We start from the raw sequence: 72089 nt of genomic DNA, 5'->3' as shown, positions 1-72089 counted from the left end.
ACCTAGACATCCACATAAGTGCCAACATGGAATGCATGTTTGATCTAGATCATTCATCAAGATCCAAAATTTCATCTGGTAGGTCCAATTGTCAATCTGTCCAGCCTAAGAATCAGGCCAGTTATCTCATATGTGAGCCACTGCATGCAAAACAAATAGGCAGTTGAAAAAGAATGGCCAATAGTCCAACATTTGATGCGAATGTTTGGCCCTCTTGACGAGTCTACCACCTTGATCCATACTGAGTTTCAGATCAGTCACAAATAGCCAAATCCTAGTTGAAATTGTCATCCTTTCCCAGTTATTTCCATTAGCCAATTCCTTCAACTACATGTTAGTTTTTATAAAAATAACATAATACATTTTAGGTTGTATTTGGATGAGCAACTAAATTGAATTGAAAATATTCAGTTTAAAAAAGATGAAACAACCAAATCCTAGTTACATTTCCTAGCATTCACTAGTGAGTAACTCACCCTCAAATTTCAACTCCAGTTATTTCAAGTCCATCTTCAAAGTATAGCGATTGCACTTAGGAGCCAAAGTCCCAAACCCATACCAGCCATACTATAATTACAAATTGGTGATTTTCACTTTACCAGAATAACTATTGCAATTCAGATCATCCATTCATACATGCATGGTTAAATAATTTAGTAATTTTTGGTTTCTGATTGTTTATGTTATAATATATTTCTTTCTATTTAATAGCAATTTCAGTATAACCCATTTCTTCCTTGATTGTTAAGTATACATTTGGGACTGATCTAGTTTCTGTTGTTGCAGGTTGGTGTAGGTGTCACTTCAAGGGGAGTTAACAAGATAAGTTTATATTTTTCTTTTTGGTAGCATTTGAGTGTCTAAGTACTTGCTTGCCTTCTTTTCTTTTCTTTTTTCTTTCTTTCTTTTAATTGTAATTCTCTTTGACTGTTTTAGATCAATAAGGGACGTCCTCATATTCAAGGAACGGTTTCAACATGACAATGACGGTAAGCTTAATTCTAAATATCACCTTTATAATCAGAATTTATGCTCTTTATTGTCTGCTTTTGAACTATAATTTATATATATATATATATATATATATATATATATATATATATATATATATATATATATATATATATATATAATTGCCTTCCCTAATTGCATAAGTGGCTGAACCATCTCTATATGTTACACATAATTTGTCATCCACTAGTTTATGTAAATGATCCATGTTGTATGCGGTGACCTTCTCCTCAAATGCGATCTTTTGAGCAATTTCTAATGGTAAACCGATTTCATGAATCCCTTTATATGCATCCCCAATAATCACACTACGAGAAGAGAACCCTGATCCCTTCCTGATAAAGTGTCCGCATCTTTTCAAGCCATGCCTATGTAGAAGAATCATCAACCTCTTTAACAGTCCCATACTTCCTAGTAATGTCATGGGGTGCCTTGTAGGATGATAAATGAAAATAGGCAAGCGTTTAATGTAGGGAACTTCTCTAGAAATGTTATTATGACAACTAACCTGATGAGAGTAATTTGTGATTTAGTTCCTAGACTAATCTCTCTATCATATTCAAAGAAATCCACATTTTTCTTTGTGTTTCTTACATGGTTCTCTATCCTATTTTTGTTTGACTTGAAAGTAAAGGTGATGCATCTTCTTATTTATTCAATCATGGAATGCAGGATGTTGCCGTTAAGGTTCTTACAGATCAGCACTTTCATGAGGATCAACTAAAGGACTTTCTAAAGGAGGTATGCATTTGAAACATTGCTAATAATGTTATTTGAAACCGTACCCATTTATGTATCCGGATGTGCGTCGGAGCTATCCAGATGTTGAGCGGGGGTCCCTGGAAGGTGGGAACCGCTGTTATGACCATTGGAGGGGCCTGGCCATTTAGACAGGTCATATTTATGTATTTACTCAAAATTGATGGAGCAGACCCGGATGTGTGTCGGAGCTATCCGGATGTTGAGAGGGGGTCCCTAAAAGATGGGAACCGCCGTTATGACCATGATGAAGCTGTCCATTTTCTATGGACAGCATTGGAAAGGCCTGGCCAATTGGAGCAGGCCGTGTTTATATCTGTATTTGCAGGGACCACACCCTTAACCTATAACCTAAACCTATTCTCAAATCCCAAAACCTATAACTACAACCTAAACCTATAACCTAAACCTATAAACCATAACCTAAACCTATAACCTAAACTCAATTCCCTAAACTTTAACCCATATCCTAACCTAAACCTATACTTATAACCTAAACTTATTCTCAAACCCAAAACCTATAACTATAACCTAAACCTTAACCAAAAACCTATAACCTAACCTAAACCTAAACCTATAACCTTAACCTAAACCTAAACCTAAACCTATAACCTAAACCTATTCTCAAATCCCTAAACCTTCAACCTATAACCTATAATCTAAAACTAAACCTAAAACCTAAACCTAAACCTACACTTATAACATATAACCTAAGCCTATAACCTAAAACCCAAACGTAAACCTGATCTCGAACCTGAACCCAATTTCCTAAACCTAAACCTTAATGTATTCTCAAATCCCTAAACCTAAACCTACACCTAATCATAATCTTAACTCCCTAACCTAAACCTAAACCTAAACTTGAAAACCTAAACCTACACCTAATCATAATCTTAACTCCCTAACCTAAACCTAAACCTAAACTTGAAAACCTAAACCTAAACCCGATCCCAAACCCAAACCCAATTTCTTAAACCTAAACCTTAACCAATCCTCAATTCCCTAAACCTATACCTTATAACCTAAACCGAAACCTAAACCTATACCTTAACCTAAACCTAAACCTAAACTTATAACCTAAACATAAACCTAAAACCTAAGTGTATTCTCAAATCCCTAAACCTAAACCTACACCTAATCCTAATCTCAACTCCCTAACCTAAACCTAAACCTTAACTTGAAAACCCAAACCTAAACCCGATCCCGAACCCAAACCCGATTTCCTAAATTTAAACCTTAACCTATTCTCAATTTCCTAAATCTATAGCTTATAACCTAGACCAAAACCTAAACCTATAACCTATAACCTAAACTTAAAACCTAAATGTATTCTTAAATCCCTAAACCTAAACCTACACTTAATCCTAATCTCAACTTCCTAACCTAAACCTAAACCTAAACTTGAAAACCTAAACCTAAACCCGATCCCGAACCCAAACCCGATTTCCTAAACCTAAACCTTAACCTATTCTCAATTCCCTAAGCCTAAACCTTAACCTATTCTCAATTCCCTAAACCTATTGCTTATAATCTAAACCGAAACCTAAACCTATACCTTAACCTAAACCTAAACCTAAACCTATAACATATAACCTAAACATAAACCTAAAACTTAAATGTATTCTCAAATCCCTAAACCTAAACCTACACATAATCTTAATCTCAACTCCCTAACCTAAACCTAAACCTAAACTTGAAAGCCCAAAACTAAATCCGATCCCGAATCCGATTTCCTAAACCTAAAACCTAAGTGTATTCTCAAATCCCTAAACCTAAACCTACACCTAATCCTATTCTCAACTCCCTAACCAAAACCTAAACGTAAACTTGAAAACCCAAACCTAAACCCGATCCCGAACCCAAACCCGATTTCCTAAACCTAAACCTTAACCTATTCTCAATTCCCTAAACCTATAGCTTATAACCTAAACCAAAACCTAAACCTATAACCTATAACCTAAACCTAAAACCTAAATGTATTCTTAAATTCCTAAACCTAAACCTACACCTAATCCTAATCTCAACTTCTTAACCTAAACCTAAACCTAAACTTGAAAACCCAAACCTAAACCCGATCCCGAGCCCGATTTCCTAAACCTAAACCTTAACCTATTCTCAATTCCCTAAACCAATTGCTTATAATCTAAACCGAAACCTAAATCTATACCTTAACCTAAACCTAAACTTAAACCTATAACATATAACCTAAACATAAACCTAAAACTTAAATGTATTCTCAAATCCCTATACCTAAACCTACACCTAATCCTAATCTCAACTCCCTAACCTAAACCTAAACCTAAACTTGAAAACCCAAACCTAAACCTGATCCCGAACCTGATTTCCTAAACCTAAAATCTAAGTGTATTCTCAAATCCCTAAACCTAAACCTACACTTAATCATAATCTCAACTCCCTAACCTAAACCTAAACATAAACTTGAAAACCCAAACCCAAACCCAATCTCGAACCCAAACCCGATTTCCTAAACCTAAACCTTAACCTATTCTCAATTCCCTAAACCTATAACTTATAACCTAAACCAAAACCTAAACTTATAACCTATAACCTATAACCTAAACCTAAAACCTAAATGTATTCTTAAATCCCTAAACCTAAACCTACACCTAATCCTAATCTCAACTTCCTAATCTAAACCTAAACCTAAACTTGAAAACCCAAACCTAAACACGATCCCGAACACGATTTCCTAAACCTAAACCTTAACCTATTCTCAATTCCCTAAACCTATTGCTTATAATCTAAACTGAAACCTAAACCTATACCTTAATCTAAACCTAAACCTAAACCTATAACATATAACCTAAACATAAACCTAAAACTTAAATGTATTCTCAAATCCCAAAACCTAAACCTACACCTAATCCTAATCTCAACTCCCTAACCGAAACCTAAACCTAAACTTGAAAACCCAAACCTAAACCCGATCCCGAACCCGAACCCGATTTCCTAAACCTAAACCTAAATGTATTCTCAAATTCCTAAACCTAAACCAACACCTAATCCTAATCTCAACTCCCTAACCTAAACCTAAACCTAAACTTGAAAATCCAAACCAAAACCCGATCCCGAACCCGAACCTGATTTCCTAATCCTAAACCTTAACCTATTCTCAATTCCCTAAACCTATAGCTTATAATCTAAACCTAAACCTATAACCTATAACATATAACCTATAACCTAAACCTAAAACCTAAATGTATTCTTAAATCCCTAAACCTAAACCTACACCTAATCCTAATCTCAACTTCTTAACCTAAACCTAAACCTAAACTTGAAAACCCAAACCTAAATTTGATCCCTAACCCGAACGCAATTTCCTAAACCTAAACCTTAACCTATTCTCAATTCCCTAAACCTATAGCTTATAACCTAAACCTAAACATTAACCTAAAACCTAAACCTAAACCTAAAACCTAATGTATTCTCAAATCCCTAAACCTAAACCTACACCTAATCCTAATCTCAACTCCCTAACCTAAACCTAAACCTAAACTTGAAAACCCAAGCCTAAAAACGATCCCGAACCCAAACCCAATTTCTTAAACCTAAACCTTAACCTATTCTCAATTCCCTAAACCTAAACTTAAACCTATAACCTAAAACCTATAACCTAAACCTAAAACCTAAATGTATTCTTAAATCCCTAAACCTAAACCTACACCTAATCATAATCTCAACTCCCTAACCTAAACTTGAAAACCCAAACCTAAACCCGATCCCGAACCCGAACCCGATTTCCTAAACCTAAACCTTAACCTATTCTCAATTCCCTAAACCTTAACCTATAACCTAACCTAAACCTAAATCTATAACCTAAACCTAAACCTAAAACCTAAGTGTATTCTCAAATCCTTAAACCTAAACCTACACCTAATCCTAATCTCAACTCCCTAACCTAACCCTAAACTAAAACTTGAAAACCAAAACCTAAACCCGATCCCGAACCCGAACCCGATTTCCTAAACCTAAACCTTAACCTATTCTCAATTCCCTAAACCTACAGCTTATAACCTAAACCGAAACCTAAACCTATACCTTAACCTAAACCTAAACCTAAACCTATAACCTATAACCTAAACATAAACCTAAAACCTAAATGTATTCTCAAATCCCTAAACCTAAACCTACACCTAATCCTAATCTCAACTCCCTAACCTAAACCTAAACCTAAACTTGATAACCCAAACCAAAACCTGATCCTGAACCCGAACACGATTTCCTAAACCTAAACCTTAACTTGTTCTTAATTCCCTAAACCTGTAACTTAAACCTAAACCGAAACCTAAACCTATACCTAAACATATAACCTATAACCTAAACATAAACCTAAAACCTAAATGTATTCTCAAATCCCTAAACCTAAACCTACACCTAATCCTAATCTCAACTCCCTAACCTAAACCTAAACCTACACCTAATCCTAATCTCAACTCCTTAACCTAAACCTAAACCTAAATTTGAAAACCCAAACCTAAATCCGATCCTGAACCCGAACCCGATTTCCTAAACCTAAACCTTAACCTATTCTCAATTCCCTAAACCTTAACCTATAACCTAACCTATACCTAAATCTATAACCTAAACCTAAACCTAAAACCTAAGTGTATTCTCAAATCCTTAAACCTAAACCTACACATAATCCTAATCTCAACTCCCTAACCTAAACCTAAACCTAAACTTGAAAACCCAAACCTAAACCCGATCCCGAACCCGAACCCGATTTTCTAAACCTAAACATTAACCTATTCTCAATTCCCTAAACCTATATCTTATAACCTTAACCTAAACCTAAACCTAAACCTAAACCTAAACCTAAACCTAAATCTAAACCTAAACCTTTAACATATAACCTAAACCTAAACCTATAACCTATAACCTAAATGTATTCTCAAATCCTTAAACCTAAACCTACACCTAATCCTAATCTCAACTCCCTAACCTAAACCTAAAATTAAAACTTGAAAACCCAAACCTAAACCCGATCCCGAACCCGAACCCGATTTCCTAAACCTAAACCTTAACCTTTTCTCAATTCCCTAAACCTATATCTTATAACCTAAACCTAAGCCTAAACCTAAACCTTAACCTAAACTTAAACCTGTAACCTATAACCTAAACCCAAACCTAAAACCTAAATGTATTCTGAAATCCCTAAACTTAAACCTACACCTAATCCTAATCTTAACTCCCTAACCTAAACCTAAACCTAAACTTGAAAACCAAAACCTAAACCCGATCTCGAACCCCAACCCGATTTCCTAAACCTAAACCTTATCCTATTCTCAATTTCCTAAACCTATAGCTTATAACCTAAACCAAAACCTAAACCTATACCTTAACCTAAACCTAAACCTAAACCTATAACCTATAACTTAAACATAAACCTAAAACATAAATGTATTCTCAAATCCCTAAACCTAAACCTACACCTAGTCCTTATCTCAACTCCCTAACCTAAACCTAAACCTAAACTTGATAACCCAAACCAAAACCCGATCCTGAACCCGAACCCGATTTCCTAAACCTAGACCTAACCTGTTCTCAATTCCCTAAACCTATAACTTATAACCTAAACCGAAACCTAAACCTATACCTAAACCTAAACCTAAACCTAAACATATAACCTATAACCTAAACATAAACCTATAACCTAAATGTATTCTCAAATCCCTAAACCTAAACCTACACCTAATCCTAATCTCAACTCCCTAACCTAAACCTAAACCTAAACTTGAAAACCCAAACCTAAACCCGATCCTGAACCCGAACCCGATTTCCTAAACCTAAACCTTAACCTATTCTCAATTCCCTAAACCTTAACCTATAACCTAACCTATGCCTAAATTTATAACCTAAACCTAAACTTAAAACCTAAGTGTATTCTCAAATCCTTAAACCTAAACCTACACCTAATCCTAATCTCAAATCCCTAAACCTAAACCTACACCTAATCCTAATCTCAAATCCCTAAACCTAAACCTACACCTAATCCTAATATCAACTCCCTAACCTAAACCTGAACCTAAACTTGAAAACCCAAACCTAAACCCGATCCCGAACCCGAACCCGATTTCCTAAACCTAAACCGTAACCTATTCTCAATTCCCTAAACCTTAACCTATAACCTAACATAAACCTAAACTTATTACCTGCACTTATAACCTAAACCTATAACCTAAACATAAGCCTAAAACCTAAACTTAAACCTAAACCTAAAATTGAAATGTATTCACAAATCCTTGAACCTAAACCGACACCTAATCTTAATCTCAACTCCCTAACCTAAACTTGATAAACCAAACCTAAACCCGATCCGAACTCGGACCCGATTTTCTAAACATAAACCTTAACCTTAACCTATTCTCAATTCCCTAAAGTTATAACTTGTATACTATAACCTATAACTAAAACCTAAACCTTAACCTAAACCTATAACCTAAGCCTAAACCTTAACGTAAACCTAAACCAAAACCTATAACCTAAACCTTAACCTATAACCTATAACCCAAACTTATAACCTATAACCTAAAACCTAATCCTAAACCCAAACCTAAACCTAAACCTAAACCTATTTTAATGATCAGTTTTATTTTTTAAAAGTGCCTACTTTTTTGGAAGAAGTTTATGCAATTCTTCATGATTTTGAATTATAATGTTTTGTTGGTTTAATATATTTTTTTTTCAAGTGAAAGACACAAAAAGAAAATTGTTGCTGATTTTTTTTCTTTTTTTATTTATGATGTTAAACTTATATGTATTTATGTGTGGATGAATGTAATGTGGATAAGATTGCTTGTGTTTGGATGGATGTAGTTTATGTTTGGATGAATGTAGTTTATGTTCGATTTACGTAGTTTGGGTTTAGATGGATGTGAATGTGAATATGATGAATTATATTATATAACAGGTGTATATCAGGAAGAATATAATGAAATATATTGTAACAGGTGTATATTGACCCTCTCGTAAGGGACGGTCCATGACAGTCCCTTTTAGGGACGGTCCATGACCGTCCTTTTAAAGGATGGTCTATGGCTGTCCTTTGAAGGCCCATAAGAGACGGTCCATAACAGTCCTTTTAAAGGATGGTCCATGGCCGTCCTTTAAAGCCTCATCAGAGACGGTCTACGACAGTCTTTGTTAAGGACGGCTTATGACCGTCCTTTTAAAGGACGGTCGATAGCCATCCTTTAAAGGCTCATAAGAGACGGTCCGAGACCATCCTTTTTAAGAATGGTCCATGACCGTCCTTTTTTCTTCAGTAAGAATGACGGTTTTCGACCGTCCTTTAAGTAATACGACACGTCAAAATTTGACGGCCCTTGCGACGATCCATGACCGTCCTTTTTTCTCATTTGAGACGGTTTTGGACAGTCCTTTTTTCACAGTTTTGGCGTAGTGTGATCTTCTCTAACCTACCTCCACCCAAGAACATACGGGACGTGCGATCCTTCTTAGGACATGCTGGGTTTTACAGAAGATTCATAAAGGACTTTAGTCTCATCTCTCATCCTTTATGTAACTACTTCAAAAGGATGCACCATACGAGTGGACTGAGCCATGTCAGGAAGCTTTCACTAAGCTTAAGGGCATGTTGACTAGTGCACCCATCATACAACCACCCGACTAGAGCCTTCCTTTTGAGCTTATGTGTGACACTTCTGATTATGCTCTTGGAGCGGTTCTAGGTCAGAGAAAAGATAAGAGGCCTTACGTCATTCATTATGTGAGTAGGACTCTGAATCCTGCCCAAGTGAACTACTCGACTACGGAAAAGGAACTCTTAGCCGTAGTATTCGCCTTGGACAAATTTAGGTCCTACCTGATCGGATCCAAGATCATTATCTACACAGATCATCCGGCACTCAAGTATCTTCTTTCTAAGAATGATTCTAAGCCCCGCCTGAAAAGATGGATCCTTCTACTCTAAGAATTTGATTTGAAAATTAAAGATAAAAAGGGAGTAAAGAACGTAGTGGCCGATCACCTTTCTCACCTTGATACCTCCGACTCCCTTGAGGCAACCCATATCAATGATATGTTCCTTGATGAACAACTGTTCAGAGTCTCCCATTCACCTTAGTTTGCTGATATCGCTAATTATCTTACCACAGGTTCCATACCGACACATTGGACTACATAAGATAAGAAGAAATTCTTTACCAAGGTACGTAACTTTTTCTGCGATGATCCATATTTGTTTAAATATTGCCCAGACCAAATCCTGAGGAGATGTGTGCCAGACGATGAGCATCAAAGTGTCATCTCCTTTTGTCACTCACAGGCCTGTGGTGATCACTTTTCTGCCAAAAAGACCACAGCCAAGATTTTACAGTGTGACTTTTATTGTCCCACTATGTTCAGGGACACTCATGAGTTTTACAAAGCTTGTGAGCATTATCAGAAATTAGGAGTGTTGTCCCATCGAAATATGATGCCCTTGAATCTCATTCTTATCATCGAGGCATTTGATTGCTGGGGCATTGATTTCATGGGACCATTCCCCCAATCTTTTAGAAATCTATATATTTTGCTCGCTGTAGACTATGTCACTAAATGGGTTGAAGCAATTCCGTGTTGGAATAATGACCATCGCACGCTCATTAAATTCCTAAAAGAGAACATCCTTTCCCGATTCGGAACGCCTCGAGCTATCATTAGTGATGGGGGCTCACACTTTTGTAATAGGCCATTCGAGAGTTTAATGAAGAAATACGGTATCTTTCATAAGGTGAGCACCCCATATCACCCACAGACAAGTGGGCAAGTTGAGATTTCTAATAGGGAGATCAAACACATTTTGGAGAAAACGGTTAACCCTGACCGTAAGGATTGATCAATCCAATTGACCGATGTCTTATGGGCTTACCGTACTGCGTTTATAACCCCTATTGGAATGTCTCCCTTTAGACTTATCCATGGGAAGGCTTGTCACTTGCCTGTAGAGTTGGACCATAGAGCCTACTGGGCAATTAAAAAATTAAATTTTAATCTGGACAACGCTAGCTCGCTACGCAAACTTCAGTTGAATGAACTCGAAGAAATCCGGAACGACGCATACGAGAACTCGAGAATTTACAAGGATAGAATGAAGGCGTTTCATGACCAACGTATTCTACGAAAATCATTCACACCTGGTCAGAAAGTCTTTTTGTATAATTCTCGATTACATCTCTTTCCAGGTAAGCTTCGATCTCGTTGGACTGGCCCTTACATTGTAGTCACTGCGTATCCTCATAGGGCCGTTGAGAGGAGATCCTGACAATGGCATGGAGTTTAAAGTAAATGGACATCGCTTAAAGTCATTTGTCGAGAAATTTGATTCAGAGGACATGTCCATACCTCTAACTGATCCTGTTTACCAGGATTGATCTCCTAGTTTGATGGAGGTACAGGTAGGTTTCCTGTTTTCATAGGACTAGGGTAGTTTCCTTTATGCTGCTTTAGGATAGATGTTAAACTTAGCACTCCTGGAAGGCAACCCAGCTTTTCATTCCATTTCATTTTCCTAGTCAGTTAGTTCAATGTTTGTGGGTAACATTGTTGCAAACCCTCACGAGACTACTACAACTCGTCCACTAGGGGGCAACCTAGGGGTTTAAAGGCTTGTTGCATACGCTAAATGTAATCGAGAGTACCCGCGAAAGTGGTGTAGGTAGGATCTTCTTTTTGTGATTTTATTTTTGTTATTTTGTTTTTATTGATTTCTCTCTTGTGCTAACTCGCTTTTACGTTGATATTTTTGAGAAAACCTCTTGATTCTCCGTTCAGGTACTATCTTTCCATCACTCCTCTTTTATTTTCGTTGTCCCATGTGCATTGCATGATTATTTCTTTTACTTTGAGGACAATGTAGGTTTTAGGTTGGGAGTGGGAGATTAGGCTACCTAATCAGCATTTTTATGGTCTTGAGCAAAAATTGTGAAAATTTTTAAATTTTTCTGGAATTTCTTGTGAATTTGAAGTGATTTTGACAATCATCTTGGATTTAGAATTAAAAGAGACGTGATGTTAGTAATTTATGATTCTTAGATTCAGTTGTCTGTTAGATTTCACAGTTAAGTTCGAGTTATTAATCCATGATTAGAAGTTGTAAACATTGATTGAGTCATGATTTCATAGGACACATCTCGCTTACACATTGAATGATTAACTTGGTAATCACTAAGCTTGAAAGGAACCAACCTGAGAAATTGAAAGGATTGGGCGAATGGTCTACATCATAGGTTTGCTCCCTATAGGTGTAGATTTAATTCCCCATGGATGATATTTGAAAAAGAGTTGGGTGTACAGTCTTTACCATAGGTTTACTCCCTATAGGTGAGGATTTGATTCCCCTTCTTAGCGTTACTTTTAATGATAAAATAAAAAATTAAAAGAAGAAAAAGATAATGTGTGAGGCAAGTTTTAGTTATCATGAATTCTCTTATTGGTTACCAATGATATCCTTAAATAGAGAGGTGAATTTTAATGTTGATAAGTCGAGATTAGACTATACATCCATGGAATTCAATGTTTATAATTGTTCTAATTAATGGACTAATATTTTAAACTTAATTATGAAGTTACCATGTGCTTGAGTCTAGGAGAGAATTATGCCCAACAATCATGAATCTTAGATTTGTCGTATCTGAATCGTTTTTCAAAATATCATTCGGTTTCACAGGAATTGTCTTGTAATTCTCAACTTATTTTTCGCATACCTTGATCGGGACTAGAAAAATGCTGGTTGGGGGTTGTGTTGAGGGTCAAATATTGCATATCAGACCCCAGTTATTGCCTGGATTTATGAATATGGTACTGTTTAACGGCCCGATTTAATCGTGTTTGTGATACAGAGTGTATTTACGAGTTGGGATTGAAATAGGATGTTAAAAGCAGGGATTTAACGCCCATGAGTCACCAAGGCAAGGGACGGACCCCAGGGGACCAAGATCGACAAATTTACACGCCAGAGACCCGAGAATTTTGAGAAACTGAAGCTCCAATGGCCTGAAATTGGTACATAATACAAGATCACAGGGTTCCCACCATCCGTTTAGCTCGAAACTTCATATATGGCCTGAAGACCTTAAATAAGTCGTACACGTCAAATTTTAGTAGTTGGATACCTGTGTAACTGGTCCAACGGTCAGATTAGCCTCTGAATTACTGATCTGAGGCCCACATGATATTCAAATATGCTTCAAACTCAGGCTTTATCCACTAAATGATATGAGAAAATATGTGAACGGAACAGATTTCTCACGACCATCATGATGATGGCTCATGAGCATCGCATGTATAGAGAGTGTATGTGCACTCAACGTGCACCGGATGGAGAAACCCGGTCAAAGTCGGTGTTGACCAACTTCTTACACAAAAATGGCAACTGCCGTTACAGCGAAGTTGCGCTGTCATCATCGGTTGATGTTATGGGCCCCACCCATTGTCCATATGAAAAATTCAAACCATTCATCGGATCTATAAAGGCCTGCTCACCAAGTCCTAGGTGACGAAATTTCAATGTACAGCGGATATTGATTTTTAACCGCCCAAACGTAGGACGGACGGCTGAATGAAAACATCCATAGACTACAACGAATTTGATTCAAAACTGATCATGTCCGGCCGATTTTTTAAGGGAAATTCAACGGACGATGTGGATTTCCCAACCAAACTCGATCATGGACCCCACCACTCAACCAGCGCAAAACCATATACGCATTCCCCTGTTTTCGGCGTCCTGCGTAATGAACGGACGTTGTCCGTTTTGCGGAAGACAGTGGGCCACCTCTGTCATCCGTACGGCTAATCTAAACCGTCCATCTTGTAGATGGCCTCGAATATGACAAACCCATGTTGAAATTTCAGACCCATACGTACACACGTATGCGGTACAAAGGCCACATACGGACTGCACTACAACATTCAAAAGTACTTTTATTGTGATTTCTCCACTGGACTGCGTCAATGAATGTTCAAAACCACCCATTCTTGACTGAAATTTCATCTTAAATATAATGGAAGGGGTAGATTCCCATGAAAGCACCTCTGTGGGGCCCACCGATCACGACAACGCTGGACGTGTGAAAGGTTACGCACGTCCGCGAAATCCAATTTTTCAGGCTGTTGTGGCCCACCATCTTTGATCATATGGCAGATCTGAACCATCCATCATGTAGGCTAGCCAAAATACTTCCAAGAGACGATGATTTTACATAAATAATGCAAGGAACGCGAGAGTTATGAAGCCCTGAACTTGGCTGCGAAAAGGCTTTCGCTGCCCGTGCGATAGCTTTCCAAATCTAATTTCTACCACTCCAGCAACTATAAAAAGAGTTCCAAAACATGGAGAAGGGGGAGCGGGGGAAGCAGGGACGTGGAACAAGAAGAAGAGAGAGAAACAAGAGCAGAGACGGGTTCTAGCCTTTCTTCTTCTTCTTCTTTAGTTTCCTTTGTTTATGAATTTTTCTAGAGATTAAAACCTCATCATGTCCATGAGTGGCTGAACCTCTTAGCTAGGGCTAAGAGGTGAAGCTTGTAGCGTGATGGGAGACTCTTTCGCTTGTGTTTTGTATTCATACTGAACTGATACTGATTATAGTTTATTTAAGGGAGTGCTTTTAGTTTTTAATGGTCTGTTGTGACTAAAATTACAATGGGTCTGCAATGGCTTTGACCATCGTCTCCTGGGCATGTTAGGATGACGGTACCCTTCCTAACCTTCATAGCATGTTGATTGGTTGGTAATTAGTTTAATTCTGTTGTTTGCTTTGTCTCCTGGGTGTGGTTTGGTGATGGAATCTATTCTAATTCATATTCTTTTCATCTCTTTAAAATTATATCAGAGGAAGTTCAGTTTAATTTCCATAATTTTTGAAGCAGGCATAAGATCTCCCTAATCTCTACAAGTGGATCCTCTGAATCCCTAGTTTCTTATCTCTGATTTCTCTTAAGTTTTACATTAATCTCTCACCATTATTCATCAATTTATATTTGATTTAGATTATATTTTAGTCTAGTTCTAGTTCTACTTAGTTCCAGATAATCATCGACCTCGGTCTTACCAGTTTATTACTACATCACAACCCTAGCTTGGGAGAGTGAACAAGTTTTTGACACCATTGTTCCCCAAGTATAGGGTTTGATGTAGTAATAAACTCGGAGAGACCGAGGTCGAAACCTGTACGTTATCTGAAACTAAGTAGAACTAGAACTAGACTAAAATGTAATCTAAATTAAGTAGAATTGAAGGAATAATGGTGAAATATTAATTTAAAACTTAAGAAATTCAGGAAAAGGAAACTAGGGATTCAGAGGATCCACTTGTAGAGATTAAGGAGATCTTATGCTTGCTTCAAGAACTCAACTGAACTTAGAGTCCATCTTCATCCAGTTGAAGGGTGTAACCATGAAAATTAACTGAACTTCCTTTGATATAGTTTTCAAGAGATGAAAGGTATATGAATTAGAATGGATTCCATCACCAAACCATGCCCAGGAGACAAAGTAAACAACGGAATTAAACTAATTACCAACCAATCAATAATGTATGAAGGTTAGGAAGGGTATCATCATCTGACCATGCCCAGCAGATGATGGTGAACAACAGGGCTTCCTGACGTCATAAACATAAAAAGGAGAAAGAAATACTCAAAGCCATCACAGATTTATTGCAATTTCAGTCACAACAGACCATTAAAGGCTAAAAACATTCCCTTTAATTAACTAAAATCCACATCAGTTCAGCATAAACAAAAAGGCAAAAGCACAGAGTCTCCCATCATGCTACAAGCTTCACCTCGTAGCCCTAGCTAAGAGGTTCTGCCAATAGGCTACCCTTAAAAGAAAGAAAAATAAAATAAAGCTAGAAAAATAAAAGACACTACTTGGTGCTGCTGATGCCTCCAGTGAGCGACTCTGCTCGTCCCGCCCGACCAACAACCCAACTGCGCCTCTCTCTCTCCCTCTTTATAGCAGCACAGATGGTGGCTGGGTCGGTGGAGTGTGTAACAAGCAACTCTCTTTATGCAGGAATTTTCTTACGCACTACCTTCTTGTGTGATGATTGGCAAGCCCATAATCAATGCTTTGGAATAAAAATCCACTCCGTTCACTGGATTATACTCGAAAAATCAATTGGAAATGGCTAGGTTTTTTATTAGATTCGGTGTGGCCCACATCATTTTCTGCTCTGCCGTCCATCCTATGTTTGGACAGATAGGAACTCATCCTCGCTGTCGCATCTTATTTCGTCACTTAGGCTTGGGAAAGATGAACCACGTGAGTCACATGGACGGTTTGGATCAATGATCAAACTGATGGGTGGGGCCCACTGTAAAAACTCAGTGGATAGCACGTCTATCATTGGACGTTTCGCATGGCTCTATTTGGATGGTTTGCAAAAAATAGGTGGAGCCCACTTCTGATGGCATTTTCGAAGATCTACTCTACGCATCATTTTCTTAATAAAGTATAAGCCTATGGGTCAAAGTATGAAGTAGATCCAAACTCTAGGTGGGCCACACCATCAACCTGTGAGGAGTCAATACGGAACGTCAAACCTCTTCTAGCTGATGTGCATGCATATAGAGTTTTGGTTATTTACAAATTTGCCACTTTCCCTTTTAGAAACATCTATCGTTCGTTTCTCCCTACTGTACCATCCAAAAGAAGTGAAATTTGACGGGTATCCACCGTTTTTCATGCTCTTTCCATCGCTTCAGTTTGGATCCTGATCTCCCAAGAATGTCCAAGATGCTTTCTTAATGGTTATTATCTGATCTTATCCATCGGGTCACTTACACACTGATCCAAGGGCTGAATTTTGACGTGTACAGTTAATTTGTGGTCCCTTGGCTATGTATGAAGTTTCGAGCCGAACGGATGGTGGGAACCCCATGATCTTGTATTATGGACCAATTTTGGGCTACTTGAGCTTCAGTTTCCTGATTTTCTTGGATCTCTGGCGTGTAAATCTGTCGATCTCAGTCCCCTGTAGTCTCGTCCATTGCCTTGGTAATTCCTAAGCGTTAAATCCATGCTTTTAACATCCTTTTCAGTCTAGGCTCGTAAATACACCTTGCACCAAAAACAAGATTAAAGCAGGGCATTAAGCATTATCATGTACGTAAAATTAGGTAATAATTAGGGTCTAATATGCAATATTTGACCCTCAACACAACCCCCAACCAGCATTTTGCTAGTCCCGAGCAAAGTATGCGAAAAATAAGTTGAGAATTACAAGACAATTTATATAAACTCGAGTGATTTTTGAAAAATAATCCAGATATGAGAAATCTTAGATTCATGAATGTTGGGTATTACTTTCTCCTGGACTCAAACACATGATAAGCTTCATAATCAAGTTCAAAGTATTAATCTATCAATTAAAAAAAATTATAAACATTGAATTCCATGGGTGTATAGTATAGTCTCGACTTATCATCATTAAGAGATTCAATCGTTAATTTACATAATAACATTGATGATTCAAGGAGCATTTAGGACAACCAAAACCTAAAATAGAACTTGCCTTACAGTTCTTCTTTTCATTCTTCTAGCTTTTGATTTTTTTCATTAAAAATAACGCCAAGAAGGAAAATCAAATCCTCACTTATAGGGAGCAAACCTATGGTGAAGACTGTACACTCAACCATTTTCATATATCATCCATGGGGAATTAAATCTACACATATAGGGAGCAAACTTATGGTGAAGATTATTCGCCAACCTTTTCCAAAGGTATCTGTTTTTTTTTTTTAGCTCGGTATTTTCTTACATGCTTAATGATTACTAAGTTAACCCTTCAATATCAAACTGAAACCTAAATGTGAAAGCGAGATTTGACATGTGAAATCATGACTCAATCAACGTTTACAACTTTTATTAATGGATTAACAATTTAAACGTAACTGTGAAATCTAACAGATAACTGAATTCAAGAGTTATACATTACCAACATCATGTATCTTACAATTCTAAGTGCCCTAAATGGTCATCAAAATCACTTCGAATTCACAAGAAATTCCAAAAAAAAATAAAAATAAAAATTTTCATAATTTTTTTTGCTCAAGACTAAGAAAACACTGATTAGGTAACCTAAGCTCCCACCCCCAACCTAAAATCTACATTGTCCTTAATGTAAAAGAAATATGGGACAACGAAAGTACAAGAGGAGTGATGGAAAGATAGTACCTGGACGAAAGAATCAAGAGGGTTTCCAAAGATATCTACGTAAGAGCAGGTCAACACAAGAGAGAAACCAACAGAAGTAAAACAAAAATAACAAAAATAAAGTCCTACATACACCATTTTCGCAGGTACTCTCGATTACATTTAGCGTATGCAACAAGCCTTTAAACCCCTAGGTTGCCCTCAGTGGACGAGTTGTAGTCTCGTGAGGGTTTGCAGTCATGTTACCTACAAACATTGAACTAACTAACTAGGAAAATGAAATGGAATGAAAAGCTGGGTTGCCTCTTAGGAGCGCTAAGTTTACCATCTTCTGCCAGACAAATAAAGCAAACTACCCTAGTCCTAAGAAGGTAGGGAAAAACTACTCGATCATGTCGCAAGGTTCCTCTTCTGGCCAATATCGTGATACGTTTCTCAGTAAATTCCTCAATTGGATCATCCAAAAGCCCTTTTTGCAATAGGCTTGGATGCCCGGGAGCTTGACTTTCCAGAGAAACTTATGTACCTCATTAAAAATTTACCGTTAATTCACCTAAGGTATCCAAAGTATATATGATTCACCTGTGTCAGAAAAAGTTCCAAAGTTAGTATCCCATGGTGAATCAGAGACTATAGGTAGATCAAATTGAGAAAAATTCTCAGGAAATGGTGTAGTCTCAACACATTCCGAAGTTCTAAACTTCGGTTCAATTTTCAGCTCCTCCTTCTTTAATGGTAAACAGTAAGGAACTAGGGAGGAAGGGGCTTCAGAGGAAGGGTTCTCTCGGTTAGTGATGACTACTGAAATGTTATCTTGAAAGGCATTCACTATGTCTCTTATCATGGGATCATTTGAATCTGCAAAGTGTGTCAAGCAATCATCCAAAAAGTTGAGAAATTCAGTTGAGCGTGACTTATGTTCCACATTAGAGCTCGTGATGATCTGCCTAAGGAATCCATCGTCTTTAAAGATAAACGGACGTGTGCTCTCTTGCTCTAGCCCTGCACAGATAGATTGAAAATCAATAGGGGAAGCATCAATGTAATCACTTTGTCCATTGAAATTACTCAATCGAGGCGTTGAATTGTCAAACGTGTATAACTTAGATGGTGGCCTCAACTTAGTGGTTTCAATTTTCAAGGTCGTAGCGAGCAACTCGTCCTTCTCCCAAATCACCTCATCATTTAATTCAGAGGAGTGGTCCAAACATGTTTCACAAGAGTTAGAAGGGTCGATTGTAAGGGACTCATCCTCCACCTTAAAATCAGACATATCAGGTGAGGGGAGTGGCTCATTATGAACAACCACTTCGTATACGTCTTGATCATTGACGTGGACCAAACTTGAGATTGATTCTAGGGGACTTTAGGCTGTACGTTCATGATCATTATCCCAATACGCATCATCGTCTAATTCCGTGCAGTACACACTTGGGATGGGATCTCTCTCCTCACATTCTACACCTAAGTTCGGTTGAGGTTTGAAAAAACTAACCTCTACCTCATCATTGAGATCCTATGTGTCATGTGAGGAAGGTGTGTCATCATCACTGTATTTAAAAGATACCCATGTATCTTGACCATTCTTTTGAACAGTCATCGAGATCAACTCATTGAAAAATTGAACCGTATGCTCATTAATGGAATCCAACTCCTCATTTGTAATTCCAAAGTTCTTCAAAAGCGAGTTAGGATCACTTTTCTCGCATTGTATTTCTGGAATGAATTGTGGCTGAGATAACCGAGCCTCCTCTATCTTATCAAGGCGCGAATTAAGCGCTTCCAACGATTTTCTCATTTCCGTGAGATAGGCCAGGCTACGCTGAGTTGAATCCTCTTAGATTGTTTCAAGTTGGATATTAATGGTAGGGTATCCAAGAGGATAATCATTATAACATATAGTTGGTTCATCTTCCAAATTTTGATGTTTCCCCTAGTAATAGTCATACTGATCATACATGGGAGAATATGATAGTTGATAATAATCCTCGTTTCCATAATTACGATCGTATATGGCCCTATTAACCGATGGAACATAATGTTCTAGTCGGTTCTCAATGTCTGTTCTTGATGGAGAAAAATCTTGAGGTATACGTTGAATTCCACAACCCTCATGCATTCCCCAATATCTCTTATTCATCTCGGCATATGCATGTACCCACGCTTCCATGATAGAACCCTAACTCTGAGTCTAATTCTAAGAAAAATAGAAGAAAAATCCTACAGCAATACAGAAAGTAAGAGGAGAAGTTAGAAAGATGTTACCAGACTAGAGATTCCTATATTAAGATCCTGCAAAAGAAAACAAAAGAAATTAGTTTCTAAAAAAATAAAAATAAAATTCTAAAGTAATGTTAGTCTCTAAAATTAAAAGAACTCCTAGAATAAATTCTAAAAAAAATTAAATCCTAATCTAAAAATAGAAAAAGAAAGATTAGAAAATTAGAAAGAGATTACCAATTTAGAATGTCAAGGTCCTACCAAAAAGGAAAATAAGTTAGTTTCTATAAATCAGAAAAATCTAAACCTAAAGATAGAAAATCCTAATCTTAACCTAATTCTAAAACTAGTCAATTTTAGAAAACGTAACCGTCAATCCCCGGCAACGGCGTCAAAAACTTTGAGGGGTAGCAGTTTGTCCATTTCTCCAACTAAAGTTTAGATGATTTTTCCAACCAGGATTGTACATATTAGAGGTCGGTCCATTGAAAGGTCTTTGATAATTATTTACGACATTGGATTGTTCATTCAACACTTCTCGAAAGGCGGGTATCGTAGGACAATTTTCAGTTGTATGAATGTTGCAATCACAAATGCCTCAAACACTTTCATTAACCTTATCCTTCTTTCCTTCAATGGCCTCAACTTTTCTTATGAGCGTAGTCACTTTATACTTGAGATCATCCTCTTCTTTCAAGAGATACAATCCACCTTTCTCCTTAGATTGAGTCGGCCTAGACGTTGTGTTCGATTTTGAGTAATAGTCCCATGATTGTGTTTTTTCAGCAAGACTATCGAGGTAATCCCATACCTCGTCAACATTTTTATTAATGAATTCTCCATTACACATTGTCTCGACCATTTGGCGCATGGAAGATGTCAGTCCATCGTAGAAAAAATTTGTGATGCGCCCGTGTTGTGGGCATGAACTGACTAAATCCTTGAATCTTTCCCAACATTGGTAAAATGTTTCATCCTCCTTTTGGGTGAAGTTCATGATTGCTTTTCTAAGGGTAATCATTTTATGATGTGGAAAAAATTTCTTTATAAATTCTCTTTGCATATCATTCCATGTGCCAATGGATCTAGGACGCAATGAATGTAACCACGTCTTAGCCTTCTCCTTTAAGGAAAAAGGAAAGAGTCTCAGCCTGACTGTGTCCTCAGACACATTTTGAAAATATAAAGTGGCTATGATATCATGAAACTCTTTCAAATGTAGATATGGTCTTTAGATTCAAGCCCATGGAACTTAGGAAGGAGTTGGATAACCCCTGGCTTGATGTCCATACGTCCTGTATTTTCAAAAAAAATCATGCATGAGGGCGTACTCACCCCCGCTGGTTGTAAATAATCTCGTAAAGTACGAGGCGGGGGTGCTTGATGCACCTCATTCTCATCCTGAATGTCTTCCACCCTAGGTTAGGGTAGAAGAGGTTGGTTTTCAACCATCACTTCAATTAACTCAGGGGATTTTTAGTGGTGTCTAGTCCTGCGTGGATAGTTAACCCCTCAACCAATCCTCCTTCAGTCAAGAAACGTCGAGTGTTGTCATGGGCCCACTTGGGCATGAAACACTCGCACCCCTTAAAGTTTCTTCAATCAAAATCTAAATCAGGGGAAACCTCAAGAAGAACCGGTTCAAAATTTCATGCAAGAGTTGACCCAAGCAATGCGAGATTTTATGTAAAAGATGGATACACGTATGACGGTTATAGAAAAGGGGATGCTTCCTGCACAACCGCTCCCCAATCCTAAACCACAATACAAGATAAGTAATCCCAGCTCTTCAAATCAAATGGAGCACGCTAAATCCTTCACCACTCTTAGGAGTGAGAAGATCATTGATAAAACCCTTCCAGTTAGGCCCAAAAAGCCTCAAGAACCAGAAGAGGACAACAATGATGGATCTAGTGAGGCCCCACAAAAATTAGAACCGGAACTTATAGAAAAGCCAGTTGCTCCATTTCCCCAACGATTAGTCTCACCAAAACCTTGATGAATCCCCAAGTATAGGGTTGTGATGTAGTAATAAACTCGGTGAGACCATGGTCGAATCCCAAGGGACTGATACCTGTAAGTAATCTGAAACTAGGTAGAAATAGAACTAGTCTAAGATGAAATCTAAATCAAATATAAATTGATGAATAATGGTGAGAGATTAATGTAAAACTTAAGAGAAATCAGAGATAAGAAACTAGGGATTCAGAGGATCCACTTGTAGAGATCAGGGAGATCTAATGCCGGCTTCAAAAATCATGAAAATTAAACTGACTTCCTCTGATATAATTTTAAAGAGATGAAAAGTATATGAATTAGAATGGATTCCATCACCAAACCATACCCAGGAGACAAAGCAAACAACAGAATTAAACTAATTACCAACCAATCAACATGCTATGAAGGTTAGGAAGGGTACCGTCATCCTAACATGCCCAGGAGACGATGGTGAACAACAGGGCTTCCTGACGTCATAAACATAAAAGGAAGGAACATGCTCAAAGCCATTGTAGACCCATTGTAATTTTAGTTACAACAGACCATTAAAAACTAAAAACACTCCCTTAAATAAACTATAATCAATATCAGTTCAGTATGAATACAAAACATAAGCGAAAGAGTCCCCCATCACGCTACAAGCTTCACCTCTTAGCCCTAGCTAAGAGGTTCAGCCACTCATGGACATGATGAGGCTATAATCTCTGAAAAAATTCATAACAAAGGAAACTAAAGAAGAAGAAGAAAGGCTAGAACCCGTCTCTGCTCTTGTTTCTCTCTCTCTCTCTCTCTCTCTCTCTCTTCTTCTTGTTCCACGTCCCTGCTTCCCCCGCTCCCCCTTCTCCACATTTTGGAACTCTTTTTATAACTGCTGGAGTGGTGGAAATCAGATTTGAAAAGCTATCGCACGCGCAGCGAAAGCCTTTTCGCAGCCAAGTTCGGGGCTTCATAACTCTCATATTCCTTGCATTATTTCTGTAAAATCAACGCTCTTGGAAGTATTTTGGTTGGCCTACACGATGGACGGTTCAGATCTGCCATATGATCAAAGATGGTGGGCCACAACTGCCTAAAAAATCGAATTTCGCGGACGTGCATAAACCTTTCGTACGTCCAGTGTTGTCGTGATCGGTGGGCCCCACAGAGGTGCTTTAATGGAAATCCAACCCGTCCATTATATTCAAGACAAAATTTCAGTCAAGAATGGATGGTTTTAAACGTTCATTGACACGGCCCAGTGGAGAAATCACAATAAAAGTACTTTTGAACGTTGCAGTGTAGTCCGTTTGTGGCCTCTGTACCGCATACGTGTGTACGTATGGGTCTGAAATTTCAACATGGGTTTGTCATATTCGAGGCCATCTACAAGATGGACGGTTTAGATTAGCCGTACGGATGACAGAGGTGGCCCACTGTCTTCCGCAAAACAAACAGCGTCCGTTCATTACTCAGGACGCCGAAAACAGGGGACTGCATATATGGGTTTGCCCTGATTGAGTGGTGGGGTCCATGATCGAGTTCGGTTGGGAAATCCACACCGTCCGTTGAATTTCCCTTGAAAAATCGGTCGGACATGATCAGTTTTGAATCAGATTTGTTGTGGTCCATGGATATTTTCATTCAGCCGTCCATCCTACGTTTGGGCAGTTAAAAATCAATATCCGTTGTACATTGAAATTTCGTCACCTAGGACTTGGTGAGCAGGCCTTTATGGATCCAATGAATGGTTTGGATTTTTCATATGGACAATGGGTGGGGCCCATAACATCAACCAATGATGACAGCGCAACTTCGTTGTAACGGCAGTTGCCGTTTTTGTGTAAGAAGTTGGTCAACACCAACTTTGACCGGGTTTCTCCATCCGGTGCACGTTGAGTGCACATACACTCTCTATACATGTGATGCTCATGGGCCATCATCATGATGGTCGTGAGAAATCCGTTTCGTTCACATCTTTTCTCATATCATCTAGTGGATAAAGCCTGAGTTTGAAGCATATTTGAATATTAGGTGGGCCTCAGATCAGTAATTCATAGGCTGATCTGACCGTTGGACTACTTCCACAGGTATCCAACTACTGAAATTTGACGTGTACGGGTTATTTAAGGTCTTCAGGCCATATATGAAGTGTCGAGCTGAACGGACGGTGGGAACCCTGTGATCTTGTATTCTGTACCAATTTCAGGCCACTAGAGCTTCAATTTCTCGAAATTCTCGGGTCTCTGGCGTGTAAATTTCTCGATCTTGGTCCCCTGGGGTCCGTCCCTTGCCTTGGTGACTCATGGGCGTTAAATCCCTGCTTTTAACATCCTATTTCAATCTGAACTCGTAAATACACTCTACATCACAAACACGATTAAATCGGGCCGTTAAACAGTACCATATTCATAAATCTAGGCAATAACTGGGGTCTAATATGCAATATTTGACCCTCAACAAACTTCCATGAGAGAAAAGGCTTAGGGTATATGATGTAAGGTTAAACACTCAAAAGCTCTCTTTATTTTCGCTATCCAACAACCAAGGGCAAGCTCTCATTAAATAGGCAAAAGGTTCTAACGGATATAAAACGGTCACATTTTTTACAGAGTTCAATATCATTGAGCGTATACTCTCGATAGCATCGACTGGCTGCTCGATGACACGAACTCAAATGTCAAACACTTTTGAAACATTTTGCCAGCTGGTCGAGGGAATCGAACGTACGTTGATGTCATCGGATTTCGAACTCCGATTTCATCAACACAAGGTTCGATTCTTCGACATTTGAAAACGTGAGAACAATTTGCCTTTGAAATATTTCAGGTATAAGATATGATCGAGCATCACTCGATATCATTGGAATTTGAATATCGATGATATCGAGGGCAGTGTCGATTCATCGATAATTCCAAAGATTTTTTCCTATCAGCTTGCTGGACATATTGTGTCCACATTCGATGACATCGACCACGCTTCGATATGATCGATATTTGAATATTGATTTTATCGAGTGACCTTAGATCAAAGAAAAACAACCTGAAAAATTTGCTGGATGGATTTGTGTCTCAGACCGATATCATCGAAGGTCTTCCGATATCATCAAATTTTGAATTTTGAGGATATCGAGGAGCTCTTCAATATATCGAAGATTACATGATTTGCCTTAGCAGCACTTTGGACACAACAGATCTGATGTCAATTTTATCGAGTCTATTCGATGGACTCGAGATTCAAATTTCGATGATATCGAACCCTCTATCAATACATCGATAATTTTGTCCAGAGATTTTTGTAGTTGTTGGACATCTTATGTCCTCAATCCGATAATATCGAGTGAAATTCGAGGACATCGATAATAAGGTTCGATGTTATCGAACCATGTATCGATAAGATTTTCCTGAAGTTTTGAAAAAGTTTTCTAACAAAAAACTTAAGATGTTCTTTCCAATTTTTAGGGGTTTTAATTGCCTGTTGTTTTGGGACATGGGATGTGAGGCTAAGATTTACCTTTGGCGAGTTTGGGCATACTTCCTGTCGAGATAGTCGCTTGATCAATCTTCCTATGGGGCTCCTCTGTCTAGCTAACTTAACACTCACGCTAATTGACAAATCAGGGCACTTTCACTTATTCCATGCATATTCTGTTTTTAGGCCGTTTGCACGGAGGGGAGTGTCACCCATATGCTAGCAATAGTTCATTATGTCAGAAGATCCAAAACCTTCAACTGGAGTATGGCAAACATATTTTCCAGTTCAGGACTGAAAATTAGGCAATGTGTTTCCTGAACAGAGGATCCGCCGCGTGTGAAGCTCAGGTACATAGCTTACCATGAGCAGTCCTAATAACAGGGTAGAATAGTAAGCATAGCATCCAATGTTTATATGTGATTGTTCCTCATTAATTAGAGAGAATTTTCTTATGATTAAAAGCAGGAATCGGGCCATGGATTGGGCTATTGGGTATTCCAAATTCTTGTCATTCAGTTATAGGGTTTTGATAGTTATGCAGATATTGATTTGATAGTTAGACAATAGAGATTTGATTGTAGGACAGGAGTTATCGAAAAGGATTAGTCAAAATCAATAGGAACTTGTGTGAAAGGATTAGTAAAGAAGGAATTTCTATTATCGGCACTTTTATCGGTGCTTTTTACAGATTTTAGCGGCGTTTGTTGCAACCTTTGCCGGCGTTTATTATAAAATTTACGCTTTTACCAGCTTTTTAAGCTTTAGCGGCGCTTTTACAGTTTTTACTGGCAGTCACAAAAGCGCTGGTAAAAGTTTGACTTTTAGCGGCAGTCATAAAAAACGCCGGTAGGGTGCGACCGCTGGTAAAAGATACAGCGACGCCCCCCTTTAGTGGCACGTGTCTGACCGCCGGTGATTCTTATACAGGAGGTTTTTGAGACTTTTAGTGGCGGTTTTGGCCGCTGGTAAAAGATATTTTCTTCTAATGTTACTTCTAATGAAGATAGATGGTGAAAAATAATGCAATATAGGTGTTGTTGCCAATTTGAAGAAGAATAAGATGAAGAAGAGGAGGAGAGGAAAGGATACTGACTTTGATATGCGGCAAGATGGAGGATAAGTGTTGTGTTCATCATCCTTCATTTTCACGAACTCATTATCTTTACCATCCTGTACACAATCTAAGAGCCACTTCACAGAGTCAAAGCAGTTATGATTCACACAAAGGTGCAAAATCGGCTCCCTTTGACTCGTTAAGACCCGAGTCGCTGTTCTCTTTTTATCAACTAACACCTTCACGATCTCCTCATGACCGTTGAGTGCTGCTACATGGAGAGGAATCCTTCCATATTTATCACGAACAAGGCACATATCGGCGTCGATCGCCAATAGTTCTTTTACCATCTCTACATGCCCTTTTGCTGACGCCAAATGCAAAGACGAAGATCGTTCAGAGTCTAATACACGCCTGAGTTCCGGCTTTCTTCTTAAGATTATCTTTGCAAACTCAACGTGCTCAAATAGAGCTGCTATGTGCAAAGGGGTCTCCCCAAAATCAAATGCCCCATCGAGAATGTTAGCATTTCCTTTAAGCAATGTGGACAAGGAATCAACATCGCCCATTAGAACTGCTTCGTGAAGCCTGGCATCCATTCTCTATCTTCAAGCTAGTGGTTGGTGCTGTGTGTGGCCACCAATGATGTATGTGTTTTATGCATATCGTCCATCCATTTTTCCATTTTAAAAAATCATTTTAGCGATTTATCCCCAAAATTGGAAGCGGATTGGCTGTTGTACCATGAAATCGGATTGCGTACTGAGTTACTCAGTACGCTTTTATGGTACTGAGTAAACTCTGTTGGGCCCACCGTGAATATATGTGTTTTATCCACGCCGTCCATCTGTTTTTTCAGCTCATTTCAAGGGTTGATCCCAAAACTGAAGCATATTAAAAACTCAATTGGACCAGGAAACAGCGGGAATAATGATTTCCACCGTTGAAACTTTTCTCAGGCCTACAATGATGTTTATTTGTCATCCAACCTGTTCATAAGATCACACAGATATGGACGAAGGGAAAAATACAAATATCAGCTTGATACATAACTTCTATGGCCCCCAAGTATTTTTCAATGGCATACATTACATTCACACTGTTTCCTGTGGTATGGTCCACTTGAGCTTTGAATATACTTTATTTTTTGCCTCAATCCCTAAAATTATTTTTTAAAATAGATGTACGGAGTGGATAAAATATATAGATTACTGTAGATCCCACAGAGTTTACTCAGTGCACTTAACATACTGTGTTACTCAGTACGCAATCCGCTTCCTTCTACCACACACCACCGATCTAGCAGTGTATTGACGTCACCAAGTTATGTGAGTCCCATCATGAGTTATGTGTTATATCCAAACCGTCTATCCATTTGGTGAGCTCGTAGTAAAAGTTAGCCAAAAAATAGAATAGATCTAAAGATCAAGTAGGCCACATTGCAAAAAGCAGTGGGATATTGAATGTTTACCATTGAAACCCTTGTGGGGGTCACAGAAGTTTTGGATCAATATGATATTTATTTTCCTCTTCATCCATGCCTTTTTTAACCTTATAAACAGATGAAAAATAAACGTTATGGTGGGCCCTCCTAATGGTGAAAATCATTATCCTTGCTGCTATTTGTTGTGTGGTCCGGTTGAGGTTTGGATATGAATATTTTTTAGCTCATGCTCTGAAATGACGTCAAAGAAAATGAATGAACGGTGTGGATATAATAAATACATCATTTTGGTGCCATATAACTTTGATCTCCTTTGAACCGTTTGTACAACTCGAGGAGCATCAGCGCTCGTCTTTGCACGACACGTACCCACACCAGCTCCAATTCTCAGGTGGACCACACTGGGAAGATGACAGTGATTGAATTTCCACAATTAAAAACCTCCTAAGGCCAATCGTAATGTATATTTGACATCTAACCTGTTGATTAGGTCTTACAGACCTTGATAAAGGGAAAACAAAATTATCAACTTGATTGAAAACTTTTATGGTCATCAAGAAGCTTTTAACCGGTGAGCGTTCAATCAACACTATATGATCTAACTTGAGTTTTGAATCTAGCTCTCTCCCTTTTGTTTTTTTCTTGACTCATGTCATAAAATGATATGAAAAAAATGGATGGACAACATGGACGAAACAAATACATCATGGTGAGGCCCACAGAGCACCGATTACTAGCCTCTGTCACTAGCCAATCCGTTTCTGCTTCGGACAGGGCTTGGTGCTGACACATAAGGCACGATCGATCACTGTTTAGGCTAGATGGGCTCAAGTCCTTGCCTGACCTAGCCATCATCACATGTATGGTTGCTTATCCGGCAAAAATGCCGTTCTAATCCCTGGATAAGCAACGCATGCAAGATCTTGCATATAGATTATTTGTTTTCATTTCTCTAAATGTCTACTTATGTGTACATGTGCATGCCATTTGATCAAACAATAAATTCAAACAATCATGCACAGAAATAGGAATTTATATCAAATTTAGCCTGGTTTTGGCCAGCTGGGCCCTAATAAATTTTCTTTATTCAGCCCAAGGTCCATAGTTCGAGGCCCATAACGCATTCAGGCCAATCCTAATAATGTTAAGCTCAAACTATACTGTTCTAGCCTAATCTCAGTCCATTGGCTTGCCTAACCAAAACCCATTATCCGCTCAGGAAGGGGTTTCTATGGGCCCTACCATGATGTGTGGATTTTTTCCATGCTGTCCATTCATTTTGTTCAGATAATTTTAAGTATATAAGCCCAAAATTGAGGCAAAATGAAAGCTCAAGTGGATCACACCATAGGAAGGAGATGATAATGGACAGGGATGTCAATGGCCAGGCCTGGGGTAGATCTTGGCCTAGATTTTGAACTATTTTAGGCCGCGTTGGGCTGCCCTATTCAAAATTCTGCTTTTTCAGGTTGAAACCTCTAATAATGACACCCCATGGGTGGAATCTTCCCAAGGGCCACCGTGATGTTTATTAGCCATCCAACATTTTCCTAAGGTCAGGATGGAGGGAGAACACAAACATCAGCTTGATCCAAAGTTTCTGCGGCTCTCGTGAAGTTTTTAATGGTGGGTATTCAATCGCCCCTGTATGGTCAACTTAGCTTAGGATCTGCTTCATTTATGGGTTCATAACCTAAAATAATTTGGCAAAATGAAAGGACACTGTGGATAACATCTATACATCACGGTGGTCCCCCGCAGAGCACTGGACCGATTATTATCCGGAGACGACGCAATCCGCTTTCGTGTGGTTGACGCTGCTCTCCCCATTGGAAGCGGATTGGCTGGTGTACCTCACACCAGCTATATAGCTGCTGTATTGACGTCAGCAAGTTCTATGGGTCTGATCATGAAGTAAATGTCCATCCATTTGACGAGCTTGTCTTAAGGCTTGAGAGGAAATATAAGAAAGATCTATCTAGCAATGTATTTCATTCCTACATGAAAGAGAATAGGCTAGTTGAAGTTTAGTGGATCGAGTAGTGAGTGAAGGATCGAACAGGTTGAGGCAATTGCAGAGCTTACGAAGAGATGCTTGAAACTGAGGGCGGAAGGCCCATGATGAAGTGGCCATGGAGCTTGAAGGGCTGAGATTAATCGAGAGTCATCTGTGGGTTGTTCAAGATGAGCATGAAGAGAGCGAGTGCCTGCTAGGTGAAGTTCCATCCTTCAACATGGGCAATTCCAATGCGCACAATAGTATTAAAAAAAAAAAAAAAAAGAAAGAAAGTGATGCCATTAGATACAAGGTGATGATGGTTTAGTAAAATAGATTGAGTACCAAGAAGTGAGATCTTGCGCAAAAATGAAGCAGAACAACAAATTTCAAGTAATTATTTGAGGAGGAATGCGAAGGGCAGTTCACTGTTTTGGACTCTCTATTAGTTGGGGGCCCACCTTGAACATGCCCTGACCTAGTAAATCAAGTGGGTCTGCTAATCTTTTGAGCCAGAGTTGTGCCTAGTAGGGCACACCTGATGGTCAGCACATGTCCATAGAGGGACATATGTGACCAATCACCCCTGCATTTCTCTTGTTTGAATCGTAACGAGGAACTGACCTATACTATTGCTACACATAGGATAATGTGGTTGCTGCTGATGAACTCAGCTTAAGAGCGGAATTTTCTAAAATTCTTATGTATGGTTTACATCTGCAAACTTTGTAACCTGATCTCATAGAAGGTTAGCTTTTGTATATGAAGACATTAACAGAGCTAAAAATTGTAGAATCTCCTACGAACAATTGTCATATATGATCTTTCACCGTTGATCTTTATCTTGTGGTTATGGTTTAAGATCATCCTATCCACAAAAATGGAAAATGTTTTTGATGGGAAAATATGTCACACAGGGAGAAGAAGAAAGAAGAGCTTACTCTGCCAGAAGTTCCTTTTATTTAACTCTTCTCTTCTTTATGAATACCCCAACCAAACTTATAAACTCTGTTCCAAATCAGTGTTTGGATTGAGAGAATGCTTGGAAATAAATTTGATTTCTATGGCAATTGAATTTGCCACTATTTTTGTTAGGTGGAATGTGATTCATATTTCCAAGATTTTACTTTAAAAACATGGATATCGAAGAAAGAAGAGACATAAAATGTTGAATTTTGAGGTTATGAGAGCCAGCTCTCACCTTTCGCTCATTGTCCTTCTAATACTTTCAAAGAAAACTACACTTCGAACCAAACAATGTTATTATTGCTAGATAAATTTCTCAAGAGAAGCAGAATTCACATAAAATCTCCAAGTTTCCATTATGAACCAAAATTATAAAATATGTATAGCAGGTCATATGATCCCATGTTTATCAAACCAAGATTCGAAAGAAGTTCTGAAGGGGCTACACAATGGAGATTGTGGGGCACATCAACCAGGACCAAAATTAGAAGATCAAATCAGAAGATTGGTTATTATTGGCCCATGATGGTGAAGGATGCTGTAGAATCTGCATGACAATGAAAGGATTCTCAGTTTCATGCCGATTTTATTCAAGCATCAGAGCCACTTCATCCCATGGTGGTGTCATGGACAATTGAAACTTGGGGAATGGAAAAAGTTGGTTCTATCAATCGTCCACAAGCCTTTTCTTTTCTTTTGGTTTCTTTTTTTTTTTTAACACACCACAATGGGTACCCCAACCCATGACCTGTGTTGAAATTCTTAAGTCTACCACCGAGCCATGAGTAAAGACCCCAATCCTCCACCAGCTAGCAGACAATTTCATCCTAATTATCACAGAGTACTTCTCAAAATGGGTAGAAGCAGCTTCCTTTGCCGAAATCAAAACTTCAATAGTCCTTATTTCCTTAAGCCTAATATCATCCGCAGATTCGAAATTCCCAAAATGTTTATACATGGTAATTGACCTCAATTCAGAGATCATCAGTTCTATAGATTTTACAAAAGAAAAAAAAAAAAGTTTATACATGGTAATTGACCTCAATTCAGAGATCATCAGTTCTATAGATTTTACAAAAAAAAAAAGAAGTTTATACATGGTAATTGACCTCAATTCAGAGATCATCAGTTCTATAGATTTTGCACACACACACACACACACACACACACACACACACACACACACAAAAATGAAAAAAAAAAACAATCCGGAGAGTCTATCCTATACTGCATATTATACTCTGGCAAATGGTCTGGTAGAAGAATTCAACATGAGCAGTACCATTAACATTCTCAAGAAGATGGTATCCAGAAACAAAAGAGATTGGCATGAATGATTGCCGAAGGCACTTTGGGGACACAGAATGTTGTTCAAGGAATCAAACAGGCTACTCCATATTCCTTGGAGTATGGATGCGAAACGGCCCCTCCATGCACAATTGCCATAGAATCAACATCTATTGACATAAACAGTGATAATATTAAACTATAGATAAACTGTTCATACTTACTTTTCAGAGCACACAAATTCAAGGCATCTTCTGTCTGAACACTAGATTATTGTAGATGAACATTACACTGATACAGAGGCAATACACAATGACTGGTTACAATCCAACACAGCATGGGAGGAGGGTAGATGATATAGGACAACCAGAAGGCTTTCCTTGGAATCTAAGATATGCTTATAGCCTTTAGAAGCATATCTCATATGGAAATAGGACTTGATCACAAACTCAATGGTACATGTAGTACAAAAACTATAAGATACAGAAAAGAAAAGAAATATGCATAAATACAAACACACATATCTTAGTTGTGTTCAATGCGGGACTCAACATCAACGCTGGTTGCATCCTTTGAAGGTTGCTTGTTTCTATATGCATATATGAAGATTGCATATATGAAGATTGTAACTTTCCTGGCCACCCGTACAATGAAGCGAAAGAAATGCGCTGTGAAGAGTAGACCAATCAATCCGAACCACCCAAGGATTGAAATGAGATACCTAATGCGACTAGACAACATTTCTCCTGTGGAGACAGTATAAAAGGCTTGGCCATAAGTAACTATCATGGAAGACGCGGCCATCCATGTGATGACCATCAAGGTCCACATAAAAATCCGCCTCTTAAGAGGGAATCCACTTATCAGCAATAAGATTATGCTCAAAGATGCAATGAAGGCTATCACATTGAAAACCGTGAACAATTTGTAGACGCTTGGATATTTGTCAGCCATGATCGACTCGCCTGCAGTGTGGCCTCTGAGATCCTCCGTAGCATCCTTATCATCCTGCCAAACCCCACCGGGAGGGTTTGTTCCAGCTTGGAATGTGACGGTAGATATCAATACTGCCACCACCATTAGTACGCTCCGCGTCTCATTCAACCAATCAATGTGCTTCTTCCACCTATTCTTCTCAGGAGACAATGGTTGAATTTTCCAATCCTCTTTCGTGCAAGGATGCAAAACGTCGGCTTTTTTAGCTCCAGCGCCACGGAGGATCCCTTCAAGTTTCATATCGTTTGATTTGCTATGATTTTGAAGTAAAACATCCAAGGCTGTGAAACCGTGTACGTTCAAGGCATTCACCTCCATCGTTATCTTGGTTTTTAGGAGCAAAAACTCTGTCAGCTGCACAATTAGTGATTATTTCTTTGTTGAAGAGAGAGAGAGAGAGAGAGAGAGAGAGAGAGAGAGAGAGAGATGCCAAAGCTTTCAGAGATTGCATTGTGACACTTTGACAATACAACGTTTGATCTTGACTGTAGAGTAAATATCTCACTAATCCAACAATCCTAACTGTATAATCATTAGCCTTTAATTAGACGGTCCAGATCATTATAAATAAAATAAAATAAAATAATTTTTTTTAAAAAAAAAAAAAAAAAGAAGAAGAAAAAAAGGTCCAAAACTCATGATTATTTTTTGTATCTCCTGATATATTGCTTATGAAGAGCAACTTTTCTTCACGAAATATTAACCATCCCATGCATGGCTCGTAAAAAGGGTGGCTATAAAAAATGAGGGCACGTCGGGGATGGATTGGAATTAATTTAAATTATGTTAGTGTTTTACAGGTTTTAAAATATGTATTTTAGAAAATGACAAAATTACCCTCCAAGTAAAGTCAACCAGCTCTTTTACTAAGAGCGGGGATGATCTATTTTGAAGGCGGGCGCAACGAGGTAGGTGGGGATCCTGACCGTGGGGCCCACCGTGATGTATGTGCCTCATATCCACGCAGTCCGTGCATTTTGAAAACTCATTTTAGGTTATGATCTAAAAAACGAAGTAGATCCAAATCTTAGGTGGACCATAATACAGGAAACAGTTGTAATCAACCATTAAAAACTTCTCGTCGGCCACAAAAGTTTTGGATCAAGCCGATATTTGGGTGGTGTTTTCATCCAGGTCTTTGTGATCTTACCAACAAGTTGGATGGCAAATAAAAATTCGTATGGCAAATAAAAATTCGTATGGCCCCTTGAAGTTTTAATGGTAGGGATTCAATCCCGATTATTTCTTTTGGTATGGTCCACTTATGATTTGGATTTGCTTCATTTTTGGGACCATTCACTTAAATGCACTTAAATGGGTTGTCAAAATGGATGGACAATGTGGATGTAAGGAACATACATTAAAGTGAGCCCCACGGTGAGGATCCACCCAACCTGAACTCCCCGAAGGCAGAGGCCGGAAATTTAGTGTCGTTGCTTCCCATCGGTGCATGTCATCACCGATGACACCAGCTCTAAGAGTGAACCGATTTTTTCTCGACCAGCCTAACACAAATTTTAACATGTGGAATTTCTTTAGGCCCCATCATAATTTGTTTTAGATCCACAACATCCATCAATTTGTCTCGATAACTTTAGAGGATGAACCCAAAAATGAGGCACATCCAAAGCTCTAATGAATCACACCACATATGGCAGCGGCGATTAAACAATTACCGTTGAAAATTTCTTAGGGTCCACCATAAAGTTTATTTACCATTATTTGCCATCTAACCTCTTTACAAGGTCACACACCCCTAGGTGAAAGGAAAACACAAATATCGACTTGATCAAAACCTTTTGATACCCCAATAAGTTTTGAACAATAGCATTCAATTCCCACTGTTTCTATAGTGTGGCACAATTGAGATTGGGATTTGTTGCATTTTTTGGTCTCATGTCCTTAAAATGATTTGAGAAAATGGATGGACAATGTGGATATTACATATACATCATGATGGGCCACGAAAGTTCTACATGCCAACAATTCTTAATTTCTTCTCTCCTATCAATGTGTGCTATACCACGTAGCAAGGTAACAAAATTTCTTGACATGTGTAATTTGCATTAGTCCCAACATGACTATTTCTTAAGTCCACACTATTGGATCCATTATTATTATTATTATTATTATTATCATTCTTGGTATGAGCCAAAAAATAAGATCCATGCATCAAGTGGATTATACCACACCAAATAGTATGAATTGGACACCTAGTGTTCAAAGAACCAAGGAAGACTCTAATCAAGCTAATATTTTTGTTTTCCCTTCATCCTAGTCTATGTGATCACATGAGCATAGCAGATGACAAATAAACCTCACTCTTGGCCCTATGAAGGTTTTAATGATAGTTGATCTAATCCCACTACTTTCAGTGGTGTGGTCCAATTGAGATTTGGATTTGTCTCATTTTGAGGCCCATGCTCTAAAATGATTTAGAAAAATTGATGGACGATGTGGATCCGATGCATGAATTATGATGGATCCTAGAGAAGTTCCATGTGTTAAAAGTTGTGGTGTAGTACGGATAGAGAATCTATTCATGAGAGAAAATTGAGTTGTTTTGTGAGTTTGTGTCATGGGCAATGACATGTACCAATGAAAAGCTACAGCCCATTGGCCAGTGATATAACATCTGTGCCATGAAAATGGTAGACCCCACCAGCCGCACCATTGGCAGATGATATAACATGTGTGTCATGAAAAATAGTAGGCTCCACCATCAAACTTGCTTGGTTCAAAATTCAAGCCAGTCAGGTTATCACATTAGTCACATTCTTTGGGACAAAAATCAGGATGAGATTTTTAACCTCGATCTGGCTACATGGTCAGTGCTAAAAAACTTATTGGACTCACAACGTCGTATGCGCCATATCCACACCATCGGTTTTGCCAACTTATTTTAGGGCAGAAGTCAAAATTTCAAGCAGATCCAAATCTTACGTGGACCATACCACATTAAAAAGTGGTAATTAAAACATGCACCATTGAGATTATTGACCGCCACAAATTTAAGTGTTGAAAAAGTTGTAGGCCCCGTCATAATGTGTTGTATCTATGCCATCCACCAGTTTTGTGGGCTCATCTTAAACCATGTCAAAAATTGAAGCAAATCCATACCTCAGGTGAACCATACCACACAAAACAGTGGTCACTAAACACTCATCATTAAAGAACTTCCTAGGGCTCACGATGATATTAATTTGTCGTCCAACTTATTTATAAGGTCACACAGACCTGGATGAAGGGAAAACATAAATATCAGCTTGATTGAAAACTTTTATGAGCCCTAAGAAGTTTATAATGGTGGGCATTTAATCACCATTGTTTCGTGCGGTGGGTCCTCATGCAATTCAGATCTAATTCATTTTAGGGGCTGATTGCCTAAGATGAGTTGGGAAATTGGATGGACGGTGTGGATCATTTAGCTAAATAAAGGTAGCCCCATGAAATTTTTTACACACCCACTCCTTTATAAATGGTATGGGCCTATTTGGGAGCGTGGATTTGGAACCCTGATTTGGAATCCTCCTATTGTGTTCGGCTTGTGTTTGGCACCCTGGATTGGAAATCAACTTTAATCCAAAAGTAGCTCTGCGTTTTTTATATAAGGGGTTGAATTTAATTTTTAAATCAACTTTAATATCTCTAATTAGTGACGTATGTAATGTTTGACACAATGGTTGTTAACCAATGATTTTTAGCCGTTGATTTACATGGACAATGTTTGGATGGTGCTGATCATCATATTAAAGTAATTATAGTGTTACGATTGATAATCTAATTGTTTTTGGATATAGTTAGTGGGCCATGTGCCCAATAGAATAATAGTCCCGTGACACTAATTTATGCCTCCAAACAACTAGGGGATTTGAAATCTCCTCAAATCATGGTACCAAACGACCCGTAGCTATAAAAACCAAATGATAAGGGTAAATATGTCTTTTTCACACTTTAACAGTGCTTTTCCATCTCTAGGAGCCAGTCAAGCTTAGCAGGAAGCTCATTGTCTGTATTTGCAAAGCATAAGTTTGTTAATTTAAATATTTTAAAATGAGGTACATGGCATTAAAGGCAAACGGTTATATGGGAGCCAAGCATGTAGCATTTATCACAATTATTAGATTTACCGTGACCACTATAATGGAAGAACCAGTCCATTCTTTTGATGACCCCCACCATAGATGGATGGTGCCCTAAAATTCTAGGGAGTGAAACCAATTTTTGCCAACCATGGATGATTAGCATATTTTCACTGTTTATGGTCGGGAATTGATTGAAGGGTTGGAACCATCCAACTTGTTAAGGTCTTCAGCGCATGATCCATCCACCGTGGGGCCTGTTAGTTAACATGGAATCCAGTTGTTTAGAGCCCAGAGCGGTTTGGCTAGTGACGCTGCCACTGGCCAGGTAGCTAGTGGTCAGTGCTCTGTGGGTCCCACCATGATGTATGTCTTTCATCCACGCGGTTCATTCATTTTTCTAGATCATTTTATGAATGGTAAAAAAAAATTGAGGTAGATCTAAATCTCAGGTGGACCACACCATAGGAAAATAATAGTGATTGTACGCTCACCATTAAAAAACTCTCATGGCCTCCTGTGATGTTTATTTGACATCAATCTGTTAATTAGGTCATACAGACCTGGATGAATGAAAAAACCAAATAGGGTAAAATATCAATTTGATCAAAACTTTTAAGCCCCCATAAAGTTTTTAATCGTGGGCGTTCAATCAATAATGTTTCCTGTGGTGTGATGGACTACCTCATATTTTTAGTTTATACCGTAAATGATCTTAGAAAAATGGATGGATTGTGTGGATGAAATACATACACCATGGTGGGCCCGTAGAGCACCAACCACTAAGCCATTGGCTAGTGGCAGGGTCACTAGGCGACGATCGAGTAGTTCTTCAATTATTGCATGTCGTCGGACGCGGTTGGGAGTGGATTAGGCGAGACTAGAGGTGAAGAAGTAGAAAGAAATCAGAATTCGAAGCTAAATACAAGATCAGGATCAGGAAATCTGATGAAGAGGCCAGGGACGACAGTAGCCCGAAGGAAGGCTCTGCTCAGGGTGTTCTTGTGGGGCCGGCAAGCAGCCATCAGTGAATGGTACCTTGAGTTTCTCTATTGCTTTGAATATCAGGTTTTGAAAATTGGGAATTATCGTATCCTTGTCAAACAAGATTTTCCCATGGTATGTACAGTGCTTGGGTGGTTGTAAGTTTTATTTTGAATTAGTTATGCAAAAGAAGAAGAAGAAGAAGAAGAAGAAGAAGAAACTAGAGGTGGACAGTAAGTGAGATCCCGGATCCACCGAGGTGGGTGGGACCCTTGACTGTGGGGCCCACTGTGATGTATGTGACTACATACACTCCGTCCGTCCGTATTGAAAGCTCATTTTAGAGTTTGATTAAAAAAAAAAAAAAAACATGACTGTGGCTTTCGTCGCGGTTTGGCTAGTGATCCCAATCTGGATAACTTAAGATGTTGTCGTCGATGTTGAAGAAGAAAAGAAGAAGAAGAGGATCTTTACCTTGATATGCTTCTTAGCAACCGCAAGATGGAGGATGGTATTGTCGTCATCATCCTTCATTTTCACCAACTCACCATCTTCATCATTCTCTACACGCTCTAAGAGCACTCTCACAATCTCGAACTGGCCATGATTCACACACAGGTGCAAAATTGGCTCCCTGCGACCGGTCAAAACATGCATCGCTATTCTGTTTGCACGAACTATCTCCTTCACCACCTCCACCCGGCCTTTGAGTGCTGCTGCATGGAGAGGAGTCCTTCCATCTTGGTCACGAACAAGGCACATATCAGGGTCAATCTTTAAGAGCTCTTTTACCATCTCTACATGCCCTTTGGCCGATGCCAAGTGCAAAGGCGAGGATCGTTCAGAGTCTAGTACACTTGCAAGTTTTGGTTTTCTACTTAAGACCACCTTTGCAAACTCCAGGTGCCCAAATAGAGCTGCAATGTGCAAAGGGGTCTCGGTAAAATCATCTGCTTTATCGAGAATGTGAGCATTTCCATCAAGCATTTTAGTGAAGGAGTGAACATCCCCCATTAGAGCTGCTTTGTGAAGCCTAGCATCCATTCTCTCTCTCTCTCTCTCACACACACACACACACACTGAAATGCGTTCTTCTTCCGTTTAAAAAGTGGTTTGGATGAAGTCTCCCACCGAATAGTGGTGCCAGCTAATAAAGTGAAATGGTGACATCCAAGATTCTACTAGGGATTTTGTCCAAAGTAGTCTCGTAGTATAGCCAAACGCCCAAAAAATTAAGACCTTTAAAAAAATGAGTCCGGATCCTCTGTCATCAGGTCAACAGAGAATTCCTGATACCCTAATCCTCATTGGTCCACGTCACCACTCACTAAAAGAATAAAAATAAAATAAAAAACAGCTTCGGACGCCAAACCATTAGGGTAACAGGAATTCCCTGTTGACCTAATAATAGAGGATCCCGACTCTAAAAAAAATGCCCTATCTTCCCCCTAACACTAACAAAAAAAAAAAAAACAAAGATGTAATTTTTCCTACTTAGAGCCTAGTAGCTATTAGGACCTTCTTTTTTTTCCTTTGTTGTTTTCTTAGGACTCTTCTTCTTCCTTTTCAAGCGTATTCTTTGGGGACAACCAACAGCTTTTATAGCCCTAAAAATGAGGGTTGTTTTTGCTCCAACGACCACATTTCTTATAAATGGAAGCCACTGGTAAGTGGAAGATATTTTGAATGGATTTTCTATTTTATTTTTTTACATAACAAAATTTTCTTATACATGTAAGCACTTTTGCTTGTGGATAGAGAGATATGGACATGGTTGTTGCTGTGAGAAGTGATTGTCAGAAGATATTTGAGTTAGAGATAAATGGTTGAGTTGTTATGTGGATTTTATAATGCATTTACTTGTAAGATAATGAACATACATCATTTGTTAATAGTTGATGTTATCATGTGTTTAGGATCTAGGTCATGGTTGTCATGTGTTACGGGTCGAGGTTATCATGTGTTAGGCGTCTGGTCCTGATTTTTATGTGTTAAGAGTCAAGGTTGTTAGGGCATGGGTCATGGTTGTCATGTGTACTTAAAGGTTGTAAGGCCCACTGTGAGATATGTGTCGAATCCAATCTATCCATTAGATTCAAAATTTAATTAACGTTATAGGCCAAAGAATGAGTTACATCCGAAAATTCTATGGCCCCCAAGAATTTTTCAATGGTAAGTTTTCAATCTCATTCCTTCCTGTGGTGTGGTCCACTTGAGCCTTTGATATGTCTTTTTTTGGACCCATGCCCTAAAATGATATTTCAAGATGGATGGACGATGTGAAAGAAATACAAACATCACAATGTGCCTCATAAGACCATCCATCTCTAGATAAGTCCTATTACCCAACATGTGTCATGGCCCATCATGTCGACACAGATTTCGAGCAAAAGCCTTTTGCAAGAAGTTCCTGTGACCGGAATCTATGTTGGGCCCACTGTAATGTATGTGAGAAATCCATTCCACTCCATCCATTTTGGAAGATCATGTTAAGACATGAGATAAAAATTAGACATACCTTAAACTCAAGTGGCCACACTACTAGCTTGAAATAGTGGAAATGGGTTGCCTACCGTTCAAACCTTTCTATGCTTCATTTTGATGTTTATATGCAATTCAAACCGTTCATAAAGTGACTCAAATGCTCATAAGGTCCTTATCACGAGGATGAACTGATAGAATAAAAATATTAGCCTGATTCAAAGCTTTTGCTGTCCCATGAATGTCTCAACCGTGGTCGTACTATTTTCTGTTGTGTGGTCTACTTGAGCTTTAGATTTACCTCATTTTTGGGCTCATGTCATAAAATAATTTGGCAAAACATGTGAATAATATGAATTTCTCACAAACAGGATAGTGAGTGTTTACCCCATCCAAATCCGCTATGCTCAACTTGAAAGGTAGTCAAAGGCAATTTTGTTCCAAAATTTTTTAAAAAGCTATCAGGGGTTCATTGCCGAAATTTTTTTAAAAGTCTCAATTTTTGGAGGATTGGGCATTGCCATGAAGCTACATTGGTTAACATCCCATTCTTCTCTCAAGTTTAAGGTTTAGTAACGATTAGGGCTAGCAATGGGCTGGCCTAGCGATCCCAGCCCAACTTTTCACTGGGCTTGGCCCAGGGGCTGGGTTTAAACTTGCCAGAGTCACTTTTAGGCCAGGCTCTAGTTCAGGTCATTTTAGCATGAACTGGCCAACTTCTTACGTGTAGGTGTCTATCCTAAAAATATGCTGGTTCAATCACTGGTTAAGAGACGCATGCAGGACCTTGCATGTGTATTGTTTGTTTTGGCTTCTCTAAATGTCTACTTATTGTATATGTGCGAGCCATCGATCAACAGATAGATTAGAACATTCGTGTAAGGGAAATAAGGGTTTCATCAAATTCAGCCATGTTGGCCACTGGGCCCAAAAAAAAAAATTCCTCAACTTTTCGTCTAATGTGCAAGGCCCATGCCATGTTCGGGCCAAGCTTAGGCCTTGGGCGTTATAATGTTAGGTCTGGCGTACACTGGCTCAGCCCAAAATTAGGCCGCTGCCAACCCTGCTAATGATGTGCGGTAGCATTTGAAAGGATATTTTAACGTCTCTTCTTCCAACTATACGACAGGATAGTAATAATTTTTATTTTATTTTATTTTATTTTATTTTATTTTTTGAGGCACGGATAAAGTGTGAGTGTGACGGGGGAGGCGATTACGTGAGGGCCGGATAACAGCTTAGTGGGTGACGCTCCAGACGGTGGACCCATCTTCATGTATATGTTATATATCCACACTATCCATCTATTTTTGCAGCTCATTTTAGGTCATGAGCTGAAACATGAAATAGATACAATCTTTAAGTGAACCACACCACAGGAAACAGTTGTGATTAGCCATTAAAAACTTCTTGTGGGCCAAAAAAGTTTTGGATCAGGCTGATATCAGTTTTTTTCTCTTCATTCATGTTTATGTGACCTTATCATCAGGTTGGATGGAAAATAAAAATTATGTTGGGCCATAATTAAAATGCTTTTAATTGTGGGTCTTCCATCGACACTGTTTCCTGTGGTGTGGTCCATATAAGATTTGGATCTACTTTTGGGATCATGGCATAAAATGATCTGGAAAAAGAGACGGACAGTGTGGATATACAATTCATACATCAAGGTGGGCCCTAATCAGGACCTCACCCACTAAGCTATTATCCCGCCCTCATCTATTCTGCGCCTCTCGTGTTTCACGACGCTTCTTGCATCAGCAGATGTGATGCTTGTTGCTTTATCAGCCTGGATGTGTCGTTTCTTGTCAGAGAGCGGATCAGTGTTCCCCGGTAACAACCCGGGGATGTTACCCTCCCCGTGTGGGCACCACCTTGATGAATTTGTTGTATATCCTATCTGTTTTTTCAGCTCATTTTAGGATGTTATCCCAAACTTAAGTAGATCCAAACCCCTGGTGGACCATACAACTGGAAAAAGGGATGAGTGACCGTTAAAAACTATTTCTAGGCCACAAGTTTTGGATCAAGCTGATCTTTTTATTTTCCTTTCATCCAAGTCTGATTAACCTTATCAACAGGTTGGATGGAAAATAAACATTACAGATCTGCTTATTATGGGCCTTAAGAAGTTTCTAATGGTAGGCATTTAATCACCATTGTTTCTAGTGATGTGGTATACCCGATATTTGAATTTGCTTAATTTTCTGGACCACTTATTAAAATGAGATGGAAAATGGATGGCCTGCATGGATAGACAATAAATCATCAAGTGATGTGGTATACCTGATATTTGAATCTGCTTAATTTTCTGGACCACTTATTAAAATGAGATGGAAAATGGATGGACTGCATGGATAGACAATAAATCATCAAGGTGGCCCACGATGAGTAACACCTAGTCCCCTTCATTCTTGTTAGCCCCGGACCTCAAATTCAACATAATCCAATAATTGAGACAAGCCCAACTATGGGAAATAGTTACAGCCGCTGTCTACTCACATGTAGGCCCACAGGGATATTGACAGCCCCATCCAGCCCGTTCCTTGTGTGCATCCCGACTGGATGTGGATGAAGGGGCATACTAAGAATCAAGCAATTTAGGAACTTCAATCGGTACTTGTCGGGGGACTGCAGAAGCACACATTGATGGATGAAGCAAAGTATTCCAATAGCACTACCAAGCCTAATCACAAAGACTCTGAATTTAACGTGGAAAAAATCTTGTAAGAAAAAACTACGGCACAAAATGATAGATATGCAATATGCCAGCAGAAAATTACAAGAGACAGAGATTACCTGATCCAAACAAGCCTCGAATCATAGGAACGAATTAGAAAGCTTTTTTATTTCCCCTTTTCCCGATTACACTCATATATATAGCCTCTAGGTGAATCACAATCTAAATAAGAAATAAATCCCGCACTTACGCAACTCTATATAATTTCTGCATGATTGTTTGATGTTACTTTGATGGCATTGACAAACTGTTGATAACATCAAACCCCTTCGATATCATCGAACAAAGCACCAAAACGTTCCTGTGACTAAACATGTATTTTTTAGATTTTCTCGATGGCACTTCAATGAGACTTCGATATCATCGACAACTCATTGATGGCATTGAGCAGGACACCAAAAGTGTCCAACAACCAATTGTGAAATTTCTGAATTTTTTCGATGGCATCGAGCTATCATCAACGGACCTGTTGAATTCCATATTTAAGACATTAATCAACAATCTCCACCATGTCTTCAATCGCCAATCTTCATAACTTCTTTTTCCTCATCTCTAATTCCCCCTTGTATCATAGCTCCACCATTACCTCTCCTACATCCTCCATCTTCCTTTCATGCCTTCGCCAAGCCCAGAGAAGTTATATAGAATTTGAACTTCTTTGTGAGAACTACCTTACTGAGCATGTCTATCAGTTTCATGCTTGTGTGAATCTTCTCTAAAGTAACACCTCCTTTCTTAAGCACCTTTTCGAATAAAATGATGACGAACATTAATGTATTTAGTACGTGAGTGATAAATATAATTTTTATCGAAATTGATCACGCTTTCACTATCACAATTAACCGGTACGACCTTTTGCCAAAGCTCCAACTAATTTATCATCCCTCTCAACCAAATACCTTCCTTGAATGCCTCCATCACTGCCATATACTAAGCTGCAGTCGTGGAAAGAGCCACCATATACTGAAGCTTTGACATCCAACTGATCACTCCACACGCTAGTGTAAACAGGTGACCAAAAGTCGACATTCTACAATCCACACTAACCGTGTAATCAGAATCCATATACTTTACTAACTTAACTTGGCCATTGATGTCTCAAAAGATAAGACGTAGTCCTATGTACCTCGAATGTATAGAAGTAGCCATTTCACTGCTTACTAGTGTTACTTTTCAAGGTTAGACATATATCTGCTAACAGCACCAATTGCAAGTGAAATATCCGGTCTCGTACAGACCATTACATATATTAAACTGTCAACCACATTCGAATAAGGCATATGAGACATCTCTTGCTTTTCATTATCAATTTTAAGACACTGTTTAGAAGAAAGCTTAAAATGATCCGTGTGAGGAATGTTGACCGGCTTTGCCCTGTTCATCCCATACTTCACCAATACATTCTCAAGGTATTCCTTATAAGATAACCAAAGCCTGCTCCTTTTCCTTTTTCTATTTTTATCAATGCCAAGAATTCTTTTTGTAACACCTGGATCTTTCATCTCAAATGTCCCTGATAACTGAGTCTTCAGTAAGTCGATCTCAGACATGCTATGAACGATGTTGAGCATGTCATCAACATACAACACCAAGATGAAGAATTCCCCATTACTCAGTGTCTTGTAATAAACATAATGATCATATTCACTTATGTTAAACCTTTGACTCACATGAAAGAATCAAACTTTTTATATAACTGCCTAGGTGACTAATTCAGGCTGTACAACGACCTCTTCAACTTGCAAACCTTGTTCTCTGCCTTTTTTTTTTATTTCAAAGCCTTTTGTTTGCTATATGTAGATTTGCTCTTCTAATTCCCTATATAGGAAGGAAGTCTTCACATCCATATGCTCCATCTCAAGATCGTATTAGGAAACCAGCATGAAAAGGAATCTGATAGATACTTGCTTTACAACTGACGCAAATATCTTAGTGAAGTTGACACATTCCCTCTGAGTGTATCCCTTCGTTACCAACCTTGCCTTGTACTTATCCTGTTTCTTCTTGATGATTCATTTACACCCGATCGCTTTTCAGATGAAGAAAAGCTCCACTCGCTCCCACGTCTCGTTTTATACAAGGAGTCCATCTCATCGTTCATCATTGTTTTTCACTTTTTCACATCAAGCTTATCAAGAGCCTCTTGAAGAGTAGATAGATCTCTCTCATATGTAATAAGAGCATATGTGACTTTTAAGCCATCACTGTATCTTGCCGGTAATTTTTGATACCGCGACGGATTCTTTCCATAGGTAGCTGCTCCACCTTCTCATGTACCTCTATCTGTGTATTAGTATCAGTATAATTGTCATCTATGTCTACCTGAAGGTCTACAACCAACTTTTCTAGTTCCTCATGCTCATCTTTATGGAACAAGTATCCTTCGTTGAATTTGACATTATGGCTAATGATGATTTTTCGTGTGATTCGGTCATATAGCCTGTACCCCTTCACACCACTACCATAACCAACAAAGATATACATTTTGACTCTTTGTTCTAGCTTATCTCTCTCAATTGATGGTACATGAGAGTAAGCTTCACAACAAATACACGCAATCCTGAGTAATCTACCCATTGACTACTCTATACTTCCTCTAAAATTTTGTAATAAATGGCCGTGGAAGGGGACCTATTTACCAAGTAAGCAATCGTATTATCGACTTTAGTCCACAATTTCTTGCCCAATCCTGCTTTACTAATCATGCATCGGGCCCTCTCCAAGAGAATCTGATTCATCCACTCTACCACACCATTTTGCTTTGGTGTGTGGCGCATTGTGTAGTGCCTCGCGACCACTTAATTCTTATAGTATTGATTAAATTCACCTAAAGTAAATTCCTCACCATTATCTATCCTTAGTACCTTCACCTTTCATCCTAATTGTTTTTCAACTATTACCTTTCATTGCTTGAAGTTGATGAAAACATCGGATTCATTTTTCATAAAATAAACCCACACTTTCCTAAAGTTTTCATCAAGGAATGTGACAAACCATAATGACTCTCTAGTATAAACCACAGGCACTGTCCCTTATACATCAGAATGCACATAATCAAGAACATCATTACATACATATTTTCCAGTTTTAAAAGATAACCTTGAATGTTTACCATATATACAATGCTTGCATATACTTAAATCAAAACTTTTAAAAACTGAAATTAAACAATGGTCAGAAAGTACCTTCATGCCTCGCTCGCCCATATAGCCCAGATGTGCATGCCACATATGTGAAGCCGACGTGAAATCCTCAATAGATGCTGCAGCTCCACCCGATGAAGTGCTTCTGATAAACCTGTAAAGATTTTCGTTCCTCTTATCCTCCATGACAACGAGTGTCCCCTTTGAAACTTTAAGGACACGATCAAAACCGGTGAATCTGCACCCAAGCTCCTCAAGTGCCCCAAGAGATATCACGCTATTCCTCATATCAGGAACATGTCTCACCTCGGTAAAGGTACGCTCCATGCCATCAAACATCTTGATGCACACCGATCCAACACCCACCACATTACAGGCATTATCATTGCCCTTGGCTACCATCGCACTCTCTGTAACTGGTGACCAACTCCGATGAGGAGTCATATGATATCATGTCCCTATATCCAAAATCTACTCATCCTTCCGATTATCGTATAAGTGTCCAACCATGGACACTAACAACACATCACTTCCACTCATACCTTCATCTGACTCGTCAGTGTTGGCTTCCCTAAAAGAAGCCTCTGAATTCTCCTTTCTTGCTTTAGGATTTGTACAATCCTTCTTCAAGTGTCAAGACATCCCACAGTTCCAACACTTCAACTTTCCTTCGCCATTGCCCTTAGATTTAGATCTCGATCGAGAAAATTCACTATCCCCCTTGGAATTCTTCCCCTCGTAACTAATGCATCGGTAAAGGTGCTAATGTCAACGCTTTTCTTTCTCATCGTCTTTCCATGAAGGGTTGAGATAATGGTATCAATGCTAAGGGTCAATCTACCAATGCATAACGAGTACTTGAACAACTTATACGAAGCCAGGAGAGAATTTAACAAGATGTATGTCTAATCCTCATCTTTCATCATTTCCTCCACTTCCAGCAATTTATAAATTATCTTGTTACAGTTACTAATGTAGGCCTCAACATGGCATCCATTTTCCATCTTAAGATTGAATAACTAAAGCTTTAAGTATAGGCGATCAAGAGATTTCTTCGCATATATGTCCTCTAATTTTTCCCATGTACTTAACTGCAGTTTTCTCTCTCATGACATTATAGACGACCTCATCCGTTAGGCACAATTAGATAGAGGTTCTCATTTTTTTATCCATCTTGTTCCATTCATCACTTATCATAGATTTCAGTCGCTTCTCAAGGAGTGCATCATCCAATCCTTGCTGAACTAGAAGATCGATCAGCTTGACCTTCCATAATTCAAAGTGATTTTTCCTGAAATATTTCTCAACATCTAACTTATGATTAAAAGCCATTGATATTATGCTTTCAGATCCAATTGCACCCCAACAATAAGCTCTGATACCACTTATTAGGGAACCTCTTAAGCACAGGGAGATGAATCTAGCAAAGTATTCCAATAGCGTAAACAAGCCCTATCACAAAGACGCCAAATTTAACGTGGAAAACCCCTTGCGGGAAAAAACCACGGCATAAAGTGACATATATGCACTATGAAAGTAGAAAATTATCATAGAGATTACTCGATTTGAACAAGCCTTGAATCACCCAAGCTCTTGATTTCCCCTATCCCTGATTACACCCATATATATAGCCTCTAGGTGAATCACAATCGAAATAGGAAACAAATCTTGCTCTTACGCAACTCTGTGTATTTTTTGCATGATCATTTGATGATACCTTCAATGTCACTTTGATGGCATCGACAGACTATGGATGGGATCAAACCCTTACTATGTCATTGAACAAAACACCAAAATGTTCTAACAACTAAACATCTATTTTTTAGATTTTCTCGACGGCACTTCGATGGGACTTCGATGTCATTGACAGCTTATTGATGGCATCAAGCAGGACACCAAAAGTGTCTAGTAATCGATTATGAAATATCTGGATTTTTTTGATGTCATCGAATAGGCTTCGATGGCATCAAGCCATCATCGATAGACCTATTGATTTACATATTTAAGACATCAATCAACAATAATACCATGCGATCTATTGGATTTATGTGTATTTTTACATTGTTGCAGTTTTTGTAGCCCATTAAAGTCTCTCATCTGGCTGATTTTTGAGTTGTCCGTTTTTTAAGGCCCACCTCTCATGCATAGTTTGGATGCCTATGCACTTCATGGTGGTTCCTACATACAATCATCTATATGGTGCTAGCTAGCTATATGTGAACATTTAAGAATTTTAAATGTGGTGATCTAATAGATATTCAGAATCATTATTAAGTTCTAATTTAATTAGATAGCTTAATTATTAAATATGTATTGGTGAAGTAAAGTTTTAAAAAAATGGTTAGTTAGGAATTTCTTTTCTTCAAATTATAATTTTGTTAGAATAAAAAAATAAATAAATAAAAAAGCTTAATTATTAAATATGTATTGGTGAAGTAAAGTTTTTAAAAAAATGGTTAGTTAGGAATTTCTTTTCTTTAAATTATAATTTTGTTAGAATAAAAATAAATAAATAAAAAGCCCTCTTTTATATAGGAAATACCTGGTATGTGCATAAAACATCTCTCTCTCATGAATCCAGTTACCCTCCTCTTTACTTGTCTGATTTTCTGCAACCAAATCTTGAACTGAGTTGCTTTTATCCTAAATCAGCTTGTTTGGATTACTTATTAAGCCAGTGGATCAGACTTGTAGTTATGCCCTTTTCTTCTAGCTTAGAAGCTGATCTACTGTAGAGCTTTGTAACATTTTTTTGTGGGGCTTAACTTGATATATATTTTAATGACATTTGATCCATATATCATGTGTGACCACTCATGCTCTCCTTGGATGCCAAAAAATAGGTTGATCCAAATCTCAAGTAGACTCCATCAGAGAACGTAGCTGGGAAAGGTCTGTCGAGGGGTATTTTCATCCACAAATTTGATACAGTAGGATAGAACTATGAGTAATTTCAAAGCTCATGGCCTCTATTAGAATGCTTGTTTCTTCCTTTACATGGGGTCTTAAGGCTTGATTTGAGAGAAATAAATGTGAAATGGAGTCTCTCCTTCATCCAGTACCATCAAGTGACATTATTCACTTAGAGTTAGGTGGAATGTCGAAGCTGTGGTGCGGAAACTGAATTCCCCTGGACACCATCCACCCCTAGTGTGGCAGTCTTAATGAGCAGGGCCAGCTTGTTATCCGTTTTGGCTAGCTAGGCCCATCGAGCATGGACTTGAATATTAGGCACAATGATGGGCCTAGGCCTAATTCCTTAACCAGGGCACAAGAAGGCTGCATCTAAGAGCCCATTTGCTCAATCTAACCTATTTAGGTTTTCCAAAATATCATGCTACGTGGGCCATGCCTAATGTACAAAATGGATCTTGCACAAGTTGATGAATGGGCTTGGCTTCTTCCTTTAGGGCAATCAGACTATTTCTCAAGTGTTGTTTTGACAAGGGCTATTAATTCCCCATCCATATATAGCATTTCTCCATTCTTCTTGTGATTGTGTCTCTGCAAAACTGTTAGGTTTGACATTAGAGGAGACGGAGCTTAAGAATGTTGTATGTTGTTTAGAGTAGTTTCTAAGGGATTCATATGACTGAATTCGATAAACAACTTGAAACAAAAAATTAGATAAATGAGTAAGAAGACATATGACTCTTTTGTCTTTTAGCAAGGAAATAGGAGTACAAGAAGATGACATACATGACATGTGAGAACTTGCCATGAAAGATAGAGATTGATGAGAAGACGATCATGAAGTCATAAGTTTCATGTTTGAGAATTTTGTCATGACATCGAATACTTGGTTCTTAGGTTTTTGTTTCTATGAATATGTACTTATTGTCCATACTCTAAGTACCCTAATTTGTCAATTAGCATGAGATATGACTCTTAGAGTTAGGAGAGCCCCAAAGAAGAATCAAGAACGAAGACATAAGGATTGAAGGCATCCGATTCAAGACAAGGTAAGGAAATTGCAAAGACCTCGTCAAATCCTATACTAAAACTCTCTAAACAAAACCCTCTATCTAGCCCATACCTTATAGGAAAAACAATCTTTAAGAATGCTAGAAAGTTGAGTGGTAAAAAAGTCTATGTAAAAGAAACATATAAAAAAACAGACATCTTTGATGGCATACAAGTCTCATCGAATTACCTTCAATTACATCAAAGACAGCTCGATGGCATTGAGCTTAGAGCACAAAACAATCCAACAATAAAAGTCTATATTCTGGATTTTCTTGATGGCATTGAAGCCACTTCGATGTCATCAGAAAATTTTGGAAATTTAGTCTTTAAGTTGCCGGAAAAAATGAGCATTAGTTCGATGTCATAGAACACAACTACGATGACATCAACTAATGCTCATTTTGTCTAGCAACTTAAAGACTAAATTCTTGGAATTTTTTGATGACATTCAACTCCCTTTGATGGAATCAAAGGTTAGCTCGATGGCATTAAATTTGGATGTCCAAATTGTCCAACAACCTTAGGTCAAAATTCCAAAGATTCTCAATGACATAGAGCAAGCCGTTGATGTTATTGAAGGAGTTTTTCTGTGACATTAAAGGTCACCTAGTGACATCAAACTGAGTAGCAAAAACTGTCCAACATGTTTTGAAATGTAATTCAAAATTTCTTGATGCCATCGAAGACCATTCGATGACAACAAAATTGATAGATTTCTATCCATTTTTTGACCATTGCAAATCTTATCTACATATAAGAAAAATGAGTTTTTTTGGCAATTTGGTGAGTTATTTAAAAAACCTTGTTTGAGTAAATACTTGTTGAGGTACAAAAATAATGAATGATGATTAAAGGAAGAAGAAAATTAATGTAACGCCCTGAATTTCGAGGGTTGAGCAAAGCTCTACTCCCGAGATTCAGAACATCATTTATGTCTTGTGGATGCTGATATTCAGATTTCTTTCATGTTAATGAGTTAAGCATGCACGGGATTATACTAAACAAACACATCATACTCTGAATTTAATGAAGTTAAGCAAGTGCGGAATTTTAAAACATGACTGTATAAGTATGCAGATGTTTCACAAGGTTTCTTCCAGAGTATGAGTACGAGTACGTAACTGGGTTCAATATATATATGTATCGTTTCAAAATGAACAAAATGTGGAAATGTAAATGTGTCCAACTAAGCCCAGATGCCCAGTAATCCCTATGTAACGGTATGTGGCCTATATTGACCCACCCGAGAGTTGGAAGTAGGAGAATTCCTCCTCATCTAAGAAGTCCTACTCCTTTGCATAGACGTCGTCCGTACCTACATCTACATCAGAGTCTGGTTGGTGTTTTAAAACACCATCTTAGAATGGGAGTGAGTGATCAACTCAGTGGTTTTATAAGGCAAAAGTTACACGTGTTATCAAGTCAATCAAAGCTGTAATGATAAAGAAATCATAATAATCACTTCCTGACTACTCTTTTTAATGCAGGAATGGGGTGCAAGTAATGATACATGCCCTCACCCAACAATGCTCCCTCAACATGCGACTCCGACCGCATATTTCGCATATGACAACACTTCCTCAACTGTGCAACTCTAACGCTTTCTTGGCACATCCTAACTAATGCAGTGTGATGCATGTTCGTGTTAGCCAAGTAATTAATTATGCTCATTCATACAGTAAGTTTGGGAAGCTAGGATACCTCCCTTTTTAATATTGACCCAATTCGAACATTTGGCATCGGACAACTACAGTGGTCCTACTCCTATGTTCTGGATCCATCTAGGTTTGTCACTCCTAGTTAACACATATGATAGGCAAGTTACAAGAATTTGTGCTCGCGATCACTACGGGGAGCCTCTTCACCCTAGCGTAGGTCAACATCATGAACACAGTGTCCCATACCACAATGCTCGGCTCGCGAGTCTTGAGGATCCTGGTACCATGATTAAAGGTGGATCTTTATATTGGTGAGGGGCACCTTAGATTCAAGCGATTGCATCCATACATGGTAAACACACGATAGGTCAACCGGTTCATGAGACAAGCTCGATTGGTACTGGCGCACGCTGATCTAATCGACATGGAATGCATAAGTGCCCCTCGTGGCTTAGCCACTGTCAGTAGTCATTGTATGACTCGTATTCATCGAGTTTACCCAAGATGCCAAGACTAATTCGGTCACCCAAACATGGACTTTTACTGATTGCCTAGACTACGTTTGTGGCCTCAATCCTATCCAATGCTGCTAACAACTATGTGTTATATTTATCCCAGTATTCAACAAACAATCTAAGTGGATTTTTCACTTGGGCATTTCATCAAACACATAGACCATGTTACCAACCACTTGCATTTTATCAATTGATTACATAGAGAAAAATATACATATGCATAAGACAATAAGGAATCCTATCTTAATACTCGTAGTAAATACAAATCATCAACAATTTCTCATTTAGATAATTTATCAAACACATAGACTACGTTAGTTACAACACATGTTTTATCAATTCTTTAAATAGAGAAATCCATATGCATATAACATTGATGAATCCTAGATTAGTAATCATGGCAAGCAATAATCATTTTCAATTTCTCATTTAAACACTTCAACAAACATGTAGGTTGCATCGTTTATTTATCACAGTTCATAGGTGTCTCTCATACAGAAATCAACGTATTTAAGACAATACAATAGCAATCAAGACAAACATAAATCATTAGCTGTGATGAAAGCATTGATAAACGGCAACGTAAGCATTTATAGTTCACACCTTTCGTTAGTATGCTCGACTCGAACTCGGTCAAAATTATACGTTTCCAAAAATGAAACGTCGGGCATCGAAATGATGAAACTGGTTAGTTAGGTTAATGAAAACTATCTGGGAGCTCTACATCAATATTAGGGTTAGTATTTCTTATTCTAAATCGTAGCTAAAAGAGGTTTGGGTAGCGAAAGGAGGCGGTGATTAGGCACGTGGATGCGTGGGAGAAGATTTCATACAGTTGCAACGATCTATCCAAGTTCCCTTCCTCTTTTCTCTCTTTTCTTTTCTCTCCTCCCCTAGGGTTTGAAAAAATTGTATATTGGAGAGAGAGGGTGGAATGAGAGCTATTTATAGCCCCAGATGTGGTGTAAATGGCCCCAGTGCCACTTATACTATGTTTCTACCCTGTGAGCGGCCGTTGCTGATGAACAGGGCTCTTAGGGAGGCCCACGACTCATTTATGTCATGGGGTACGCTCCCTGACAATGGATCCATATTAGGACACGATTTCGGTACGATCAAATAAGTCGATTGACCGTGGAGAGCCTGTGTCAGATTAATGGTCATACGTGTCCAATCAGGGCCACGATTATATGGATATGTGCAGGAAAATTTTCTTTCTTTATGTGTGAAGTTTGGTCACAAACCAACGGTAAGAAATTCTCAACTTTGTGTAAGAGCAAACGGCCCAATTCACTTAAGTTTCAATTCATTTTCTAAGGATATTCGCATTTCTCACGTTCTTAACCCACAGCTCAAGTCAGGCGTTTCTGGACACTATCTAGGCTTGATTCCTGCAATGGCTGTCAAGCCCAGCAGGACGGACATTGTCTTATAGTTTTACAGTCATCGGACCCCCGACGTGCGGTCTAGGTTCGTTACAGAGTTTCATTATACTCTCGAGAGAGACAAGCCCTTGGGATTTCTTGCGGCTCAACGCATCGGCCACAAGGTTGGGCTTGCTAGGATGGTAGGAGACTTCAAACTTGAAGTCTTTCAACGTCTCCATCTAACGCGTTGCCTCATATTCAGGTCCCTCTGCATAAAGATGTACTTGAGGCTCTTATGTTCGCAAAAGAGGTCGAACTCATCGCCGTAGAGGTAATGTCTCTAAAGCTTTAATGCGAAAATGACTGCCGCAAACTCCAAGTCGTGAGTGGGGTAATTTTCTTTATGTTTTTTCAACTGTTGAGAGGCATAAGCGATCATCCTATCCTTCTGCATAAGCACACACCCCAAACCGACTCAAGAGGCATCGATGTAAACAGTATATTTGACCCCTTGCTCTGGCAGCACTAGTACTGGTGCAGACGTCAGCTTGTCCTTTAACTCTTGAAAGGCCGCCTTTGCTTTCCAGTTCCAAGCAAATTTAAGATCTTTTCAAGTAAGTTGGGACAATGATGGGGCTATCTTGGAGAAATCTTTAATAAATCAGCAATAATAGCCGGCAAGCTCAAAAAACTCCTCACTTTTGTAACTGAGCCGGGCTGCTCCCAGTCCTACACTGCAGTCACCTTGGCAAGGTCCACGACGATTCCTTTCTTGGAAACTTACATGTCGCAAAAACTTGACTTCTTCCTTCCAGAAGTCGCATTTTCGGTACTGTGCAAATATCTGATTTTGCTTAAGAATATCAAGGACTGCTCGCAGGTGTTCCAAGTGGTCTCCCTGACTCTTTGAGTATATCAGAATATCATTGATGAATACGATGACGAATCGGTAAAGGTATGGCCGGAACACCTAGTTCATGAGATCCATAAATATGGACGGTGCATTTATAAGTCTAAACGGCATCACAAGGAATTCGTAGTGCCCAAAGGTAGTTCGAAAAGCTGTTTTATGCACGTCTCCTTCCTGACGTGCAACTAATGGTACCTGGATAGTAAGTCTATCTAGAGAAGTACTAAGCCCCCTTCAATTGGTCAAATAGGTCATCTATCCTGGGCAGAGGATACTTGTTCTTTACGGTGACATGATTTAGCCTGCGATAATCTATGCACAATCATAACAATCCATCCTTCTTCATGAATAATACGGGAACTCCCCATGGAGATGCGCTCAACTGTATAAAACCCGAGTCCCATAGATTGTCGATTTACTTCCTCAATTCCTCCATTTCACACAGAGGCATGCGGTACGTCGGTAAAGAGATAGGTATCATGCCTAGCACAAGGTCTATGGTAAAGTCGATCTCACGCTGAGGGGGTATTTCAGGGATCATTTTGAACATGTCCGTGAAATCTTGGACCACTGGCATGTCCCCAAGTGACTGACCATCACAATTCTCCAACAGGGAAGTATAACAAAGGACCCAGAAGAGATAACTGACCTAAACTAGGAAGGTGAAGAGCATGCCCTCCAACTCATGGGCCATCACCAACCTGGTCTTATAATTAATCTCCGCCTTTATCTTGGTGAGCCAGTCCATGTCGAAGATGACGTCGTAATGATAAATCTTGGTTACGATCAAGTCAATGTGAAAAGTCTATCAGGCAATTCTTACAAAGTTTAGTGACGTCTGAGAAGGTTCCTACTGCGGCGATGACTCTCACTCCGATCATAGGCATAGTGTCCAACCCTAACCGCTTGAACGCAGAGCATGCTAACATAGAGACAGTGGACCCGGTGTCCACTAAAAGGAATACAGGTGTACCTTAGACGTGGGCAGTGACTTCAAATGCTAGCGGTACTGTAACCGCTGATTCAGCTACTTCACCGGCGAGTGCATGTACTCGAGCTTGTTACGGGTAGTTAGGCGACGCTGTCATAAGCCATTCTAGCGACCTACTACCGGATGCAAGAGGTCGATTATATGGTTGCGCCGGTGCCACGGATGGTAAAGGAGGGGCTAAAATAGCATGTGGGGGTTAGTGATTGATCCTTTGAGGTGGCATGTAGTCGTTATCCCTCATCTTGGTAAAGTAGAAGGGGTCAATGTGACCCGCTCTACCACAGTAGGCGCACGTGCGATCAGAATGCCTTTACTGGGTTGGCAGAGCCATCAATCAGGGAGGTGAGTTCATACGTGGCCTCTTGCCGAGAAGTGGTTGGGTCTGCAATTCAGGCCTAGGCCTCGGGCCCAATGGCAAGCGTGTTCGAGACACCTGCTCACTGTCTTGCTCAGCTCGCAAGGACATGTTTATCAATTCAGCATAGGTGGGGATGATAGCGCAACACATCTTGGTGTGTATGCCAGCCCACAATCCTTCCGAGAATCGTCGCATTCTCATCGGCTCATTAGCCAAAATTAAGGGAGCATATCTAGCTAGCTCCATGAAGCGGTTCTCATATTCTGCCACTGTCATTCCCCCTTGCTTGAGGTAGAGGAATTCACCCTCTTTTCATTATAATAAGTGAGGGGGAAACGTGTTTTGAACCCATCCTATGTCTACACAAACCCTATAGGAACAGTTCATAAAACACTGTCCCACCATAGGCTAGCCTTCTTCTCGAACATGTATGTAACAAGCTCGACCTATTCCACTTCAGAGCAGTGCAATGACTTTAACATCTTAGATATATGATCCAACTAGTACTCAGTCTCCTCGGGTCTATGGGCACCTACAAAAGTGGGTGCTGAAAATACTTAAATAGCCCGCATGCAGTCGTTGCCCTGGTAGCTTGCATGTGTTGCATCGACAGGGCCACATTCATATTTTGTGCGATGGCCCCTACTATAGTTGTTAGGACCTGTTGTTGTTATTGCATTAAGAGCATTATTTGCTCCAATCTATCTAGGGAGGGGCTACTTGGGGTATATGTGGCACCGACGAAGAAGCATGGTTTTGACCTAGAACCGATGGCGCACTCGGTATTGACCCATCTGTGGGATCGGTGGCCGGTTGTGAATCTGGTATCATCTCGCTACTTGGACCCAAACTAGAGCCCGTCTGGCTATCATTCGGGAGAGGGGCCCTGTCAACCAACCCGCCAGGTGGGAGATGTGCCATGTTACAATTGATTTTGGGAGGCATTCCCTATATACAACATAGGGTACAACATTCATGAAATTAGAGTGATATCGTACATACATCATCAACTTTTTCCAAACATTCCATGCATTGCTAAAACAAAAGGAGCTCCATGCATTTCATTAAACAAAATTTATCACAGTTACATATGGTATGACATTACATGTATTATGTCAAAGAACACATGACAGCTGACTAACAAAAGACTTCAACATTCACCATCCCAGCATCCAAATTAAGCCTATCCAAGGCTATTACAAAAAAAAGTAACTACTAACTATACTACTAATCCTCCAATTCTGGCGAAGGCGGATGTCCTCCCTTATCTTGCATGCAACACACGAGGGCCTTCAGTGTGCGGGACATCCTCTTGAATTTCTTCTTTAGATATTCTTGATTTTCCTCGATCTTGGCCAGACCGGCGTCGTGGGCCACCCGGTCCTGGTAGTCGTCATGAGTAGTGGGAGGCTCCCAGTTGGAGTCCTGAGCCTCTACTTCTTCCTCCTGTTCCTCTTCCTCACTTTCTTCCTCCTCATTTGCCTCCTCCTCTATGTCATCCCCGAATTCCTCTAGTCGGGCCCAACATTGTCTGAGACCTATATTCATGTTGTTGAGAGTCTTCTCATTGTTGTACTGGATAGGAGCGAGATTGTCCATGTGGAATAGGAACCCAAAATTGTGGGCGATCTTACAAACCAGTTGGCTGAATGGGAGGGATGAGTCCCCCTGAGCAGATTGTGCCACCTTAACTATCTGGGTCAATGCAAGAGTGGGCAAAAACACCTTATCTCCATATCCTGCTTGGTATAGGAAGTCCACCATGAATCTCGTATACTCCATGCGGTTGCTCCATTTAGATACACATTGTATGTGCATATATGGTGGAGTAGGCAGTAATCATCTGTCATTCATGTCATTTTGAGGTTGTTCTCTCGCCTCCAATTAACGAGTTGGATGCAAAGGAAGTGAGTGCAATGATCTCTCTCCCCCCCATTAGTGATATTTGTCTCATTGGCATGCACAACACCACACTTCACTCCCATGATGCGGTCCATGATGTCCACATCAACCCTAGTTTCTATTCTCCTCAAATGGATGGTAAACTAGAGAGGATCAAGCATTGGGTCCCTTATAGTGCCCTCACTAGCATGAGTCTTTGCTTCAAATATAGGGTCCCATCCATTCTCCAGGAGGTGGTTGATCACTAGGTCAATCCCAAACAATTTCTCATCCACATGAGCTTCAAAAACAACCCTACGATGGCGGAACTTACCGAGTTCAATGCCCACCGGTAGAGACCTCTATATCGGGATTTGAGGGTCGAGGTCCTGCTTCGACCTCTGTTCGGCGCTCAAAGTCGCCCTGACACTTGTCTTCTCTTGGAACGGCTTGGACGACTTGGCTTGGCCTCGTCCGGGGCTGCTCGCTTCTTCCCCATAAGGGAAAGGAGTGTCAAAATGGAGAACATGGTGGTCACTATCTCAAAAAGAGCTAAGGAGGTGGAATGGTGTATGTGATGGAAGGATTTTGAGAGAATGAGTGGTTTAGGAGCCCTAGATGTTGGATTTGTGCTTAAATGAGCAAGAAATGAGAAATGCAAAGGATGATTTAGAGAAATAGAGGTGGATGGGTGTAGGGAATAGGAAATGTAAGGAAGAAATGAGATTCAAGAGTTTGAGAATGGGGATTTGAGAGTAAAAATGGGGTTTGGAGGGGTTTAGGAAGGGTAGAGGGTTTGAAAATGAGTGAAAATGAGGAAAGGAGGGGTGGTAGGGCCATGTAAGTGGTCCCCCACATGTGGGAGGGGCCAACACACTCGGGCCAGTGGTGACGCGATGCCAATCAGCTGGCGCCGCCACGCCCATCTGGAAACAATGGCAGTTCGTCGCCAATCCGGCGGGGCCGTCGCGCTCCCCTGGAGCTTCCAGCTATGCACCGCCGATCGAATTACCTTAATGATTGTTTCTAGCATTCTTAAAGATTGTTTTTTAGAAACATATAAAAAAACAGACATCTTCAATGACATATATGTCTCATCGAATTGCCTTCGATTACATCCAAGACAACTCGATAGCATTGAGCTCAGAGCACAAAACAATCCAACAATAAAAGTCTATATTCTAGATTTTCTTGGTGGCATTGAAGCCACTTCGATGTCATCGAAGGGAGTTCAATGTCATCAGAAAATTTCAGAAATTCCCAATCTATATATATATATATATATATATATATATATATATATATATATATATATATATATATATATATATATATATATATTGAGAATCCATTAGAGTCTTGTGTGAATGTTTTCCCTAATTTAAAACTTTCTTCCCAGTCTCTAATCCCTTGAGTTCATCATGCAATTTGTGTGTTTATGAGAGCATTAAGAAATATTCGAAGTTTGGATTGAATAATGAACTCAATGCATTCATTAATGGCCATAACCTTATCGAAAAAATCTTTTATCATTATGGTCAATGAATGCTTAAAATAGGTAAAATTCATTCCTTCTTCCATAAGCCTATAAGGGAAAATACCTGGATGAAGAGGAAAAACAAGTTTCATATTGATCCGAAACTTTTGTGACTCCCATGAGGGTTTCAATTGTAGACATTAAATCCCTCACTGCTTTCTGTAGTGTGGTCCACTTTATCTTTAGATCTGTCTTATTTTTTTGCTCCAACCTTATCACCAACTTGCAAAATGGATGGACGGTTGGAACATAACACATACCTCATGATGGGACCCACTGAACTTGCTGAGGTCAGTACACCAGCTATACAGCTTGTGTGTGATATACCAACCAATCCACTTCCAGGTGCTCGTGTGACTCTGAATTTCACATGGTATTATTGGACATTTAAATTTCCATACACACTCTTAAATTTCTGTACAACTGTTAGGTGAAATTGTACTATGGGTCAGCTGAGTTATTAGTGCCATTGGACATAGCACACTCTTAGATTTCTGTACAACTGTTATGTGAGTTTGTACTATGGGTCAGCTGAGTTAATAGTGCCAATTGACATAACACACTCTTAAATCTCTATACAATTGTTAGGTGAAATTGTACTTTGGGTCAGCTGAGTTATTAGTGCCAATTGATTATTGTACTCTGGGTCAGCTGAGTTATTAGTCAGCTGAGTTATTAGTGCCAATTGATTATTGTACTCTGGGTCAGCTGAGTTATTAGTGCGCGAGTGTGGATCAACTGTTTCCTGCGAATGGAGATTTTTTGTACCCTCAGTAAACGTCATCTGCATTGACATCATCACTCATTCAATGAAATAAAAAATTATCTACAAATTAATGCCTCATTAACCCAGGAGATTACATTGCAGCGGAAGCAGATTGGCTGGTGTACCTCACACCAGCTATACAGCTATTGTACTGACGTCACTAAGTTCTGTGGGTCTAATAATGAGGTATGTGTTATATCTAAACCGTCCATCGATTTGGCAAGCTAGTCTTAAGGCTTGACATGAAAAATAAGATAGATATAACTATCAAGTGGACCACACTACAAAAAGTAGTGGGGGATCGAACCATTGAAACCCTTTTTGCGGTCACAGAAGTTTTGGATCAATATGAAATTTGTTTTTCCTTTTTATTCAAGTCTTTGTGACCTTATGAACAGATTGGATGGAAAATAAACGTTATGATGGGCCCTATGAATTTTTTAACGGTGATAATCATGATCTCTGCTGCTATTTGTAGTGTAGTCCAGATGATCTTTGAATATGATTCATTTTTTGGATAATGCTCTAAAATAATCTCTAAAAATAGATGAACGGTGTAGATATAATAAATACATCACTATGGGGCCCATGTAAATTTGATCTCCTTTGAACTGCTCGTGCAATTCGGAGCACGAGGAGCGTCAGTGCTTGTCTTTAGGGGTGTACATCGGGCCGAACCGAGTCGAACTGGGCTCAACCCAGCCCGGCCCGGTAACCGGGTTAACATGTCTAGCCCGAACTTAGCCCGATCATCAATCAGGCGAATTCGGGCCGAGTTCGGACCTTATAGCAAATTCGTGGGAAGGACTTTGGCAGGTAATCCGCGTCCCATTACAAGGATAAACTGATAGCCAAAGGCAAGCTGCGGCCTTCCCAACAGTCACACCGTTCAACCACATTTCAACTAGCCCTGTCTGGTTCGGATGCTAAATTGCCACGTGAAATCCAGAAAAGCTTCAAGGGTAAAGGGTCCAAGGCCGACGTCCCATTATCTTTGTCGATCGATGTCCCGGTGCGATTATATTTAGGATTGATGAAGTTGTGGGCCATGAGAGTGGCCGTGGGATGTGATCTAACGGCAAGCACTCTTTTGAAAGGGACACGTGTTGTATCTCATAAGTGCCATGCGAAGATCAAGACATGAAGAAGGTGGTCGTAGTGGTAACATAAGGATAGCAGATACTGTTCTTTCCTTTTCTTTTTCTTTTTTCTTTTCCTTTTTTTCTTTTTTTCTTTTTTTATTCTTCAAAGTCCGGCCAAGGTAGGGAAATGGTAGGTGGGATTTTATCTTATGATCTTCTCCTACTAGGGTTTGGAACTTTTTATATTGTATGGGTGTCTTAGATTCGAGACGAAGAGCGGCTATTTTATCCTTTTCATGATTTTTTTATATATATATTTTACTTCCCATTTTTCCATACAAGGCTTAGGATCTTTTATTTTCATGATCCTCTCTTATATACTGTATATTTCTTTCCGGAATAGTGTTTCGAGCCGGGTCGGGCCGAGTCGGGCCAGGTCGAGTCAGGTTTCGGACTGAGCCGAACCGAATTGCGACCTATTCGAACTCGGCCCGAACTCAATTTCAAGCTACAGAAAATGGCCCATCCCGGACCGAACTCAGTTCTGGGTTGGGCCGAGTCGAGCGAGTTAACTGGGCTAGCCCGGTTCGTGTACAGCCCTACTCGTCTTCGCATGACCACGTACCCACAGTAGCTATATAGCTGGTGTGAGGTACACTAGCCAATCCGCTTCTCGTTGCAGCACCTTATCCTAAGGATGCGTATTAGCTGCGACCCAGGATACAGTGACATTGCCGCCCGCACCTTATACAAGGACATGTCTTAGTTGTGACTAAGATCCGGTGATGTCGGTGGAACTTTGACCATGGGCCCACCCCAATGTATGTGTTGTATAGCTCTATCGTCCATCTGTTCTGTCCCAAGATTTTAGGGCATTGTAAAAAAAAAAAAAACACACACACACACAAATCTTAGGTCGACCATACCACAAGTAGGGGTGTACACGAACCGAGCTACCTCGGTTAGCTCGCTCAACTCAACTCGAAAAAGCTCGATTGAACTCTGTTGGAAGCTGAGTTCGAGCCGAGTCAAGCTGATTTTTTTAGCTCGAAAATGAGTTTGTGCCGAGTTCGAGTAGCCCCAGCTCAACTCGACTCGAATCGAATCTAACACGAATCTAGCTCGAATCGAACTCAGATCGAACCTGGTGACTCGGTTACTTTTCCATTGATGTTGCTCACTAACTATTTAATAAAATGACTCAACAAAATGTAGCTGGTGGCAAGGAAGGTGTGTACATGAAACAAATACCTTTTTTCTCTTTATTTTTTTAATTATTATTATTATTATGTTACTTAGAAGGTGTTTGATAAAATACCTGTAAAAACATTGCCTCTGTTTATAGAACAGTGAGATTTTGAAGTTGCAGTTCAGGTGTTTGTGGAAATGCCTCAATGGTGAACTCAGCTCGATCTTGGCTTGAACTCAGCCTGAGTGATGTTTTATTTAAACCAACCTGATTTATATGATTTTAAACTCGCAAGTATACGAATCAGATGTAGATATGGTACGTATTACGAGATCGTTCCCACGAGGACTGGTCGTCACAATTCAAAATTAAAGACTCTTCTTAACTAATCCAACAAATATTTACGATAGTAATTAAGTGAACTAAATAAAAATCAATGAAAAAATAACCAAGAGCAATAAGGAAAATTCGATCAGGGAGAAGACTAGGACTTTCGAATCCACCCCTAGTTATCATAAACCTTATTTTACCTGTTGATTCACCCTAATCCAGATTGATATCAAAATAAATAAAGCGCATTTTATGTCCTTGGTCGGGCACACAGAATGTATAATTCCTTAAAGCATATGGATCACATCTTTCCATCCATGGTCAGGCATGAAGAGATGTAAATTCCTGTTTCTTCCTCTATAGGAACCTGTTCATGGTCAGACACAAGCACCTAGATAATGTTCCGATCAACATCCATAACTAGACTTTGGTTAAGCTCCTAGAATGGAGAAGCACAAAACTTTCAATTAAGCATACTAGAGAAAGAAACAAATCAATTAAATTAGGATTAAATCAACAAACAAGGACTATTCAAGTTGGAGGCTTCATCTCAGCCCTAGCTAAGGGATTTAGCTATCCATGTGATCAGTTAAAAAGTAAGAAAAATAACAATGATGGAATGAAAACATCCTTCTAAACTCTTTCAACTCTTTCTTCTCTTTTCTTTTCTTTCTCTTCTCTTTCGCTTGTCTTTCTCTTGATTTCTCAAAACTCTCAATTTCTAGCCTTTTTTTCTCCCCCAAACGAGCCCTTGTTTCCTCTTTCTTATAGCAATGTAGGCGGTGGAGAGATCTTTACGCACCAGCGTGCGGAACTTCTTTACGCAGCCAAGTTTAAATGCATAACATCCCATCGTTTTCGAATCGTCTACATGATGGACGGCTTGGATTGTTCATACGAACCGTAAAGGTGGGCCACAACTGCTGCAAAAATCGGACAGTGTCCGGCGTGCGAAAACAGGGCATGCGGAGTTCTTCCGCTGTGATGCTCGGTGGGCCCCACATAGGCATTTTTGGGAAAATCCATCCCGTACATTGGATTCAGGACAAGATTTCGACCGCATATGGGTGGTTTTGAATTTGCGTGGACGCTGCCCAGAGAAGGAATCATGCTGAGATCTTTTTGAACGTTACAGGGCAGCCCACTTGTGACCTCTATATCTCACACGTGTGCACGTATGGGCACAAACTGTAAACATGGTTTTGTAGATATTGAACCCTTCTACACAATGAACGGCTTGGATCAGACGTACATGCTACCGGTGGGGCCCACAACGGTCCGTAAAAATGGATCTTCCGTCCGTTATGCGGTGCTGAAACGGAAGTTTCCGTTTTTGAAAAGGTAGTCGGGTCAGCGCTGCTGACCGACGCAAGTCGTTTGGTGCTCGGGCAGTGCACATGTGCACCATGCTCATGTCACTCAAGGTGGGGTCCACTGTGATGATTTCGAGAAATCCAATCCGTCCATCCTATTGCTCATCTTATTTAAACCGTTTAAGTCAAATTTGAAGTATATCCAGATTGTAGGTGGGCCTAAAATTGGAGATTAATGGGCTGATGTGTCCATTGACCCACTTCTCGAGATATCCAATGGTTGAAATTTAATATGTACGGTTTATTTATAGCCTCCAGGCTATGTATGAAGTTTCGAGTCAATTGGATGGCAGGAACCATGTGATCTTGCATTCTGGACCATTTTCGGGCCTTTTTAACGTGAACGACTTGATTTCCTCAGGTCTCTGGCATGTAAATTCTTCAGTCTTAGTTTCCTTGAGTGCGTCCCTTGCTCTGGTGACTTCGAAGTGTTAAATTCATGCTTGTAGTATTCTTTTTCCATCAACGCTCCTGATTTCATCCTGCAACAAAAATATAATTAAAATACTCTGTTAAACATTATCATGTACGTAAAATCATGCACTAATTAGGGTCTGATATGTAATATTTGACCCTTATCACTGAGCTGGCCTGAGCTACTAACCGAACCGAGCCGAGCTGGCCAATCAGGCTCGAGGACTGAGCCGAGCCGAGGTCAGCCAGTGTTTGAGCTGGGGCCAGCTCGACTCGGTTCGACTCGATGTACACCCCTAACCACAAGAGAGTGATCACTGAATAGCCACCATTGAAAGCTTCCTAGTATCAATGTTTATTTTCCCACCAAAAAGTTTGTGAGAAATCCACCCCACTCTTTTGTTTGCCAAATCATGGATGGATAAGATGAATTTCTCAAAAATAGTGGTAACTGGCGTCATATAAAATTTTCTCTAAAATGTCTAGCAACCTTTTTACTTTGTTTGGCAAACCAATCACTTTGTTCATCGAAATCTTGTTGCTTTGTTTCATTTAATCCCATCATTTTGACTGATGGAACTCACTCACTTTGTTTCGTAACCTAATCACTTTGCTTAGTAGGACTCTATCACTTAATTTTTCCATCAAATCTTCCAGTTTGTTTTGTGAAACCATATCACTTTGTTTGGCAACACCAACATTTTACCTAAAAGAACACCAACAAATTATTTGGTGAAACCTTGATACTTTATCTAATAGAACCCTGTCACTTTGGCTAGTATAACCACATCACATTATCTGACAATTCTGTCACTTTGTTTAGTGGAACTTTGTCAATTTGTCTAATAATCTCGTCACTTTGTCTAGTAAAATCTCATCACTTCGTTAAGCAACCTTATCACTTCGTCTTATGGAACCTCCTCACTTTTTTCTGGAAAGCCCAACCCCATTACTTTACCTAGTAGAACTCTGTCACTTTGTCTAATAGAACTCCACCTTGTCTAGTGCAACCACATCACTTTATCCCAAAATCCCATCACTTTGTCTAGTGGAATCACATCTCTTTATCTAGCAACTCTATCACTTTGTCTAGTTAATCCCATTACTTTATTCAGTAATCATGTCACTTTGTCAAGTAAGACATCATCATTTTATCTAGTGAAACCACATTACATTAATTATTTTGAAACCTCGTCACTTTTTTTTCTAGTAGAAATCCATCACTTTGTCCTACAACTCTATCCTTTGTTTGGTAGAACCTCGTCACTTTGTCTAATGAAACCCCATCATTTTTTTCGAGAATCCTATCACTTTATCTTGTAGAACCCTATCACTTTGTCTAGTGGAACTCAGCTGTAAAGATCTTGATTTTCGTGGCCTACTTGAGAGCCTGACAAAAAAAAAAAAAAAATGATTTTCTTTTATTAATAAAACTGAGTACTTAACCCAATTAGTAAAAGCACTCTCAGTAGAGGGATAAGTCAACAAATTGATTCCCTACATTGTAGGAATTATATTTTTGCCAAAATCTACCAAAACCCAAGTGGAATATTATAGAATCAAGATTCTCACTCTATTTAAAGGAAATGTCTGAAGGAAATTCCTAAAGAAAATATTAAACCCAAAAGAATAGTCATAGTAGAGAGAGAAACTCTGCGGAAGGAGAGCCTCCACCAGTAAGTTTTCATCTTCCTATTCTTATTTTCCTATAAATTCATATCTACAAACTCTCGATCTAACCAATGGATGTGGCCGCTTAACCCTAAGTCCATCGTTTAATCTATGAATGAGCTTTTGAATAAGGAAAATAGTTTCCGAGCTATTTCTGCATGTTGGGAAGATTGGCTTTGAGAAATCCGGCCGTATCAGTCTAGAAAATTCGAATTAAAGGATTCTAAAGCTAAATTGTGTTAGGACCTCGAATTTTATAGTGATCTAACTAAGGAATTCCCACATCGATCTATGAAGTTATATAATTTATAAGAGCTTTTGTCGAAAACATTTTTCAATTATCAATTGTAGATGCCAGATATTTGGATCTAAGCAATCTTTTAGTTTCACCGAATTTGACTATGAGAGAAAACCATTGGATAAGTTGGATCAAATTCCATGATCAATGAAATCCTTCAAAATTAAGAGAGAATAAGAAAAACCCTAAAATTTTTAGAAAAAACCAAATTGTGTAACTGAACCTATTCACTTAGGTCGATCGATCGAAGTTAGTGTTCAATTGATCGAAGTAGGTCAATTTTTGTCTAGCGAGTAAATTTTAAAATTCATAATTTGATTCAACTAATCGAACCCAAGATTAGATTGATTGAACTCATTCGATTGAGGATGACCAAAGTAGTTTAGCAAGTAAATTGATTTAATCCAACCATACTCGATCGATTGAAGGTGGCCAAAACTGTCAATGGACTTAAAGAGTTAATTCGAAATTTCATTAATCCATGGTTGATTGACCGGAGGCTCTCGAGTTGGCTCAATTGATCGACTGCATTAATCAATAGTTTCTGTATTTTTCAAATTTTGAATTTAAGAAATTATGATGGATTATATTACTTGAGTCAATGGTGGACCCTACTGTTAGAATAATATGATTTAATTGCAATATGTTAAATCATCTTAATAGAGATTTGAAGTAGAATTATAGAAAGTATTCGATTGATTGAAGGATTTAACCCTCGAATAGGTGCGTGAATCCCAACACGTCTCATATCTACATAGTTAAGATAGGTGAATTACTAGTTTTTTATTATTTTATTTTATTTTATTTTTATTATTATTATTATTTTTTTTTTTTACACACACTCACACCATAGTGGGATTTCACCACCCATGGATTTGAACCCTTGACCGGGTGTTGAAACTCTTAAGTGTCTACCACTAGAGCAAGAGTAAGGATCCATAGATGAATTGTTAGTTGAGATTGTTCTGATTGATGTGATTATTGTATGATTATTGAGATATTGTATAACTATGATAGTTGCTTATGATATATGTCTTCGAATATTTTGATGAATACTAAACATGCATATATACAAATCATTGATATCATGAATCCGTATTTCCTCTTAGAGAGATATATTGGGTTTGTTGTACATGTCGATGCATAGACATTAAGCATACATTACATGCATCCATTAAGAGTGCATGTATACCTTGTGCTTTGAGTTTCTAAGGGATCTCTTTGTATAGTTGCGCCTGGTAGATTCGTTGCCAGAAGCCACAATAGTAGAAGTCTACTCATGGAGTAGATGTATTGATTGCTCATGCCTACCTAGGTGGATGCTATAGGATACAAGTTACCAATGTCTATGTAAGTTGATATCTAATGGGTACAATTTTAGGTTGACGGAAAGCCAACTTAAGCAAGTGGATGATCATTCCACTTGACATGCATCTTATGACATCCTTACATTCATGATCATTATGCATACACATAATATAGTTTGGTTGTACTATCTTTTATTATTTTATGTATGAACCATGTTGAGTTCACTCACTAGCTTGGCTAGCTAACGATGCCAACCGATCTAATCTGATACCAAAAAATGAAATCGAATTGGTGGATGAAACTCAAGAGCAATGGTTGCATTTGACAGAAGACAAACTCGTTACATTAGACGACTTAATTTATTATGCAATCAATCCCAGGATTTTTAGCTCCATCCGTTATATACATTGTTATATAGATTAAACTGAAAATTGTTCATAGCACGTTTTGATTGAGATATGATTGATTATTCTAGTTAAATAAAGCCCGAGATGGGGTGGCTTAGATTGATTTTAGAAATTTATCTAATAAATGTTATCAATGAAGTATTGATACATAGAGTAGAACAATTAAGTGTATGAATGTTGATGTTATGATAACTTAGAATACACATAATGGTGCCTCTTAGTATATGAGTCATGCACCATAACTCGTGTTTGAGAGTACATACTTTGTATCCAAAGTGCGAGCTATGACACTCGTCACTTTGTTCGACAACCCTGCCACTTTGTCTGGCAATCCAGTCACCTTGTCTAGTTGAACCCATCACTTTATCTGGTGGAACCTCCTCAACCGTACACAGTTAGAAAAAAAAAATGTTTGTAAGAGATTTGACTTTTGACAGGAACCGCCATGATCTTTCGGTAAGATCCACTAAGAGCATTAGTTATTAAGTCCTAGACTAGGCTTAGAGACAAAAAATAATAATAATAATAATAATAAAATTGACATGTGATTCTAGTGGACCACACTAAAGGAAATAGTTGGGAGAGAGAGGTATACTTTTGATTTTTAAAGCGTCTACCAGGATACTTATTTGAAATCTTCTTCATCCACTTAAATTGCACCAAAAAATAAATAATAATAATAAATTTAGGCATGTGGCCTAAAATTTTTAACTATACGTGAATTTTTAGTTCACCCTGAATCATATAGACGGAGCTGATTTTTAGGCCCATATCTTAATATAGGGTGGCACACCTGGTGGTTGGGGTTTATTTTACATGAGTATCACAGTAAGGCATCCCAAGCCATCAATCATTTGCATTTGCAAGTGATTAGGAGGGACAGGACTCAAATTACCTAGGGTAACATGCACCGTTGACGGTTGTGTGCTATTAGAAAAGCTTTGTGGACTTATGTGTTTTTTTCACAAAACCATTCACTTTTAGGGATCTTTTCAGTGCATGAGTGCAAAATTAAGGCAGATCTAGATCTCAGGTGGACCACACCACAAGAAATTGGTGATTGGACGCCCACCATTTACAAAATTTTTGAATCAAGCTGATATTTGTATTTTCTCTTCACCCATGTCTTTGTGACCTTATCAACAGTTGGATAGCAAATAAGCACAACAGTGGGCCTTAGGAAGTATTTAATGGTGGTCTTTCAATCACCACTGTTTTGGTGTGGTCCACTTAAGATTTCAATTTGCTTCATTTTTGGGCTCATGCCCTAATATGAGCTGAAAAAAATGAATGGACAGCATGGATAAGACATATCTATCATGGTGGGGGCCACGGAGATTGTTTAGTAGCACACAGTACCAGCACGAGTGCTGCTTGCTACACTATGCAATCTACTCTTGAAAAAGGAACGGGTCTTTGTTGCAACTGTAGATCGAGTGGGACCTGTCTGTGGGGCCCGCTTTGATGCGTGAACTGTATATGCATGCGGTCTGTCTGCCTTGTCAGTTCCTCAGGGATTTTTATTATTATTATTATTATTATTATTATTATTATTATTATTATTATTAAAGGGCTGCAAATGTTCTGAATCCAGCTGATATTTGTGTTTTCTCTGCCATTGTTTCCTGTGGTGTACGGTTCACCTTAGACATGTATCTGCTTCATTTGTAGGACAATGACTTGGAAAAATGAAAGGAGGGCGTAGATATACGAAGCATACGTCAAGGTGGGCTATGTTCAGGGTCCCACCGACTTCACCGGATCCAGAGTTGAAGCTAAGATGTGGCCTTGGATCAGGTGCTGGAATGTAACTTTTGTTGTTAATCAAGCAGTATTTTGTAAATAATTATTTATTTCAATAAGGGCTGTCCTGACATCAGCGCAGATGACGTAGACCAATTAAATACCAGGCCACGGGAAGTCCATTTGCCCTGGAAACTGTAGATCCGCACTTGAATACCTTGGGATGCCGCCATCGAATATTTGGCCCTTGTTTGGTTAAATGTGGACCATTAATATTATTTCTTTAAAATTTTCAATGGTTTAGATCATGGGTAAAATCTGATCGTTAGTTATTATTAGCGTCTCCAAAATCATCTTATCGATTGGTTGGATGTATGCAGCCATTTTCCCATTAATTACGTTTTTTTTTTTTCCTTGCTCTTCCATTTGTTTTTACTTCCACGGACGCTGATTTCCACGGACGCTGATTTCCTGGGAAAGTTTTCAGCAAGAAGTTGCAGGGCAAGGATAATGGGTTAGGCCCACTGCAATATTTTTGAAAAATCCACCCCTATCATTCGTTTCAAGAGATCATTTTAGGACGTAAAACCAAAAATGAGCTGTATCCAACGCTCACGTGGGCCATACAAGTGGAAACCGTGGGCATTCAGTGAGCATCGTTGAAGCATTTTTATGGCCATAAAAGTTTTGTATCATGCTATAGTTTTGGTGTTTTCACTTCATCCCATTGGTAATCACGTTGTAAACGATTTGGATAGCATATAAATTTCAAGGTGGAGCTCTGGAAAGTTTCAACAGTAGAAATTTATTTCCCCAATTTTCCCTCTCATGTGACCCACTTGAGTGTTTTATTCACCTCGTTTTTTATTATATGTACTAAAATGAGCTCGTAAAAAGGATGGACGGAATGGATTTCACACATACATTGCAGTGGGCCCCACTCCATCCTTGTGCAAGAACATGCCAAAGCCTTTTGCAGCAAGGATATTGGGTGGGGCCCACCGCAATGTTTTTGCAAAATCCACCCGTTCATCCATTTTAGGAGATCATTTTAGGAGATGAAACCAAAAATGAGGTATATCCAACACTCACATGGGCCATACATGAGGAAACCGTGGGCATTTATTAAGCACCATTGAAGCATTCTTATGGCCATAAAAGTTTTGTATGAGGCTATAGTTTTGGTGTCTTCACTTCATCCAATTGGTAATGACCTTGTAAACGATTTGCATAGCATATAAACTTCAAGATGGAGTCCAAGAAGGCTTCAACGGTAGAAATTTATTTCCCCAATTTTCCCTCTCATGTGATCCACCTGAGTGTTTTATTCACCTCATTTTTCTGTTAAATATGCTAAAATGAGTTTGCAAGACGGATGGACAGAATGGATTTCTCACATACATTGCAGTGGGCCCCACCCCATCATCCTTGCGCAGGAACATTGGAAAGCCTTTGGCAAGATCCAGTGAAAGGATACTAGGTGAGGCCCACTGCAATGTTTTTGAGAAATCCACCCCGCGCGTTCATCCATT

At 39.1% G+C, this 72089-nt stretch overlaps 2 protein-coding genes, 1 long non-coding RNA gene and 1 other non-coding gene across 4 annotated transcripts; 2 read left to right on the top strand and 2 right to left on the bottom strand.

Annotated features, from left to right (window-relative positions):
- Positions 1 to 21080: 21080 nt before the first annotated feature.
- LOC131257211 (small nucleolar RNA R71) lies at positions 21081 to 21187 on the top strand. Its single transcript, XR_009177224.1, has one exon. It is a non-coding gene; the product is annotated as a small nucleolar RNA R71 (small nucleolar RNA).
- Positions 21188 to 26508: 5321 nt separating this feature from the next.
- On the bottom strand, positions 26509 to 27273 carry LOC131255022 (ankyrin repeat-containing protein At5g02620-like). Its single transcript, XM_058255720.1, has one exon. It carries the CDS (start codon positions 27271 to 27273, stop codon positions 26509 to 26511), a length of 765 nt encoding a protein of 254 aa, XP_058111703.1.
- Positions 27274 to 29254: 1981 nt separating this feature from the next.
- On the top strand, positions 29255 to 30407 carry LOC131255515 (uncharacterized). The gene is made up of 2 exons (XR_009176112.1): positions 29255 to 29744; positions 30127 to 30407. It is a non-coding gene; the product is annotated as an uncharacterized LOC131255515 (long non-coding RNA).
- A 2485-nt stretch (positions 30408 to 32892) lies between these two features.
- On the bottom strand, positions 32893 to 39504 carry LOC131255021 (ankyrin repeat-containing protein BDA1-like). Its single transcript, XM_058255719.1, has 2 exons — positions 38904 to 39504; positions 32893 to 33717 (listed from the first exon to the last, which is right to left on the bottom strand). Exons 1-2 carry the CDS (start codon positions 39471 to 39473, stop codon positions 32893 to 32895), a joined length of 1395 nt encoding a protein of 464 aa, XP_058111702.1. The 5' UTR covers positions 39474 to 39504.
- Positions 39505 to 72089: the final 32585 nt, after the last annotated feature.

This window comes from Magnolia sinica, chromosome 9 (genome assembly GCF_029962835.1).
Source record: "Magnolia sinica isolate HGM2019 chromosome 9, MsV1, whole genome shotgun sequence".
NCBI lineage: Eukaryota > Viridiplantae > Streptophyta > Magnoliopsida > Magnoliales > Magnoliaceae > Magnolia > Magnolia sinica.
Note: the sequence above shows the minus strand (reverse complement) of the source record. Positions and strands in the feature narration are given on the sequence as shown.

Excerpts from the sequence above, each read along its gene's own strand:
- LOC131255022 (XM_058255720.1), bottom strand. The coding sequence starts at position 27,273 with ATGGATGCCAGGCTTCACGAAGCAGTTCTAATGGGCGATGTTGATTCC.
- LOC131255021 (XM_058255719.1), bottom strand. The coding sequence starts at position 39,473 with ATGGATGCTAGGCTTCACAAAGCAGCTCTAATGGGGGATGTTCACTCC. Across the intron at positions 33,718-38,903 it reads TTGCTAAGAAGCATATCAAG|CTGACAGAGTTTTTGCTCCT; the intron begins GTAAAGATCCTC and ends CTAATTGTGCAG.